General features: G+C 34.9%; 3 protein-coding genes across 6 annotated transcripts; all 3 read right to left on the minus strand.

The window, feature by feature from the left end:
* Nucleotides 1–24,379: 24,379 nt before the first annotated feature.
* Nucleotides 24,380–27,352, minus strand: LOC131154572 (GATA transcription factor 16-like). Of its 2 annotated transcripts, XM_058107416.1 has the most exons (4): nt 25,672–25,954; nt 25,405–25,555; nt 25,202–25,300; nt 24,380–25,073 (listed from the first exon to the last, which is right to left on the minus strand). In XM_058107416.1, the coding sequence occupies exons 2-4, from the start codon at nt 25,456–25,458 to the stop codon at nt 24,756–24,758; spliced, it is 471 nt and encodes a 156-aa protein (XP_057963399.1). In that variant the 5' UTR covers nt 25,459–25,555; nt 25,672–25,954; the 3' UTR covers nt 24,380–24,755. The 2 variants fall into 2 exon arrangements, with proteins under 2 accessions (XP_057963399.1, XP_057963398.1); XM_058107415.1 differs by having other exon boundaries at nt 25,405–27,352.
* A 2,276-nt stretch (nt 27,353–29,628) lies between these two features.
* On the minus strand, nt 29,629–41,443 carry LOC131154574 (importin subunit alpha-1-like). 2 transcript variants are annotated; one of them, XM_058107420.1, is made up of 11 exons: nt 40,916–41,443; nt 36,394–36,490; nt 36,224–36,315; nt 35,998–36,129; nt 35,622–35,807; nt 32,833–32,996; nt 32,664–32,742; nt 32,443–32,571; nt 31,269–31,396; nt 30,804–31,181; nt 29,629–30,674 (listed from the first exon to the last, which is right to left on the minus strand). In XM_058107420.1, the coding sequence occupies exons 1-10, from the start codon at nt 41,123–41,125 to the stop codon at nt 30,809–30,811; spliced, it is 1,590 nt and encodes a 529-aa protein (XP_057963403.1). In that variant the 5' UTR covers nt 41,126–41,443; the 3' UTR covers nt 29,629–30,674; nt 30,804–30,808. The 2 variants fall into 2 exon arrangements, with proteins under 2 accessions (XP_057963403.1, XP_057963404.1); XM_058107421.1 differs by having other exon boundaries at nt 29,629–30,679.
* Nucleotides 41,444–43,157: 1,714 nt separating this feature from the next.
* LOC131154573 (importin subunit alpha-1-like) lies at nt 43,158–50,751 on the minus strand. 2 transcript variants are annotated; one of them, XM_058107419.1, is made up of 11 exons: nt 50,395–50,751; nt 48,450–48,546; nt 48,268–48,359; nt 48,039–48,170; nt 47,697–47,882; nt 45,078–45,241; nt 44,888–44,966; nt 44,667–44,795; nt 44,387–44,514; nt 43,933–44,307; nt 43,158–43,766 (listed from the first exon to the last, which is right to left on the minus strand). In XM_058107419.1, the coding sequence occupies exons 1-10, from the start codon at nt 50,602–50,604 to the stop codon at nt 43,935–43,937; spliced, it is 1,590 nt and encodes a 529-aa protein (XP_057963402.1). In that variant the 5' UTR covers nt 50,605–50,751; the 3' UTR covers nt 43,158–43,766; nt 43,933–43,934. The 2 variants fall into 2 exon arrangements, with proteins under 2 accessions (XP_057963402.1, XP_057963400.1); XM_058107417.1 differs by having other exon boundaries at nt 43,158–43,769.
* Between the last annotated feature and the right edge of the window lie 21,338 nt (nt 50,752–72,089).

Consider the following 72,089-nt stretch of genomic DNA (forward strand, 5'->3'; position numbering starts at 1 on the left):
AGCACGCTATTATGGCTATATGATCACAATTATGTTTATGTTAGTGTTATCGCTTACCGTACGGGGCAGTGGGAGATCGGCAGTCGAAGTGGTTTATTGTAGTGCAGGCGTCCCTCTAGTGTACGGACCAGGAGGGACAGACTCATTGTACTTACAAACTTATGTTGATCTAGCATGGTCGGCCAGCCATTACTAGGTCCCGCCTTCGGGCCGCACAACCCAGTCATGTGAGGATAAGACATGACACCAGCCAGCTATCCACTTAGGATGTTTTCTATGTACAGTTATATGAGATGAATTACATGTATAGAAATTCAGTATGTTATATCATGTTATGATAAAATATATTTTTCCAGATATGATACAGATAGTTTTATCAAGTATGGTTTTTGTACTGTTATATGTATAACACGAAAATACTCATGTTGCCACACATTGATATTAGTTTATTTCCCTTACTGAGAGGTGTCTCACCCCAGATATATAGAAACATTATAGGAGCCCCAGATAGAAGAGCGGATAAAACTCCGCAGCGTTAGGATTCAACTGATCTACCTTATCTAAAAGGTAAGTATTTTGTTAGGGTCAGACGAATTTTGGGTGGTGACCCTAGGACTCTATTGGTTATTTTGGGTTGTGTGTATTCATATGAAGAATGTGGTAAACTATGGTATTGTGTTGATTGGTAATTTGATATGTATATGATTTTACGTTTTCTGCTGCTTAGGTATCCGTGTTGTACTTCAGATATACCCCTGGTACCCATGGTGTAACGCCCCGAACCCTTAAACCCGGGTCCGGTGCGTTATACCTGATCATATCCTCATAAATCATATTCCATAACATACGCAGCGGAAAACATGATCATAATCTCCAGATAACATAATACCAGAGTTTACTAATTCTAACTACCAACCATAATAAATTAATCATCCACCAGTATTCAAATATATACATGTCCAAAACATTATCCACTAATACCAGTATGTTTCACAATCATCCATATCTTATAAAACTTAAAACATAAATTATAAAACATAAAATATACATATCAAAATTAACATAAAGATATACCATTTTTCTTATATCTTCCAAAAATGTTATAAAATCTCGAGTTCTCAAAGCTCGATCCTGAGAAATCCTGAAAAAAATGAATTCATATTCGGGTGAGACACATCTCAGTAAGGGAAGAAACAATATATTAAACTCAGCGTGTGGCCATCATGAGATTATACATATCATTTTATAATATTTGCAAATCATTAACATAATACTGAAAGTCATTTTCTGATCCTAAACAAACACATGCAAATGTTTAACCCACGAGATTACCCGAGGATAGGGGTGATTACCCGCCCATACAAGTAGCACCCCTCTGCTCTGATACCTAGGCAACCCAAAGGGCGCAGCTAAAGCATACCAGGACACTCACCTTACTCAGTAAGCCCTCAAGTGTTAAATTAATCCCGTACTCACGCATTCAACAATAGTTTACCGGCAAAGGCCCCAAGGATAGGGAATTCTATCCACCCATACAAGTAGATTCCCTCTGCCCTAGTGCGTTATGCAGCTACTGCCACATTTGAAGCTACTAGTGCACTCACTTTACTCAGCAAGCCCTCAGGCGAAAGGTATGCCTCGCTCAATCGTAACATGTTCTACGTACATACATACTTCTATTATTATAATACATCATTCTTTCCTATCATTATACATTCATGCACATTCATTCTTATTCATAACTTAACTTTGCATTTCGTTTCACTTTGAGTGGCTCTTTCCCATTTACATCATTTACATTTGTCATCTCATTTCATTGCCATTTCATCGTTATTTCATTGCATAACATTTCATTTCATTACTTCGTATTACAGCTGGTCTTTAGCCATCATCAGTTAGTCTACGTAGAAACGTGTTAAATCTGCTAACACAGCTCCTTTTAACTGTCATCAGTTAGTCTACACAGAAGTGTGCTAGATCTGCTAACATGGCTCTCTTTCACCTGTCTTACATTTACATGGTTGCATTTAACATACACAGGCAACATTGTCCATATCATATTTTATTCTCATTGTTTTACTTACTTAGCCTGCATCTCATACATTTAACATATAATTTGTACAGATTCTCATGCCACACAATTTAGCAATAAAATTCATACACTGCCTGTAAAATAAGCCAACCAACATTTAGTGTTTATATACTAAAAATACCTTTCATTTCTTACTTAATTATCCTAAAAATATTTTTCCACTTTCATCAGTTCATTTTCGCATATACATATCTAATAAATAACCCTAAATTCGAAAGAAATATAATTTAAAAAGTTGGCATTTTACCCATACCGAAACATATACACGTACATATAACACAATTTATTTTTTTCTTTAAATTCATAAAAATTCTGATTTAATATATATTTTTCCTCTTACCTGATTTTTTGAACTACGCCAACAGGGACTCCGAAAAATACCTGCGGCTCTCACCCGGACCCCGAAATTAAATTCCTAGTTCTAATAAATTATTCATGAACAAAATATTAATTTAATACTTCACAGGGCAATAATTCCTAAATAAATAAATATACCCTTAAATTTAGCCAAATTGCCAAATTTCTCAAATCCCACTCTCGCTTTGGAGTAGGGTCTAGAAAACCCCAATTGAAAAATTACCTATGTCAAAATGACGACAACGACGATTAGGACCCCGTGATGGTGCCTGATCGTTGATTCAACAGCAGATTTAACCAAAAATTGAGAAATTAAAAAAAATATACCTTTCCCCAGAAATAGGGCCTAAGTCATTCCCACGACAAATCCGCTCCAGTAGAAATGTCGGTGGCGGAGCTAGGAACCCAACGGCACCTTCCGTTTCTCGATCGGTCGAATATTTATCAAGAAATGAGGGGAGAGAGAGAGGCGAAGACGGCGACGGCGAAGGAATTCCAGAGAGGGGGGGGGGCAGCTCTCTGCAAGTCAAATTTTTCAGATTTTAATTTGAAATCTGAAGCTTCTTTCCCTTTTGTCTTTTCTTTTTTTTTTTCTTTTTTTTTTCTTTTCTTTACTTTAACTTAACATACTAATATTATATCACATATATATATATATATATATATTATACTTTAAGTTTTATATATACATATATTAAGCTTACATATATATATATATATATCTTTATTCTTTTTTTTTCTTTACTATTTTATATATTTACTTATTTAATTTAAAAATATTTAATTAATTCATTAATTAATTAATAATTACTTTTTTATATTATTTATTTTTATTTGTTTATTTAATACATTAATTTAATAGTGTTTAACCACTTAATTAATTAATAATTTTAATTATTATTTTTTTCCGGGTTATTACACATGGGTCCAGGTGGGTTATGATTTATCAGGTTGATTATGATTTGTCAAGATTATTATATCGGATATTATTATGGAAAAGAAGGAAAAAATATATGGTAAATAAGCAGGTCGTTACAACTACTATATTTAATACATTTAGAATTTTGTTACTTTACTTTGTATGCTGTTATCTCTATAAAATCCCAACTCTTCATAATCTCTGTCTTTCATATATTACTCAGCTCTTCATATGCTCTGTTTTCGTATACTCTACTCTGTTCTCTTATCACATACTCTGTTTTCACATTTCACATCCTCTATCTTCATTTATACTGTATTCACATACACTGTTCTGTATATACATGCACTGTTCTATTATACTCGGGGGTTAAATCTACAATTATGAATTTAGAACTCACTGTCGGATGGATAAAAACTGACATGCTTCCCCCCATGACGGGTTGTATGAACCGTAGGCTGGAATTAACCCTAGTCGGCCCACCAGAGTTAAATCAATTCCCAACTCTTCAGTCTTCTAGTCCGATTGGCTTTCCCATATTGCCCTAGACTCCAGGGGGAATACTACCCTTCATAGCTCAATCAACTATTCAATACCAACACTCTCTCTAAGACGTGTGGTTACACTAAGCCCCAAATCTTAAGATATTTTAAATTAGGCTTTCTTTTCTTCCATAACAAATATTGAGAAGTCTTAGTCCTCGTAAAATGAACTCTGTTTAATATATGACAAGTAGTTAGTAAGGCTTCTGTAGAGACCTAAAGAATTATGGTATTTAAATATAAAAGAGGGAGAAAAAGGAAATTGTAAAGGGAGTCACAGCAGGTCCTCGTCGATGAACGTGAAGCGTTCGTCAATGATGTGGCTTATTGGGATCGTCGACGGGGACACGTGTCTCATCGACGAGAAGTTACCGAGAGACTATTTTTCAGCTCTGAATTTTGTCAACGAGGAATAAGCATTCGTCGACGAACTCCCTTCATGTCCTCGTTGACGAGGGCAGGTGTATAAATAGGCCTAAATTCGGATTTCAGCGCAGATTATTCAAGAAAATTAGATTTTCTCTCTCCTCTTCGGTTTTCCTCCCTTCTCTCTAAGATTCTAGGTCTGTTCTTCATCGGATCGACAATACGAAGCCGCCACACTACTTTTGGGGAAGTTCTCTTCAAATATGCTGGAGTAGATCGTTGGTGGGGCTAACTTGGACTCCATCCCAAGTTTAGGGTAAGACTTTATGTTGAGTATTAAGCTTTCCTACAGTTGCAGAAAAGGTAGCATTTGAAAAAATACTGAAGTTTTGTTCAGGGCGATATTGTTTTTGCAGGGTGTTGAACTGGGAACCCTGCGGGTGCAGGACTAATCATTTTAGGGACTTTCCAATAGTTAGGTAAGAGGATAAATTAAGTCAGGATTTCATGAAAATGTATTTATTATTTTACAGCATTTAATTTCAAATAAATATGTATATTGTAGAAATATGTTGGAAATAATGCTATTGATCAGAAATATGGATTTCATGTATAATATCAAAAATAAGATTATTAACTCTTTTGTGTGGCATGAGTAATATTTACCATGAAAATTATGATGATGAAATATTATGTTTACAAAATAAGTACGTTATTACTGCTTTTAGGAAAATGTTAAAATGATATAGGGATTTTTCCAAACTAAGGAATTTATATGATATGTTGGTGTAAGGACTGAGGATTTTATATGATATACCGGCGTAAGGGCCGAGGATTTTATATGATATACCGGCATAAGGGCTAAGGATTTTATATGATATACCGGTGTAAGGGTCGAGGATTTTATATGATATGCCGGTGTAAGGGCCGTGGTTTTATATGATATGTTATGTCAGCGTAAGGGCCGTGAATTTTATATGATATGTTATGCGAGGTTTTGTGAAAATATTAATATGACAGATATTATTATGAAATAGTCATGTATCATTATTTGGAAAAATATTATATGTTATCATAACCTAGTTGGCTTGGTTTAGGCTTTCACGAAGCACGGTACCGTAGTTATATGATCACGATCATATTTATGTTAGTGCTACCACTTGCCGTAAGGGGCAGTGGGAGATCGGCAGTCGATGTGGTTTATTGTAGCGCAGACGTCTCTCTAGTATCTGGACTAGGAGGGGCAGACTCATCGTACTTATAGACTTATGTTGATCTAGCGTGGTCGGCCAACCATTGCTAGGTCCCACCTTTGGGCCGCACAACCCAGTCATATGAGGGTAAGACATGACACCAGCCAACTATCCATCTAGGGTGTTTTTCATGTACAGTTATATGAGATGATTTATATGTATAGAAATCTAGTATGTTATATCATGTTATGATCAATTATGTTTTTTCCATATATGTTACAGATAGTTATATCAAGTATGATTTATGTATTGTTATATGTATAACACGAAAATACTCATGTTGCCACACACTAATATTAGTTTATTTCCCTTACTGAGAGGTGTCTCACCCCAGCTATATAAATATTTCAGGAGCCCCAGATAGAAGAGCAGATAGAGCTCCACAGTGTTTGAGTTCAGTTGTTCTACCCTGTTTGAAGGGTAAGTCATTTTGCTAGGGTCTGACAGATTTTTAGAGGGTGACCCTAGGCCACTTTGGATGTTTTGGGATACGTGTATATATGATAGTAGTAGTAAAACTCTGGTATTGTGTTGGTTGGATAATTTGATATGTATATGATTTTACATTTGCTGCTGCTTAGGTATTTGTGTTGTATTACAGGTATATCCCTGGTACTCATGGGTCCAGGTTGATTATGATTTGTCAGGATTGTTATATTAGTTATTATTATGAAAGAAAAAATTATGGTAAAATAAGCAGGTCGTTACAGCTTCACCCCAATAATCACTTCTTAGTCCTGAATTTGACATCATGACATTGACCATTTCAACCAATGTTCAGTTTTTCCTTTCTACCACTCCATTTTGTTATAGAGTATATGTTGCAAAAGTTTCATGCATCACACCTATAGATTCACAATATGCGGGGAAGTGATATTCACCTCCTCTATTCGATCTAAGACACTTTATCTTAGTGTCACATTAGTTTTCAACTTCTGCCTTATAAACCTTACATTTATCAATTACTTCATCTTTAGTATGCATAAGATAAATATAACAAAATCTAGAAAAATCATCTATAAATGTTACAAAATATTTTTTGCCTCCTATGGTACGTGTAGCATGCAAATTACATACATCACTATGCACTAATTGAAGTAAAGAAGAAATTCTAGTAGTTTTGTTAGGAAATTTTTTTTTTTTGATTATTTTGGTTTTAATACATACACTACACTTATTAAATAGGCTTCTAGAAACTAAATTCTTCGTAATTTCTGGTACATGGTATATATCAGTGAGAATTAAACTTTTTCCATAAGTAAATTCAAAAATGACATCTCCTTTGCCTTTGACTACAATAGTGGACGAATTTCTCTTGTAGAGAACATTGTCATCTTCCACTGGTTCATACTTTGAGAATGAACTCTTGTTTTTGCAAATATGTTGTTGGAAATGGTGTGATCCCAAGAGGGGGGTGAATTGGGTTTTAAAAACTTTTCAGTTAATTAAGCATTTTGCCGATTTACCACAAATCGTATCCCATTCATAATGCAAACGTGTATGTAAAATAATTGAATTATGAGTGCAGGCATACACGTGTGCAACATATCTCATTTAAAATAAAGGTGTGCATGCAAATAATATAACAGTAAATAAATAGGCATACACATACTGAATTTAAAGTGTAGGAATTTAAATGATATAGGGAGAGAGTGACACAAGATATTTGTTATTGAGGTTCGGCCAAACTAGCCTACGTCCCCGCTTTGGGCATACCTCCCAAGGATTACACTAACACCGCTCACTTAAACAAGTGGAGCAGAAGCCGTTTACATCATCTCCTTACGGGGCGAGGAAAACCCCAATTTATTTTTAGGGCTGAACCGAACCAGTCTCACTTACGGGGCTGAGACTCCCCAGTTCAATTCCGGGTTGAACCGAACCGGTCTCACTTATGGGGCTGAGACTCCCCAATTCAATTCCGAGCTGAACCCAACCAATACAATAAAAATATTTTTATATATGAAAATGCTTTTGAAAAATACAAGTAGAAATGTACAACGTTAAAGCTCTAAAACATACACTTTCTTATGATACTAAATGTGTTCAGTAAAGTAAGGGTGTGTTTCTCAAAATATTTTTGCAATCTTTGAACATAATATGTATGATGAAGATTTCAAAGATTTAAACCCTAAACCAAATATTTCTCCAAGAAGTATTTTCAATAAGACGTAGAAGAACCTAGGGTTATAGTTTCAAAAACTTTACACAAAGCAAAATATATGCATTTGAAGATCTATAAGCAAATCAAAGCAAGTAAAAGCTCAAATAAAATACTCTCTTGTAAAAATGATTTACAATAAATGAAAGAGAGTTTTGAAGAGTAAAATATTTGTCTCAAGAAATAGTTTTTGCAATAAAAAATAAGTTGGGGGAACTTTGATTAAGTAAAAAATTAGAGAGAAAATATTTGTTAATCAAAGTTGCTAATCAAAGCAAATGAGGGGGTATTTATAGTTTTTCAACAAAATATGACCGTTGGGGACCTATTGGAAATTTTAGAAAAGTTTAATTAAAATTTAATCTTAATTACCCTTAATTACCCATGGTAAAAATAAGCCAACCCGAGAGTTTCGGTCGACCGAGTCTTAGGTTCGATTGCCCGAATAGACACAAAAGAAAAAGTGTATTTTTTTATGTTTGGGTGCTCAAGGACAGGTTCAGGTGGCTGAACTAGGTGATTTTCAAAATGTCTGAGGTTCGGTTGCCTGAACCTAAGTTTGGTTGCCCGAGGTGAAAATGAACTACAAGTTTGGACACCTGAGGACGTTGGAAAAAGTGAGGGTATGAGTTTAGTCGACCGTGGACGCTCAAGTCGTTTGAGTTCGTTCGCCCGAAGTCAGGTCAACTATTTAACCAATCAACAGTTCGGTCGACCAAGGCAATTTAACTTGCCTGGTTCGGTCGCACGAAATCCTTATGATTTTCAACCTAATTTATATTTTACCCCTGTTATTTTCCTTAAGTGAAGTGTAGGGTCCTAGGGTCTCTTTAAGGTCTAGGCATTTTAATTTATCCTAAAAACTTAGCATTGGTTGACCGAAGTCAACCCTAGGGTCTGTTTATGATTCTATCTGAGCATTCAAAACATATCATTCAGGATACATGCATTTATTACAAACTAAAATATAAAATCCTAAATGCATATACAAATAAAATCAAAATGTCTTCTTCTTGATCTTCTTTACTCTTTGATCTTCATGGAAAACCCCTAATCATATGAGCTTTATGCATATTTGGCTTCCATTCTCACACCCCTTATGTGTGTGTTGAATTATAATCTGTTCAATCACTAGATACACACATAAGTAACTTGCGGTTTGTCATTGCAAAACCAGGATTCGGACTAAAAAAGTCAACAAATGCCTTGTTGCACCTAAGTCAATCCACCATGCACAGTCATCTTCAACAACATTGATTTCAGAAATCATAGCCACAAACTTGTTAGAGTCTGTTCCATCTTACTTTTTGTTGAGAAAACGACATTCATTTTTGTAGTGTCCAGGTTTTCCACAATTGAAGCATGAATCTTTCTTTTTCTGATTTTGATTCTTGACTGAATTGAACTTTCTCTTCAAATTCCCTTTTTTGGGATGTTAGGGTTGTTTAGAATTGCCTCCTTCTCCCATCATATGCACTTTGGAAGTATACTCTTTTGCACCTTTCTGGTTTTGCCTAAACACTTCCCCAACTTAGAAATGTTGGGCCAATTGTTCAAGAGACATATCATTCTTCCTATGCTTCAAAGATTTTCTAATATCTTTCCAAGATGGAGGTAACTAATCACTAATAGACAAAACAGAAATGCATTCATCCGTTTTCATATTATGTTGATTAAATTGGTTAAGGATATGCATAATTTCATGAAACTGCTTTACAACAGGCCTACTATCAAGCATGGTATAATTGAAAATTTTTCCAATCAGAAATTTCTTACTAGTCGCATCATTTGTGAAATACTTAGCCTCAAGTGCATCCCACAACTCTTTTGCAGTAGTCATATTCTGATGCAGATCGAATAGATTGTCTGACATTGAATTGCAAATGTGGCCTTTGCATCTTGTTTCCATTTTAGCCTTGCACATCCTTGAGCTAAAGTCTCATTCTCATTCATAGTAGGTTTGGGGGTGGTCAGATTATACACCACTTTGAGACCCGCAAGAAGAAAGTGTATCTTTTTCTGTCAGTGCATGAAATTGCTTCCATCAAATCGCTCAAGTTTGACAAAATTCGCAGCGAATTCCCTCAAGGTTGAAAAACCAGCCATATTGTAAATAGCGTTTTAAGAATGTAAAAATTAAATAGAGAAAATGCTGTAGAACAGAAAACGCATCAAGACACGTTACAATGTCATTTTCCTTAAAACGTTATTTGCCCCCACCAGAATGGTGTGTATTGAGTCAGTAAATACGTTTTTAGGATACAATGAAGTATAAAATATAATCTGATATTAATTTGTGTTATACACAAATACAAAACTGATCACAAACACCCTTAGTAGAATCTGAACTGAAAAGTAAGGTCTATTCCCAAGAGGGGGGGTGAATTGGGTTTTAAAAATTTCTTTGCAAACTCTAAGTTCTTTTAGTTAAGTATTACCCCTTGTTAAGATTAACTTGATTACAATCACACTCTCAACACAATTCTTTTTAACCACCTTATTTAAAGTAACCAACAAAAGATGATATTGCTAATCTCAACTTTCAAAACTCCAATGGATGAATATTCAAATCAGATATTCTTTTCAGTATACTTCAAAGACAATATTGATATCTGAAAGTTATCTTGAGTATCTTGTAATTTTGTTTCAATAGAATAATTTATTTCAGCTGCGCATTCAATAATTTCAGTTTTCAAGGCTTTATCTGAAAATTCAATCCAATCAATCTTTTATGATAAAGACCAGCTTGAGCAACAACTCAGATTTTCTTTAATTAATGAATGAAGATGATGTCAAACTAAGTTTCAAAATATCAAATAAATAACTCTCAGTTTTAAACATTCAGCACTTTAATATATCAATTTCAAGTTCAAACCTTGATGTGAATACACAACCAATATCAGATTTTAGGTTTGCTTTTGAATATGTCAATCCAACAAACAATATAGTATACTGATAAAGAATCAAACTTAAAAATTCAGCAGCCTTTCAAATTTAATCTTTGATATCAGTATACTGATAAAGAATCAAATTTAAAAATTCAGCAGCCTTTCAAATTTAATCTTTAATATCTATCAATCAGCACACTTCATTTAATCAAGGTATCCGCAAACAATTAATCTACGTACTCCCTTTAAGGTTTCCACAAAAGATCAATCAACGTACTCCCTTTAATTAAAAGTTTTCCTCAATCTCAATATCAATTTAATTTCCAGCACTTAAATGAACATCCACGTAATTTATATATGCAGAAAATTAAAGAGTAAGGGAAGAGAGTGAGACCGAGTTTTTTACGAGGTTTGGCTATACCCGCCTACATCCTCGCCTTAGGAAACACACCTAAGGATTCCACCATACCACTCCTTTACAGGTAGGAACAACCTTACACACTTCTTTGCAGGTAGGAGCAACCTTTTACAATCTCTCCTTCAACTAGGGTGGAGCCCCCTCTCCAAGCGATACCCCACGTTCGGTACAACAATTCAATAATCCTGAACCGTCAAGAAAATAAAAAACAAATTTGGTGTACAAAGACACTCTCAACAAGAGTTGATTAGTACAATTGAAAACAATATACTTCAATCAAATAACAATATAGAAAGATGAAGCTCAAGTGTGTATCACCGAGTTCTTTCTTAGATTGAAAGAATTAGAATTTGTGTGCAAAGATTGGTGAGAGATTCTCAGCAAGACTCAGTAGAAACATTAGCAAGTATGTGAGCAAGAGAGCTTTTTGAAGATTGTAAGGAACGAGAGCTTGATTGTTGATTTTAATTCTTGATATATGTTCACCTTATAGGTCACGCCCGGTTTTGATAATGACAAATACTGATATTTGATGTTTGACAAGTGCTTGTGCAGGTTCAAATTAATATCCCAAAGAAGGAATAATTGTGGAAACAAGAAGACCGCGAAGATTTGTAATTTACAATTGCAATTGTAATTCATATCGGTCTATAATAATTCAGATGGGTCTGTAATAGTAACTTAGGCTGTAGATGTATGCTCATCACCTGCACATCATGCATATAGAATATAGTATATGCTCAACTAGACCATAGCAAGACCCTAGGCTCCAACACTCACGCACACATAGCATAAAATATTTGAGTGTGAAATAATTGAGCTAAAAACTGAACATATCTAGGCAAGATAAGAGGGGTCGGGGGACCGAACTCTTGAAATACAAATCTCCTCGGGCGCCTAAACCGTGAAGGTCAAAAAGTTGACCAGACCTTGGGTGACCAAACCATAAAAATGCTTATCTCTCTCAAGCGCCCGAACACCTTGAAAGGGACTGCTCACCACCTCGGGCGGCCGAGAATTTCAGTTCAAATCAGCCCCGGGTGACCAAACACATGTGCTTGGGCACCCGAACCAAGGACCGGGCACCTGAAGTCACGTAGATTTGCTATTGACTTTGATTCGGGCTACCGAACCTTTATATGGGTGACCGAATATCATTTGAAATCTTTTATGACTGTGTCTATTCGGGCGACCGAACCAAGGTTCAGTCACCCGAACCTCGGATGGTTAAAATTAATTTAACCGCAGTAAAACCGGGTTAATACAGGCTAAGTGAATTTTAATCATTTGGGACTTTCTTAATTATTCCCATTGTCTCCCGAACGGTTATAATTTTCTATCCGCCTATAGATAGGCCTTCATTTGCATGATTACATGATGATTAGAAAAGTGATTAGCAAAAAATTCTCTCTCTCCTTAAAATCCATTTTTTGCCCTAATACTCTCAAACTTGCATCCTCTTGAAAAAATCCTAGATTGTGAGAGTTCAATTTGTGCTTATGTGATTGTTGCTTCGTGCTAACACTCCCATTGTTGTGTGTGATTGAAATTTATTTTATTGGAAGCATAGCTTAGGTTTGTCTCACAGATTTTCTTATTATAAATCTTGTGTGGGATTAAACCAAGAAAGCTAAGGATATTTGCATTCCTTTGCAAGTGTCCAAAAGGTTTGTTTTTGGGTGTACAAAGAATTTTTCAAACAAGCAAGCAATCTTTTCAAGCTAGCTTTGTGCTTATTCCATTGAAGAAAACCATTTTGAAACTAGTTTGACTATCTATCTAGTATACTTGGAATATTGATGTGTTATTGAAATATTCTGTTTAGATTCCAAGTCATTGCTTGTGCTGATTATTCTTGAGCATCATACTGATTGTATTGCGTTAGATAACCTTGAGTTTCATATTGACTATACTGTGTTGAGTATTGGTAGAACAAATCTTGCATCACTGAGCTTACATTATATCCATGCTATTGATGCGTATTTGATTGAGCTTATTATTTGGGTACAAATCTGCTTTACGTGAAAGTACTATTTCATTGTACCATTTGATTATAAAATCTGAGTGTTTCCAGGCGTGGCCTGAGGGGGCAGTAATCCAGTCCGGTAAGGATTGGTGTATAGGTTGAGGTCAACCCTGTGCTAATTGACCTTATTTGTATAGGTGCCGCTCCACCCGTTTAAGTGAGCATTATAGTGGTAATCCTTGTGCTTGTTAGCCAAGGCGGGGACGTGGGTAAATTGGTCGAACCTCAATAACATATCTGCGTGTCACCCACTTTTACTGCTTTCTGGTGCTTGTGTGATTGATTGAATTGCTTTATTTACTTTCTTGTATACATTTATTTTAATTGCACTAAATTGACCATAGGGTTGTGAATATACTGGTGTTAGGAGATTGACCTAGGGATTAAATTTTAAAAATATAAATTCACCTCCCCCCTCTCTTGGGATCACGGTAAAGCTAACAATTGGTATCAGAGCTAAGTTGCATAGACTAGTTGTTATTTTGCAAAAAGATCACATATGGCTCATAGCTCCGTGACCCCTTTCTCTAAGGGACCATCTTCCACACGACCTCCTGTTTTTAGTGGAGTTAATTACACCTTCTGGAAACAGAGGATGCACATCTACCTTTAGAATACTGATTGGAAGGTGTGGAGGATTGTCTCTAAGGGAAACTATATCCCTATGAAAACTGAGGGTCCAGGTAGAGTTCCTAAGACTGAGGATGAGTATGATGATGACGATATGAAAGTTGTTAGTCTTAATGCCACTGCCACGAAAATTTTATACTGTAGTCTTGATGTAAATGAATTTAACAGGATTATGGCATATTCTACTACAAAAGAAATATGGGATAAGTTAGAGGTCACATATGAGGGTACTAGAGATGTGAAAGACAGTAGGATAAACATGTTGACTAGTGAATATGAGGCCTTTAGGATGAATGTAGGTGAGTCCATTTAGAGTATGTACACTAGATTCACACACATCATAAACTCACTACATGCATTAGGAAAAACTTATCCCACATATGAGATGATTAGGAAGATCCTTAGAGGCTTACCTTTTGTTTGGAAAGCCAAGGTTACGGCTATTGCTAAGGGTAGAGACCTTAAGGTCATGACCTTAGATGAATTGATAGGTTCCTTGATTACTTATGAATTGTCCATAAATGAAAGACTTAATAAGCATAATAAGGCTAAGAAAGTGACTGCACTGAAAGCATCTAATAACACATCTAGTAAGTGCAGTGAGTTTGACACTGATGATGAAATGACTATGCTAACCAGAAAGTTTAGCAGATTTTTCAGGAAGAACAGGATGCCATTTAAAAAATATAGAGACTCTACTAATAAGAAGGGAGAGTCCAGCAAAAGAAAAGAAAAATCAAATGCTCCTACGTGCTACAACTGCAACAAGGTGGGGCACATCAAACCCGAATGCCCACTGTTGAAAAAGGAGGCTAAGAAAAAGAAGAAAGCCATGAAGGCTGAGACTTCATGGGAAAATTTCAGCAATAGCGACTCAGATTCAGATCATAGTGACACGGAGGTCACTAATCTGTGCTTGATGGCACACAAGGATAAGGTATTGTCTTCTAATTTGTTATCTTCTTATTATTCATCTGATGATTGTGATTCTGACTTCATGCCTACATTTAGAGAATTACAGTTTGAATATATTCGTGTTTCAAAATTGTTAGGCAAAATGACCAAAGAAAATAATGATTTGAAAAAGAAATATGAAATTGGTCAAAATTATTTAATATGGCAAAAACCTCTCATGCCTATATTTTATAAGAAAAAATGCTATTATTGTTGAGTTTGAGAGGAAATTGGAGGATAGCTCCAAAATCATTTTTAAATTCACTAAGGGCAAAGAAAATTTTGAAAAATTACTTTGTGCCCAAAGAAACTCCTCAAGTAAAGAGGGTCATGGTTTTAATGATATTAAGAATGTTAAACGACCTAATCTTTACTTATGACACTTTGCATGTGAGTCAAAATCTCATATTCCTCCTAAAGAACCGAAGTGTAGATTAAGGTGTTTTAAATGTAAACAAATTGGTCACATTCAATTTGATTGTCCTCTTAGGAATAAGCATGCTAGAATCAGGAAGGTATGGGTAGTTCAGGGAGATCTTGCTACTAACTCCCGTAGACCCAACAAAATTTGGGGACCAGCATCAATCACTTAGCTTATTTTACAAGTATGCCTAAGATCGTCCTCCTCCAAGAACAGATGGTACTTGGATGGTGGGTGCTCATGGCACATGACCGGCGACAAGGGCAAATTCACATCAATTGTTCCCAAAGATGGGGGCTATGTAACATTTGGGGACAATGCCAAAGGACGTATCATCGGGGTAGGTAAGGTTGGTAAGGATTCCTCTCTTACTATTGATAATGTTTTGTTGGTTGATGGACTAAAACATAATCTACTTAGCATAAGTCAGTTGTGTGACATAGGATATAAAATATTTTTTGAAAACGACAAATGCATAGTAGAAAATAAAACAGATCACAAAGTGCTTTTTTACTGCTGATAGACATGAAAATGTTTATACTACCTTTTCTTGATAATCTAGCTTCACAACAAGTAACATGTTTCTCTGCTATAAATGAAGCTGGTTGGTTATGGCATAGACATTTGGGACATGCTAGCATGGATTTATTGTCTAAACTTGTTAGAAAAGAATTAGTTAAAGACTTGCCTAAAATGTCTTTTGCAAAGGATAAAATTAGTGATGCATGTCAAATGGGTAAGCAAACAAAATCTAGTTTTAAGAAAAAAAAATTCATATCTACTACTAGACCTTTAAAGATGCTTCACCTAAATTTGTTTGGACCTAATTCTATGCAAAGTCTCGATGGTAAATCTTATGCATTTGTAATTGTGGATGACTTTTCTAGGTTCACATGGGTGTTGTTTCTTGCACATAAAAATGAATCATGTGAACAGTTCACCAAACTTTGTAGAAGAATCCAGAATAAAAAGGGATATAAAATAACTCACATAAGAAGTGATAGAGGTACGGAATTCAAAAATGAAAGCATAGAAAAATATTGTGACTTAGAGGGCATATCACATAACTTCTCTGCACCTAGGACACCTCAACAAAATGGTGTAGTAGAAAGAAAGAATAGGTCACTGCAAGAATGGGTAAAACTATGTTGAATGAGTATAACTTACCTAAATATTTTTCGGCCGAGGCCATTAATACTGCATGCTATGTTATGAATAGGGTGTTGATTAGACTTTCGATTAATAAAACCCCTTATGAATTGTGAAACAACCATAAACCTAATATTTCCTATTTTCATGTGTTTGGTTATAAATGCTTTGTGCTTAGAGATAATGAACATCTACGAAAATTTGATTCCAAATTTGATGAAGGCATTTTCCTAGGCTATGCACTTAATAGTAAAGGATATAGGGTTTTCAATAAAAGAACTTTGACTGTCATTGAATCTATTCATGTTGTGTTTGATGAAGCTAATCCATTTTCTAAGAAAGATGATGAAGATGATATTGATATTAGAAAATGCTTAGGCAAACTATCTATTGAAAATAATGAAGGTGAAAACCCAAAAGAAAATGAAAAATCATTTGAACATAATGAACATCCGGAGTTGCCTAGAGATTGGAAATTCATTAGAAGTCATCCTATTGATCAAATCATAGGCGAACCATCCCGTGGAGTAGCCACAAGATCCTCCTTGAGAAATATAGTGAATCATTCCGCTTTCTAATTATCCCAAGAAGAACCCAAAAATATTAAAGAGACCATAGAAAATGAGTCTTGGGTGATGTCCATGTAAGAAGAACTTAATCAATTTGAAAGAAGCAAAGTATGAACCTTAGTTCCTAGGCCTAATGAGCACACCATCATTGAAACTAAATGAGTATATAGAAATAAGAAAGATGAGAATGGGGTAGTAATTAGAAATAAAGCTGGACTAGTTGCCCAAGGGTATTACCAATAGGAAGGGATTGACTTTGATGAAACATATGCTTCTATTGCTAGGCTAGAAGCCATTCGCATGCTACTTGCCTTTGCCGCTTTTAAAAATTTTAAATTGTTTCAAATGGATGTTAAAAGCGCTTTTCTAAATGGTTACATCAGTGAAGAGGTATACGTAGAACAACCACCCAGTTTTGAAAATCATAAATATCCCGATCATATTTACCGGTTGTCTAAAACCTTGTATGGATTGAAACAAGCTCCTAAAGCTTTGTATGAGAGACTTAGTGGTTTTCTACTAGAAAATGGGTTTACCCGTGGCAAGATTGACACTACACTTTTCATCAAGTCCAAAAATGATGATATTATTCAAATTTATGTGGACGATATCATTTTTGAAGCAACTAATGATGAGTTGTGTAATGAGTTTACCAAATGCATGCAAAGTGAATTTGAAATAAGCATGATGGGTGAGCTTAGTTTCTTCTTAAGGATGCAAATCAAACAAGCTAATCATGGAACTTTCATATGCCAATCTAAATATATCAAGGACTTGCTAAGAAAATTTCATATGGAAGATTGCAAAATTCTTGGTACACGTATGAACTCTTCCATTAATCTTGATAAAGATGAGCAAGGAATCCCTGTTGACGTAAAATTGTATCGTGGCATGATTGGGAGTCTCCTATATCTCACTGCTAGTAGGCATGATATTATGTTTAGTGTGTGTATGTGTGCCAGGTTTCAGGCTGCCCCTAAGGAATCTCACTTAAAAGCTATCAAACGAATCCTTAGGTATCTAGTTGAGACTATAGAGTTAGGCTTGTGGTATCCTAAGCATACTACCTTTGAGATTGTTAGTTACACTGATGCTGACTTTGTCGATAGTAAGGTTGATAGAAAAAGCACTAGCGGCACTTGTCATTACATAGGACAATCTCTTGTTTCTTGGTTCTCCAAGAAACAAAACTCAGTTGCCTTCTCCACAGCCGAAGCAGAATATATTGCGGCTAAAAGTTGTTGTGCCCAAACTTTCTATATAAAACAACAACTTATGGATTATGGATTGTACTATGATATGATACCGATTAAATGTGACAATACTAGTGCAATCAACATTTCTAAAAATCCTATCTCACATTCATGAACTAAACACATTGAGATTAGACATCATTTTCTTTGTGATCATGTGCAAAAAGGAGATGTTGTACTTGAGTTTGTATGCACCAATGAATAATGGGCCGACATATTCACTAAACCAATACCCGAGGATAGGTTTATACAAATTAGACGTGAGTTAGACTTGATGCATAGTAGAGAAGCTTCATAAACTTAAATGTTTCATAACTTGCATAAATTTAAGGGGAGCTCTCTCATGGGAACTTTCCAAATCTTAGCAACTAATACTACTGTTGACTTATCTTCTTGCATTAGACTTTGTGAAAGTTGATTATTGACAGTGTGCACATGCATTGTTTCTATAGCATGATAATATTGATGTAATGTATAATAATTATCATTTGCCATGTACAACTTTCTTGTCTATTTCATGATGATATTAAAATTTACACTTGATTGTTGGACCATACTGAATTGTTTGAGTAGTTGTAGATAAATTGTTAGGATATATAAAACTCAAACAGGTTACACTTATACAGGATTTTTTTTTTTGGAAAGTCCGATTTACAAATGGCATTCTACTGAAATTTTTCTAAAATCTTTCCAAAATCTCTCATATATAAATGTAAACTCTACCCATTGCCTGAAATTTTTACTCTTATAGCCCTTTTTGCTGTTGCCAAAAGGGGGAGATGGAGAGGCAAAAATAATTGGGTAAGGTTTAACACATGATACATACTGTTAAGGGGGGGGGGGGAGCTTATTTAAGCTATACCCAATTTTTGCAAAATGTATTTGTCATCATCAAAAAGGGAGAGAATGTTGACCTTATAGGTCGCGCCCTGTTTTGATAATGACAAATACTGATATTTGATGTTTGACAAGTGCTTGTGCAGGTTCAAATTAATATCCCAAAGAAGGACACTTGTGGAAACAAGAAGACCGCGAAGATATGTAATTTGCAATTGTAATTGTAATTCATATCGATCTGTAATAATTCAAATGGGTCTGTAATAGTAACTTAGGCTGTAGATGTATGTTCATCACCCGCACATCATGCATACAGAATATAGTGTAAGTTCAACTAGACCATAGCAAAACCCTAGGCTCTAACACTCACGCACACATAGCATAAAATATTTGAGTGTGAAATAATTGCGCTGAAAACTGAACATATCTAAGCAAGCAAAGAGGGTTCGGGTGACCGAATCGTGAAGGTCAAAAAGTTGACTAGACCTTGGGTGACCGAACCATAAACATGCTTATCTCCCTCAAGCGCCTAAAAGCCTCGAAAGGGACTGCTCACCAACTCGAGCAACCGAGAATTGCAGCTCAAATCAACCCCGAGCAATCGAACACATGTGTTCGGGCACCCGAACCAAGGACCGGGCACCCGAAGTCACGTAGATTTGCTACTGACTTTGATTCGGGCTGCGGAACCTTTATACAAGCGACCGAATCTCATTTGAAATCTTTTATGACTGTGTTTATTCGGGCGACCGAACCAAGGTTCAACCACCTAAACCTCGGACAATTAAAATTAATTTAACCGCGGTAAAACTGGGTTAATACGGGCTATGTGAATTTAATCATTTGGGACTTTCTTAATTATTCCCATTGTGTCCCAAACGGTTATAATTTTCTACCTGCCTATAAATAGGCCTTCATTTGCATGATCACATGATTATTAGAAAAGTGATTAGCAAAAAATTCTCTCTCTTCTGAAAATCCATTTTTTGCCCTAATACTCTCAAACTTGCATCCTCTTGACAAAATCCTAGATTGTGAGAGTTCAATTTATGCTTATGTGATTGTTGCTTCGTGCTAATACTCCCATTGTTGTGTGTGATTGAGATTTATTTTATTGGGAGCATAACTTAGGTTTGTCTCACAGATTTGCTTATTATAAATCTTGTGTGGGATTAAACCAAGAAATATGGGGATATTTACATTCCTTTGCAAGTGTCCAAAAGGTTTGTTTTTGGGTGTACAAAGAATTTTTCAAACAAGCAAGCAATCTTTTCAAACTAGCTTTGTGCTTATTCCATTGAAGAAAAACATTTTGAAACTAGTTTGATTATCTATCTAGTATACTTAGAATATTGATGTGTTATTGAAATATTCTATTTAGATTCCAAGTCATTACTTGTGCTGATTATTCTTGAGCATCATACTGATTGTATTGTGTTAGATACCCTTGAGCTTCATATTGACTATACTGTGTTGAGTATTGGTAGAACAAATCTTGCATCACTGAGCTTACACTATATCCATGCTATTGATGTGCATTTGATTGAGGTTATTATTTGGGTACAAATCTGCTTTACGTGAAAGTACTATTTCATTGTATCATTTGATTGTAAAATCTGAGTGTTTCCAGACATGGCCTGAGGGGGCGGTAATCCAGCCTAGTAAGTATTAGTGTATAGGTTGAGGTTAGTCCTGTGCTAATTGACCTGATTTGTATAGGTGCCGCTCCACCCGTTTAAGTAAGCATTATAGTGGTAATCCTTATGCTTGTTAGCCAAGGCGGGGACATAGGCAAATTGGCTAAACCTCGATAACATATTTGCGTGTCACCCTCTCTTACTGCTTTTTGGTGCTTGTATGATTGATTAAATTGCTTTATTTACTTTCTAGTATACATTTATTTTACTTGCACTAGATTGACCATAGGGTTGTGAATATACTATTGTTAGGAGATTGACCTAGGGATTAAATTTTAAAAATACCAATTCACCCCCCTTCTTGGGATCACGGTAAAGCTAACAATATCTAAAATCCTTTGTTTTGGGGGGTATTTATAGAGTTTAGAAGGTGTATTTCATGTTCCTCAAGTAACTTGGAGTGTTTCCCAAGTTTTCACAAAGTTTGGTGGCCAAGAAATCACTTTTGGAAAGTTTTAAACGCTGTTTTAAAATAGTTGTTATGAGATTCAGTTGCCTGAACTCATCGGATTAGTTACCTAAACTTGAAATTCAGCTTATTTTTGAAGTTAGTATAGGTTCAGTCGCCTGACCAAACAAGGGTCAGTCGCCTAACACAAGTTTTGTCTGTTGTTCAGTCACCTGAACAGATATGATAAGCTGCTTGACAACTTTGACCATATTTTAGTATTTTAGTCATAACTTTTTTTATAAAACTCCAAATTAGACTTTCTTGGTATCAACAGAAAGTTAAGAGAAAATATCACAACTTTCATGTTGAATACTTTTTAAGATAAGGAGTGTTTAATAGAGAAAAATGCACATCAATGTGGATATAAAAAAAATAATAGAATTTGAAAATCATGTTTTGGTGCTTTTCATTCCAAAAATATTTTTAACCTTTTTGAAATAACTTTTGACCTAATAAAATTATTTTTCGAGTATTTTAAAAGTTATTTAGGTCCAAGAAATTAACCTAAGAGTTTCATGCATTCATATTGAAATCACTTGAAGTACTTGCATAAAGACTTCTTAAGATTTTGACATTCTAAGCGTCTTCATGCTTTTCCATCTCTTGAGTCTATCTTGACTTCCAACTTCAATTCACTTTAAATTTCATCAAATCATCTTTGAATCCATACTTTAATAGTATAAGTTTTATGAGATCTTCTTTCTTTGGAGTATAAGTTTTTAATAATCTTTGTGTGCACTTGACCTTATATTCACATACTTGAGTCCTGAAATATCATTACTTAACCAAATATGTTAAGTTCTTCTAATTTGTTATAATCAAAACAAGATTTTAAACCTTCTAAAGCCAATATGAACAAATTTCTGGAATTTTATTTTTGCAGAAAAAAGAACTTAGAATTGAAAAAGATATAATTTGTGAAAGCCTTATGAGAGAAAGAGAAGGAGAGAGTGATTGAATATTTTTGTAGGATTCTTGGAGTTAAATCTATCTTTAAATAGACATAATTATGCCTATTCCCAATAGTTACATATGTTCAAATTTAAAATCTAACCGTTAGATTATTTATACGGTTTAGATCGCACCACTTGATTTTATAAAAAATATAAGATTAATCTTAAGTCATCCGATTATGATCAACAATCACAATCTCGCAATGATGCAAGCGTGCAAAGTGCTTGTGCGCTATCTAAATGTGCCACTAGCGCCCTACAGCCCACGCCACGCGTGCGTGCGTGCATGTGTGTGTGCGGACGATGCGAAACACTATCTTAGGGTGTACTAGAGTACACACCAGTGCTATCTCTTAACCAACTTTAAGAAAATATTCTACCTTATCATTTATTAATGACTTTTCCTTTTCACTCTTTCTAATGTGGGACAAACTTACATAACATTAAATGCTCCTCATAAATGCTTTAGAAAATACATAAACGAAGACTTTGAAAACGCATAAAATTGATTATTTTAGAAAATATTTCAACACATATTTAATATGATATATTAAATTGATGCATTAATTAAGTTTAAACTATAAAAATTACAACTTAATATCTAGTTAGTAGATAATAAATTAATAAATGACAAATAAATTTTCCTTTGATTAACTATTGAATATATACTATTGTGTAATTCTTTCACTGGATAATAGTTATTATATATATAAACTTCAAGCAATGGTTGATACCTTATTCCCCGTTAGGAAGATTAAGGTTCAAATTCTTGCGAGAGGGTGAAATTTCCTAAAATTTTAAAAGGCGGTTTCGTGTTGGAGGCGCTATAGGTAGGGGCGGGGGTAGGGTGGGTTAGAGTAATTATAGTTGATTATTTAAGAACTTTAATGTTTCTCGTATAGTCCTAAAATTACTAGGTGTTTGATTTAAAGAACTCCAATTCTACAAATAACAAGTGAGGCTTTTAGCCAGACTTGGTTGGACCTCCAAATTAATTAGGTTTCATTCATTAGATTCAAAGTCAAACCAATCTTGAGATTTTACAGTTCCCTACTCAAATTTATATAAATTCTAATTGATCTTTTCTGAACCAATCAACTTAGTATGTTAATCAAGTATGCTGAAGCCAAATGGATTATATCCAAATTCAACCTTAATACGAACATCTTAACCATGCTCAAGTTTGGGAACAAAGTTTTGTCCGAACTCATAATTTTTCGAACCGAACAAAATACTTCTCTAATAACTTAAACCAATGAACGTCACTAAAGTCCGAGTTTGGTTAAACCCAACTTGTCTTTCTCACATAGCAACAAACCAATAACCTCACAGCCACTTAGTCTCAGTTTGGGCCTGCATGGCAAAGTTAGGGCTTTATGGTTGTGAGTAAGTTAAAGTAGGAAGATCAACCCAAAACCCAAATTTTGTAACCCAGCCCAACTCAACTTTGTGCCCACCCAACTTCAGGATTTTTCTTGCAAAACACAAAAGCAAAACAAAAGGCAGCACTAAATTTCAATATAGGACTGTTTGGGTATAGAACTTTTTTCATCAATACAACTCCCAAACCAATTGTGTGCATACAAACATGACCTTTTGCTGACAGAGCACCAGAACTAAAATAAAAACAAAGTTTTAACATGCTTGGTTAATAGTTTTTTTTTTTTTTTCGGGCAAGGATGATTTGAAGGGCGTCCCTATCTATAACATTTCAATCATGCTACCCAAAATGGAATAGGCATCCTAAAAAGTAAAAAGGCCAAAAAACACAATGTTCTTTTTCCACACCCACAATATCTTTAAGAGTATATTTTAAAAACATAGCAAGGACAAGAAGGCCCGCCTTCCTTGAAATTTACTAAGATAATAGGGATCTCTTTTAACTTTTAAAAATTTTAAAACTATTACAGATCTTTTTTTTTTATAAAAAAAAATAGACCTCTTAAAATATTTATCTTTTTATAGAATATGAGAAAATATTTGTGTTTTTTCGATAAATTTCTTTAAAATTTTTAAAACCTTAAGTATCTGTTTGGAGTTTAAAAAATTTTTAGAAAAGAAAAGAAAAATATAAAGGAATCTATTTTTTTATATTTGATTATTAAAAAATAAAAAAATATATACCAAATTAATCTATAATAAAATAATTGTACACAACATTTATATTTGATTTTTCATAACTTTAGTAATGTTAAGATAAATTTTTATTTTTAGTAGTATTTAGTATTAAAGAAAAATATAGTAGAAAATAAATTTCTTCCTTATTTTCTTGATCCAAACATGTCCTAAAGAAAGATCCTAGAATTTCTTAAACCTAGAGAAAAATTAAAAGTTTTAGAATTATTTTCCAATAATGATGACAACCAATTGAAAACATAATAATAAAAAAAAATCTAAATTTCAAGGGAGAAGAGAGAAGGAATTCAAAAAATGGGCACATACAAAATGGAAAGATGATCTAATTCTTGATTAGGGCATGACATCATTAGTAATGAAAGTATGTACATCATGATTTAGAACTTTCACCTTGCGATACCAAAACTTATAGGCAAAAAGCAAGGAACCCTTTCTCACCCCATTCCTTCTAAGCTCTTCCCATTACCATTTCTCCTCGCCCAAAAAACAAAATCCCAAACCCAAAATACCAAAACAAAAAAATTCGCATCATGAGTGTCCAATTTGGGAAAAAAGGGGTTTCTAAGAACTACGCTGGCCAGGGTTTAGCTGCTAAAAGCCATGCTCTGATCAAGGTTTCACTGGTGAAAAACCCAAAAGTGGAAAACCCTTAAACCCCTCCTAGACCATATTTCTATTTCCATTTAGGCAAAAACAGAGCCGCAGGAGAGAGCCATCAACACAACAGCAGCTCGTTCTTCCTCCCTCAGCTTTCTCCTACTCCTCTGCCTCTTCACCGGCGATGAAAATGACGATCTCTGCATCAACATCTCGTTGCCCAAAGCCATCAATCTCATCTTCAGAGACTCGCTGAGACCATTTTCTTCACCGGAAACAGCGGCGGCGGCAGAAGCAGTAGTGTTAGCTGGCGATCTCTCTTTCTTCTTCTCTGTTCCCTTGTTCAACCCCACCATAGAACTCCTCCTCTTCCTGTACCTGATCCCGCAAGCGTTACATAGAGACTGCAAAACATAGAGAGACCCAAAAATCAAAATCGGATACCCAGATCATGAAATCATGAACAGATAACCGGAATCGATCCAATAGACAAAATGATATGATGATGATGATGATGATGATGATGGCTCACCTTGGGTCCAGCTGGGCCGCCCCTCCACAGGGGAGTCTTCGTGGTCTTGCAATCGGCACAGCATTTCTCTCTCTCTTTCCCGTCTACGGACAATGATTCCTGCAGCATAAAAAAACAAAAAAAATCGACCGGGTGCTCATTATTACCAGATTCGAAGAAAAGGAAAAAGATCTAAACCCCATGATTGCCACTAGACCCCTCACCTTCTGGCTCACACCCATTGCTCTTCCAAAATTATTACAAGATAGATCACACATAGAGGGATCGGATACGGGTATTCGGTAAGATAGAACAGATGATCTGCGATCGTGACTCTGAAGTCCTCCTAATCGGGGACTTCGGACAAAAGTGGGACTGAAACAGAGCAATAGAGCAACTGATCAAAACCGCCTTGATACCCGAAACCCGGGAAACGGAGAGAGAGAGAGAGAGAGAGAGATCTAGCAGAATTCAGGGGAAAGAGAAGGTACCATTCAAGGAAAGAGAGCAGATATTCAAAACCCAGAAGCGCTACTGGTTCAGTATACCAGAGGCAGAGCGGAAACACTAATCAAATTGCGAGGAAGGAAGAATGCAAAGAAAAAAAAATGTTGAGAAAGAAAGCTACTGAACAGAGAGAGAGACAGAGATAGACAGTGGCAAGGTGGCTAAAGCTAAATAAAGAAAAGACGCGAACAGTAGAGAGAGAGAGAGAGAGAGAGAGAGAGAGAGAGCAGTCGAGGCGGAAGGATCGGTGGTGGACCGGAGCAAATTGAGAAGGCAAAAACCCTAACCCTAGGGTTTACAATGACCAAAATGCCATCCCTGCCGAAAATTTTCTTGACGGCCCAACGCACGCACCCGCCAAAATTCCAACGGGCACGTGAAAAGTGACTGTCCACGTGCCGTCTTGCATGAAGGTTTATATTTCCATACGCGCGTCGGTAGAGGCGGCGACCGTACTCGCTCCGTCAGCCCTTGGAAGGAGGAAGGATCATATAACATTTGCCTTGGTGCTCACGCAAGGCCTTTTTAGTAGTAATAAAAAGTTGTAAAAACACTTATTAAGAAATCATTTTGAGGAACACATGCAATATATTTATTTTGAATTTTTATAAAATTAATTCTTTATTTTTATTATTTAAATGAAATATAAATATATTATTCATGGGCAAAAGTTTGTTCTTTAAATTATTTTAAGTTAATAGATTATTGATACCCAACTAATATTTTAAATTGAAACTTAAAATTTGTGTTACTATGTAAAAAATGGATGAAAAATAATAAAAATAAAAATATTTATAATTTTATTATTTATCATAAATCGTAATAGTTGTAATATGACACAATAAACAGGCAAAGATGTAAGATTTTGAGTTGTATGTACTAATTATTCAGGAACTCGTAAAAGTGGAAATTTCTGGTATTGTAAGATAGGTTTTTTTTTAGTATTTTTTGTTGTATGATTTTTTAGAATGTTTTTTTTTTTTTTTCATTCTCAATTAACACTCGATAAAGAAAGAAATAATTAATATTAGAACAACATTTTTCTTTATGCATATTTTGTTCTTTCAAAGCATTTGAAGAAAATAAAATCTAATAAAATATTTAATGAAAATGAGAAAATTAAAATACTTAATGATGTCCATATAAAATTTTTCTTTAAGAAATACTTATGAGTAGCAGTTTAATGAGCGGAATTTGAATCCACTTATCACAGGATATTTTGTTAATATTTAGACTCATAAGAAATATTGTGAGACTCAATATTTAGAATCTACAATCTACCATGCATCTTATCAAAATAAAAATTAAGGACGTAAGAAGGAGCATCGGGGTTCAATTTCAGGTAAATACACTCACGGAGCCAACAGTACCTATGGAAGGTGAAAATTTACTCTGTGAATCAACGAAAACCGTGGATGGTGAGAGTTCACTCTAAGAACCAGCGGGGACCGTGGATGGTGAGAGTTTTTCGTGAGCTAGCGGGGACCGTAAATGGTAATGGAAATGTGTCCCAGGAGTCGGGTTGGCCGAACATCCAACTGATGCACGGAAGTCGTGTTCGCATTCCAGATTTTACCTGATCAGCCAGACCTAAGGAAAGAACGTAGATCCGTAGATTTGGTGCCGCACCAGGAGGTCCGAAAGGCTTGTTCGTGGTTGGAGTTCCTATGTAATCAAAAAAATAAAAATAAAAATAAATAAAAATTAAGGACAAAAGATACTAGCATTATCTAAAGTTTGACAAAAAGATAAAGATCTTCTTGAGATTTCAAAATTTTCATTAACATTTTTAAAATTTTTAAAAATACTACAAATTCCCCTTAAGATTTGTCAAAAAGATACAAACCTACTCTCAACAGACTTGTTTTTTCTTTTTAAATACAAGAAAAAATCTATGTCTTTTTCATAGATTTTAGGAAAGGTTTCTAAAATTTTTAAAATTTGAAAAGAAATTTTTGAAACTTTTTTAAATTACTAACCTAGAAGATTAATATCTTTTATCCTAATCATAATTATAATGACAAAAAGTTACAGGTATTTATTACTAAGTTATCTTTTACCCTAATGAGAAAAATGTAAAAACTTTCAGTTGACCATCCAAACTTATAAGAGTGAGGTGAAGCTTTCTCGAGGCACTACAAAAGAAAAAAATAAAAAAAGTAAAAACTTTCAAGCCTTCCATAAAACAAAGAATTGCATTTTCAATGTGACAAAAAGACAATCCTTTTGTCCATACCAAATAAGGTCAAAGGAAGAATGATGGAATTTTCAAAAAGTCAGAAAAAAAAAGGAAAACACTTTTAAAATTATTTTGAAGTTTATTTATTAAAAATAATATATATATATATATATATATTTTATACACATACAACAAATTAATGAATAAAAAATAATTTTATTGCTCCCACGGCATGACGCGGTGGAAATGTATTAGCAAGTAAAAATGAGCATTGGAGGTTCAATTTTAGGTAGATACACTCACAAAACTAATGCTACCTATGGATGGTAAGAGTTTACTCTGTGAGTCAGCAGGAACTGTGGATGGTGAGAGTTCACTTTATGAGCTAGTGGGGACCGTGAATGGTGAGAGTTTTCTGTGAACCAGCGAGAATCGTGGATGGTAATAGATATGTGTCTCGGGGGTTGGGTTAGTCGAACGTCCAATTAATGTATAGAAGCCACGTCCACATCCAGACTTTACCCTGATCAGCAAGACCTGGGGGCAGAGGACGCTGATCCGTAGGTTTAGTACCGTACCAGGGGATCCAAAGGGCTCGTTGGTGGCTGGAGTTTCTTTGTAATAAAAAAAATAATTTTATTCATATTGATTGAAATTAGAATAAATTTAATTTCTAGTAGTCTTTGATAGAGAGAGATTTTTATTTTATTTTATTCTTGATCCAAATATAATTACAATGCTAAAACAAAATTATGATAAATAGAAAAAGGAGAATTGTCTAAAAAAATATATGATTCTATTTCTAAAAAGAATTATATACACATCCTCGCCATTCTTTGTTTCAAAACATGAATTGTTTGGGTCTCCAATTTGAACTTATATGAATTTAGATGAAATTATAAATAATATCTTTAGTAAAATTCAAAACCTAAAATTCAATATATATAAACAACAGTCAATATAAAAAAAAATGGAATTGAGTATGAGAACAAGTAGGTAATTATGATAATAGGTAATGTTATTACTTAACTATAAAACATATAGTTATCATTTTCACTGAGATTCCGAGATCATTTTTTACGTTTTTTCATTTGCTATGTGAGAAAAAACATAAAACCCATCATTATAATTTTAAATATTTACTATATAATTTTCAATTCTATTCAACTATCATTTTGTTCCATTTTAACATGCAACTTTGCAAGACAGCGGTTAGGTTTTGAATATTAAGAATAACAATCCATAAAGTTAAATGACAATACCTACTTTTGGAATGGTTAATTGATTCTCATTTTAATAAAAAAACATTTTCTGGTAATTTACTAGTTTATTTATGACCGGAAAAGGAACAAAAAATAGAAAAATTTCACTTTTTCATTTTTGATTATAGGAAAAGTGAGAAGTAAAATAAAAGATATACTTACTCAATGAATAAAATTTTAATTTTATACATCCTTAATGATTGATTTTTCTTCATTTTTAATCATGTTAGAATAATTTTTTATTTTAAATAGTATTTGATATAGAGAGAAAATATATAGAAAATTTACTTTCCTTTCTTATTTTGCTTTAGTTTTCTTTTCCCAAACAAAACCTTGATCCAAACTTACCATTAGTGAAACTCGCAAGAAGAGATTAGCCAAAAATATTAAATAAATGGTGGTAATTTATCTATACTAAAATTTTGATCAACAAAATGTTTTTATTTAGGTCTCAAAAAATGCATTTTCAAGACACAAGATTAGATCTTATACCCACATGATCAGAAGAAAGTTTCGAGCCATTAAATATATATATGTCTTAATAATAATAATAATAAAGAAGGGAAGGTGTAAATGAAGATTGGGCGGGGAAGGAGAGGCACAAGGGACAATGAAAAAAGAAAGCAGGGGACAGACAGAATGCCTTCCCCACCCCTATTCTCTTTTTCAGCAAGCGCAGACGAAAAAACAGAGCAGCAGCAGAGGAGGAACAGAGCAGGGGCTGTCTCACCAAAAACCCATCACGCCCCAAACTTCTCCTATTTTATTTAACCAAGAAAAATCCAAAATGGAGTGGTCAAAACGAGACACGAATGGCAGAAGCCACCCTCCTGCAACAGAGACCAAATCCTTCTCTCTCTCTCTCTCTCTCTCTCTCTCTCTCTGGCTTTTCCACTACCCACCATGCTTTTTGCCATCTACATGCATGTCCATGGAAAGCTGAGCCACCTGTGTCTCCCCGTTTCTCTCAATTTTTTGAAAATTTTTAAATAATAATATTATAATTCTCAGTCATATTTAAGGCGGGTCGTGTCCGACACAAACAACTCTTACAGGGGAAAAAAAATTCCCATATTCCTCTTAGCTACGAGCTAACCAGATAAGTGTTCAAGGACCGCACCAAAATCACCCATAGACAAGCAGGGACAAAAATACTCCGGGAAAAATTCAGCAACCACGACGACTACAAGGACGATATACTGAAACAAAATGAAGACCATACTTATGTATAGTAGAATCCTGTTGCGAGGAAAATCACTTTCAGAAAAGAAAGAGAACTTTGCTTCCATCATATTTTCTTCGCATAATGGGAATTAATCACATCGACACATCCATCCTGCAGGTAGTCCGCACATCGCTCTTCAACCTTCCATTCCAACCATAACGATAACGGGACCATTGGAGTCACTCTAGCTTCCATTTTGACCACAATAGACCAGACCAAGCAGAGGACTCAAACTTGATGACGAGACACCTGAAACAAACCCAACTATAATCCTGCCATAGATGATGATCTGAATAACCACCTCCAAAGAATCTTTTAGTTCTGCACTTCACAGAAATTAAACGCAGTAGGCAAACATTAAAAAGAGACATTCAGAAATGAACCCATAGAAGTATGGGATTGTTTATTTGTAGAAAAACAAAAATTATGAGACAGAAAAAGCACGCATACCTTCTTCAGCTGAAGTTGAATCCACCTGATGGAACAGAAACCTCATTCCCTCCAAACTGGAATGCAGGTTGGGAACTATCACCTGGAGGCATCGACTCATCATCGTCTTCCAACCAATATGTCTCAAGAAGCTTCACTGCCTTCTCGTAGATTTCATTGTTGTCATGGCTCTGTAGGTTCTCAATTTTCTCCAGACCCTCAGCATCATCAATCATTTGCGCATATAGGTTCACCCCCCCTGTATTCCCCAAGTTCTTCTCAGCTTCCCCAACTTTCAAGATGTTTTCAAGCCCTTCTAAACAAACAGTGACAATCCTAGGATCGGGACAGACAAGGAGATCACACAATGGCTTGATACATGCTTGGCTCACAAGGTACCTATCACCAATGAACACAATTAAAGCATTTAGATTTAAATATAGCACATGAAAAAGACCCAAAAACAATAATAATAAAAAATCATACTTGATTTGCTCAGGAGCACCACCAGATGTAGCATTTGAAATTGCCCATGCAGCCTCCTTTTTGATATCAAACTCAGCATTTTGAAGAAGATGAACAAGAGGCCCTATTATATTAGCCTCGACAACAGCCTGTAGAATTCAACTTTTAAACTTGAAATCAACTAAACATTATTCCATAGCTTAAACAAAGCATAGGATAAACAATGTATCAGGGAAAATTTTCACCAAATTTTCTAGTTAAAAGTTGTAAGTGGTTCATTTTAGGCCAAAGCCCAACACCAAACTGAATTGATCGGTTTTTAAAATTCAAAACCCAATCCCAAAAAGCAGGAAATTTTGAAAAAAGCTGACAATTGGTTCACAGCCTGGTTCAGTTTTCAGTCATTTTTTTATCTTTAGAACCAAACTTCAAAAGCCCAAGTGGAGCTCAAGGAATGGGACAAGCCCAAATTATATTGAAAATTTTTCAACTTATTTGTTTAAAAAGGCAGAAGAAGTTGAAAGGAAAGGAAATGGTCTAACTAAAATTTTGATTAATTAAAGCTTAAAATTTTTGAAGTCAAGATGCCAAACACTAATTAATCAGAAAGATTATAGGCCACATTTAAATAGCCCAAATTTTTGGTGTTAGAATCAATGCAAAATAAGGGGTCTGGTGTTTAACAGGAGATGGAGAGGTCACTCCTTGGCTGCTCAGGATGGGAGAATACATCCCCTCCACCACAACCCCCCCCCCCCCAACTCTTTCAAAAAGAAAAAAAAAAGTAAAAAAGGTAGGAATGCTTTCCCTACTTCCCAGTTACGCAGTCTACTTTCTCATCCAATTGTTATTCTATCCAAAAAGTAACAGATAATTAAGATGAATAAAATATGAAATCTGCAACCTATTAAAAATAAATGTAATATTTTTAAATTTAAATATATAAGATAAAATCCTAATTCATTTTCTTATTTTCTTCACTGATAAAACCAGAACCGCACACCAATTTTTTCTAAAATTGAAAACTTGAAACCAAAAACAAGAACTAAAATGTAAAAAGATATGGCTTCGGCTCAGTTTTCAGTTTGCACACCCTATTTCCAATTCTATATATACAGCAAAGATTACAAAAAATAGACCTTTACGACCACCATAAAATATACTTTAAAAACTATAAAATAAACTGCATGCTTACTTGAATCTGCTCCTTGTTCCCAGCAGTTATATTTGAGATAGTCCAGCATGCTTCCTTCTTGATGCTTTTCTTATAGTTATTGGTCAACAAATTGAGAAGGCAGGGAAGTGCTTGATGATTGATAATACACTGAGTTAAGTAGCATTAAAATCTCATTAATCTAACGAGAGGCAAATAATATTTAACCCATCTATGTACATAACGAGTAAAAGGTCAGATACCTGAGTCTGCATATCATCTCCAGTGACGATATTGCCAACTGTGCGGAGGGCAGGAATGAGAACTGAAGGAGATGGATGACTGCCAAATACAGAAGATTTTCAGATAACAGATGCGTATTGCGTAACCATTTAATATTTAAAAATAAAAATGAAAAGAAGGAACACTCACAGTAAGAGCTCAACCAGGCGTGCACAGACACCGGCTTCAATAACAGCTTGAATTTTATCATTTGTACCATCTGAAAGATAAGACAGTGCCCAACATGCATCTGTCAACACTTCCTCATCGTTTGAATGTATTAGACGCTCAAGTGCTGGAAGTGCAGGTTTAACCTGTAGAAAATATTAACAATGAAAATGCGAACGACATTTTTATTTTTTGCCGAAAGATGAACATCCTTCCCACAATCGCCTTTGCAGTAGTAGCGATATATAGGCTAAGGGATCATTTGGAATCACTTATGCAAAAGTATTTTTCATAAAAAAATACAAAATTTACTTGGGAGGAGATAGTGAGTAATGATTTAACATCCTTGAATCTATCAAAAAAAATGGTCCATGATCGCGGAAAATGATTCATATAGACGACCTCACCTAGTGGGACTAAGTCTTGATTTTGTTGTAGTTGTATAAAAAAGTACAGAATTTAATAAGTGCTAATAATAAGTGCTGAGCTTGAAAAGTGTTGAAAGTTATAAATGGTGTTTAGTTGTATTTAAAAAAGTGGTGTTTGGATACTTTTATCATATGATACTATATGATTATTTTAAAACATTTTTCAAATCACAAATATTAATATTTTTTAATTAATAATTCATTAATAATTATTTTTAAAACGCAGGCCTAATAAAGCACCTGTTAAGAGGAGTGAATTATTTATTATTTTTAGCATGAAAAGGGGTAGGCGTAGGCTTAAAATAACTTGAAATGAGGTAGTGAGAAAGGATTTAATAGAGGAAAACACTCTTGATCGGGAGAATCGGCAGAAAAATATTCATATAGCCAACCTCACACTGTGGGACAAGTTTTGTTTGTTGTTGTTATATTAATAATTATTTAAATTATTTCTAATTATATTTTAAACATTTTCAATTAAATAAATAATATCAGAATATTATTTTTAATTAACAATAATCTTGTTATTAATGTATATTTATCACACATTACAATCATATTAAATTATGATAAAAGTAATATTACTAATTAAGTTTAAAATTTTAATTTATTTAAGCTTAATTTAAATTAATAAATAGTTCTTGTTCAATCTAAAATTGTATTATAATAATTAATATGTCATAATACATAGTAAAATAATATATAGCAATTTTTAAATATATTAAAATAAAAATAATAATATTTTTATAATTAAAAATTTAAATGACAATTATATTAATTTTCTGCATAAATAATTTAAATATTTTTATTAACTAAAATAATGTAATATTATCATTTATTAATTAATAATAATCTTGTTATTAATGTACATTTATAACATATAATTATTATATTAATTTATGTTAAAAAAAGTATTAATAACTAAATTAATTTTTTTTGTTTATTTCTGTTAATTTAAATTTATAAACAGTTCTTGTTACTCATTCCAGAATTTAATTGTATTCCATTAATAATTAATAGGTTATAATGCATAATAGAATAAAATATGGTTGATTTTAATTAACAATTTAATCAATAATCATGTTAACCGTTATTTTTAATTAATATTTAAATATTTTTATTAATTATAAATAATATAATATATTTTTGTATTAACAATAATCTTGTTCTTAATTTATATTTATTGTTAAAATAATATTATTAATTAAATTAATTATTTTAATTTTGAATATTAATTTAAATTAATAGATGTTTCTTGTTCTTCATTCCAAAATTGAATTATGTATCATTAATAATTAATATAATATAATACACAATCAAATAGTAAATGATTATCTTCTAATGTATTTTACAAAATTGATCCTGCCTATAAACAGTGTCACTTATAAGTGGCCTAAAAGCTATTTTAGTTACTTTTCAAATTTCACTTAAATAGTTTTCAAAAAAGTTGTTCCGAAAAAACACTTTTTGCAAAAAATGTTCGTTGTAGTACAAGCCAAATGCCACCCTTTTTTTTTTTTTTTGCAAAAATGCTTATTTTAAGTAAGTGCTATAAGCACTTTTTTTTAAGTGCTTCCAAACAGGGGCTAAAAGAGGATAGAGCTTAGTACCATTACATTATGCACAGTGGCATGTAGTCATGTAGAGAAAATAATTTTCACATAATTCAGGAGCCATCACTTTTCTTAACATTCCTGCACAATTTAACACTAATATTTACACTAGTATTAAATATAAAATATGGAAACGCAAAAACTAATGATTTAAAACCCAGCCTGGACATCAACACAGCAAAGCTACCAGGTTGGGTCGATCCAGTCAGAGCAGGGGGTCAACTCAGATAAGTTCTCATTGGGAGATGCCTGTGTATGTGTCTGTGTAGCATTCCACTTATTTGCATCAACACTAAATTATAAGCATAAATAAGAAATTAGAAAGAGAGATAGAGAGAGAGCAAGGAAAATGGGCTTTCATGGAGAAGAATGCTGTTTAATATGGTTAATTCAGTCACAAGGCACATCGTTACATAAAGCCTCTTGGTATGACACCTCCCATCAGTGTGGGTTTGACAAGGTTTGAAGTTAGAACCTAGCTGGCTTCTCTCCCCCCCGCCCCCATTTTAACAATTTTTCTAGCAAGCAATCAGATTCCCCTCACCACTGTACTGTATCAGCAGAGACTAAGCTGAGTTGTCACAGGTTGGAAAGGCAAAACCCAGTTTTGTAAAAATATGGGTCCCTAGGATGACCTGGACACGCAAAGTGTCCAGGTCATCCTAGGTCACGCTGATCAAGGTTGGAAAAGAATTACATGCACAGAAGAAAACACATTCAAAGATTTAACCTGATCAAAAGAAGGTTGCGGTTTGCCCCTACAGAAGTTTGAAAGAGTCCATGTAGCATTTCTGAGCATAGAAAGCTTCGCATGCTCATTCAATTGTGCTAGCAAAGGATGCAAAGCCCCATGGCTAAGGACAAGATCACGGCACCTGGGAGAATCACCAGCAACATTTCCCAAAGCCCACACAGCCTATATATCCAAAACAGGAAAGGGAACAAGTGGATGAGCATTAAACCTAAAGCCAAATATTCTTTTGCAATATGCTATATAACCAATTGTCCAAGGCATCCAAAATATGTTATATTATCTTGCCCAAAGAAAGATGGAGAAAAAAGTAAAAACAGGAACAATTTTAATTTTCTTCCACGCATATATATACCTGCTCTCGAACATCATCACTTGGAGACCCAAGAAGTTTCACAAAGATTGGGACAGCTCCATGATCAATTACCACCTTTGTGTTATCAGATGTCCCGGAAGCAATGTTGGTTAGAGCCCAAGCTGCCTCAAACTGTAGGAATTTTCAAACAATGAAAATGCAAATACAGCACCAGTATGAGAATAATACAAAAGAAGATTGGAAAACAAAATATATCATGTCAAACCTGAAGCTGCGGGAAGTCCTCTCTAACAAGAAACTCAACAAAACGAGGAACAACCCCTGCTTGGATAACTTCCTCAATTGGAGGACTACGTTCTGGCAAAAATTTACAGCATAAGTAAATAATTAATAAAATATTAGTAAATCAATGGCTTAGGAAAACCAAATGTTCACCTATTGAAAGCAATTTCCGGAACTGCGTAGTTGCCTCAAGCTGCAGATTGCCTTCATCACTCCAAACACCTGCAACCATGCTGGGCAGATACTCTAACTGCAATAAAAAGGAAGATTTTAAGTTTACTGCAATAAGAACTAACCTGCAAAGCTCAACAAGAAGTACCAAGACAATTTACGATAGCACAACAATAAAAAGTAAAAACACATTACAAATCACCTTAAAATGCTGTTTGTTCACTTAAGAAAACAAATATCGATTTGGCTACTAATATAATAATACCTATCAATTATAATAAAAATAATAATTATATAATAATTTATACTTTTCACACATAATTGATATAAAAATTATGAGAGGATATATAGAGGATATGGATATGTAGACAAAAATGAATCTGGGGAATGATTTTAGACTTCACTATGTCATATGATTTTAGTACAATGAATACTTACTTTAAGAAGAGAAAAGAACACTTAAAAACCTTTAAAAGTAGACAAAATAGAAGTCAAATAGATTTTTTTTTTAACTAGGAGGGTATATCGTTTATCATGCAAGGATTGTAAAGCTATTCCAGGTGAAAGCCTAACCACACAACATAGAGTCTTTGTGTTAGATTTATGTATTAAAAAATGGAAGAAAAATGATAAAATAAGCCAGTGTAAGAGAATTAGATGGTGGAACCTAAAAGGAGAAAATATAATAAAATTTAAAGATAAAATTATCAAAGATGGGGATTGGACCATAGAGGATGGGATAAATAGAAATACTCTTTGGAATAGATTAACTAGCTCTAAGAAAAAAATTGCAAAAGAGGTTTTAGGTGAATCAAGGGGAAGATTCTCGAATAGCAAATAGAGTTGGTGGTGGGATAAAGATGTACAAAAAAGATATATGTATTAAAAAATGGAAAAAAAATGATAAAATAAGTCAGTGTAAGAGAACTAGATGGTGGAACCTAAAAAGAGAAAATATAATAAAATTTAAAGATAAAATGATCAAAGATGGGGATTGGACCATAGAGGATGAGATAGATAGAAATACTCTTTGGAATAGATTAGCTAGCTCTATGAAAAAAATTGCAAAAGAGGTTTTAGGTGAATCAATGGTAAGATTTTCGAATAGCAAAGAGAGTTGGTGATGGGATAAAGATGCACAAAAAATAATAAAGACAAAAAGAATTTGGTATAAAATGTGGCAAAAATGTAAAAACAGAGATAACTTTGGAAAAATATAAGGAAACGAGAACAGATGCAAAAAAGACCGTTAGTGAAGCTAAATATAGATCATTTAATAATTTGTATGAAAGATTAGGTACAAAAGAAGAGGAAAGAAATATATTTAAACTTGCTAAAACTAGAGAAAGGAAGAGTAAGGACTTAGGAAATATAAAATGTATAAAAAGTGAGGACGTTATTGTCTTGGTTAAGGACGAAGACATTAAAGAAAGATGGCAAAGTTACTTTAGTAAGTTGTTTAATGAAAATCAAATAGAAGGCTTAAACTTAGAATTGTCAAATGAGGAAAAGACTAAAAATATTAGATTTATTCGCAAAATTAGAGTTAACGAAGTTAAGTTTGCACTGAAAAAGATGAAAAATGAGAAAGCTAGGGGACTAGATAACATCCCAATTGAAGTTTGGAAATGCTTAGATGATAATGGAATTATATGATTAACTAATTTATTTAATACAATTGTAATTTATGAGTCATAGGATGAAACTATGAGAAAGGGTAGTTGAACAAAGATTTAAGGTTAGAAACGAAGGTCTCAGAAAATCAATTTGGTTTTATGCCTGGGAGATCTACCACAGAAGCTATTTATTTTTTAAGAAGATTAATGGAAAAGTTTAGGGAAAAGAAGAGTGACTTGCATATGATATTTATTGACCTTGAGAAAACATATGATAAGATACCTAGGGAAGTCCTATGGTGGGTTTTAGAAAAAAAAGAATGTATGTAATAGGTATACCGATGTCATTAAGGATATGTACGATGGAGTTATAACTAGTGTAAGGACTACAGATAAAGAAACTAGAGAATTTCCAATCACCATAGGTGTACATCAAGGATATGCTTTGAGTCCTTATCTTTTTACTTTAGTGATGGACCAATTGACTAAAAGTACTCAAATGGAGTTTCCATGGTGTATGTTGTTTGCAGATGATATTATATTAATTAACGAAACTAGAGACGGAATAGAGGCTGAGTTAGAATTATTAAGAGAAGCATTGGAATCAAGAGGCTTTAGGATAAGTAGAAATACGACAGAATATATGAAATGTAATTTTAGTAATGATATGAGGAATATTGAAGACAAAGTTAAACTTGATGATGAAGAAATAAATAACACTTGTAGATTTCGATGTCTTGGATCTATTATGCAAGCTGAAGGAGAAATTGAAGATGATGTAATGCATAGAGTTAAAACAGGTTAGGTAAAATGAAGAAATGCTTCAAGTGTGCTATATGAAAGGGAAGTTTTATAGGACAGCTATAAGACCAGCTATGCTATGTAGATCGGAATGTTGGGCGACGAAAAAACATAATATCCAAAAAATAAAAGTTGTCGAGATGAGAATGCTTAGATGGATGAGTGGTACAACATTGAAAGATAAATTAAGAAATGAACATATTCGTGGTAAGTTAGGTGTAGCTCTTATAAAATATAAGATAAGGGAGGGACGACTTAAATGGTATGGACACTTGCAACATAGGTCACATAGTGCACCCATGAGGAAGAGTGACTTAGTTACTATGGGGGGCAGTAAAATGGGTAGGGATAGACCTAAAATAACTTGGGAGGAGATAGTAAGTAAGGATTTAATATCCTTGAATCTATCAAAAGAAATGGTCCTAATCGTATAAATTGACGGAAAATAATTTATATAGCCGATCCCACCTAGTAGAGCTAAGGCTTGGTTTTGTTGTATACATAATTGATATGGAAATAAAAATACATACTATTATATTATTCTAATAATGGATATAATAAGTTAATAACACATATGAAGATAATTATTTTAATATTACGCTATTATGTTATTGGGTTATATAGTTATAATATTATATACCACATCATTATGATTGCAACCTATAATAATCTTATACTTATTATTACATATTTTAGTATCACAGTATTAAATTGTTATGACAATAATATTTCTCAGCACTCTCAATATTTTTATATTTTATTATTACAAATATTATAATGCATGTGTTAATATTATATGATAAAATACATTATCATATTATTCGACAAAAACCTGATAATCTCAACAACTGTTACAAAACAATTTAAAATTACCCTAACAACAGTAACAATTTATAGTTTTGCACAATCCTTCAAGCAACAATTTCAATCAGAGCAACACAAAAGTCATTTGGTATTTATGAATACAAAACCAAAAACTTGAAACTAAAATCTGGCAACCCATTTGGTTATATTCCCAGAACTAAAACAAACCAAAACTTCGACAGAACAGATTAGATCAAATAATAATTAACTATAAAACACCACCCTTCAAATCATCATAAATTTTTTCATTATCAAATGCTAGACAATTAACAGTACCGCAATTGTACTTGAATAAACCAAAAGTTAGGAATAAATTGAACACCGGAGTCGATCAAAACATGATTAGAACAACAAAAATGCAAAATAACACAAAATAAAATATATTACAAAAAAAAATAGGAATTAGTTAATAAATATTTTTCTTGATAATTATATTATTGAGCTTTGAAACCAAGAAAAATTCAATTATATACGAAGGTAGGAAAATGGTGAAATTTTTTTTAATGACTTTTCTTAATTTTCAAATTTTAAAAAATTTTGGGGATATTTCTATTATAATTTTTCTTCAGTAAAAAATTGTGAACACAATGATTTAATCCACAAAGTGAATTTCGTACATTAAAATATTGCTACAAGAAGCTGCCAAAATAAGTGGTAACTGATAACCAACACAAAAACTAAAACTAGTAACACAGACAAAAGTGTTGCCACCACCATCAGTTTTGTTTCTTCTTTGTAAAACAAGAAACAAAAATGATACTAAACATCCCCTCACCTCCTCACATGTCCAATACAAGACAAAAGGGATTTGTAATAGGTTAAGAAGAAACAAAAAATTTTGCAGCAAACACTGAAATGAAAATTAAAAATAAAAAAAATGAAAAAATAAAAAAATCTCAGTCCACCAAAAATAGCCCTAAAATTAATATATATATATATATACCTACCCGCAAAAAATGCACAGAGCACACATACACAGACACAAAACTAAACATCCATTTCCAGTCTAATCAAACACCAATTGCATAAAATCCAACGACATGCATATACAGTTACACATATATGAAACATAGAATAGAAATTTATATATAACAAATTAAAACCCTAGCGCTCAACCAAAGGATCAGCTAACCAAGAAATATTCCGATCAAAGCCCAATTTCAACCAAATGAGCTGAAACAACCCACAGGCACACCCACGCGTAAACGAACACATAAAGTCACCTTTTTCTCAAGAGAGGAAGGCTGGGTAGAAGCAGGGAACTGCTGAGCTAGCATTCCTTCCCTTCTCTTCTTCTGCAAACTCTCTTCCCGGCGATTCTTCCGGATCTCAACCATGTTATCTTCTCTCCTTCTCCGACCCTCCTCGGCATCGACAGCTACCTTGTACCGGATCCGGCGAACCTCAGCCCTCGCGCTCGGCCTCAGAGACATGGTCGCTCGGCCGCTCGATGAGAGAATTGCAGATAAAGCAAATTTAAAAACCCTAGAGCGCGAGCGGAAGAGGGAAATCGGGGATGAAAGGAAATGAGGGTTCGGGTTTTGGGTTTAGTGTGGGAGGTCTTCACACCGGAATGCCTAAACCTACAGGCTTGGTTTTATATATATCTATACATATATAGGCACAAATCAGGGTTTATTTACTTAAATGCCACTAATTATTTGAATTTGAACTTTTGTCACTACTTAGCGGAGAGTTCATTTGCTTAATTTGATTCAATTCCATTTTACTGAATTCTGAATTAAATTTGAACAATTGGAGCAGTTGATAGTTTTGATTTTGTCATACCATGTGTCTGATTAAATTTTTTGTAATGTATTTAATATTATATATTATTGTGATGTTTTATAACTACTTGAATTTTAAGAATTGATTACCAAATCGAGTTTGAGTTCTATAGCTTTGAGATCAGAGTCTTCTTTCCCTGCTGATTCTGTTAAACTCGTTCCCTTGGTTGTTGTTTTCCTGAATAGTAGACAGGGACAGTGAAAATCTCGTTAATCCATTCATGCGCGTCACTAATTAGATGACGAGGTATTTGACTACCTTAAGAGAGTCATAGTTACTCCCATCGTTTACCCGATTGAGTTGAACTTAAAATTTTTGAATCGAGTCAAGCTCAAATGTCCCGTTATGTTGGCTCAACTTTACTCGAGCATACTCATACTTCTTATTGTTATTGTAAGATATTAACGTTAATTGGTCAATAATTCACGATGACAATCTTCGAGCAAAAATAAGAAAAAAGAAAGATATTTTATAATAACAACTAGAGAGTTTATCAAATTTGAGACATTTAATTATTATTTCAACAATTTAATGAGTCAATAAGATCAACTTGAATTTTGCAAGAGGAAAAGATTTTTATGTGAAATACAATGGTCATTTTTTCAACTTGAAACTTTCTCTAGGCCCGACAATGGATTGGGAGCGTGTTCTTTATAAAGCAATATAATTTGTTAGCTCACAACGGTCCTCCCATATCATAAGACATTCTAAAATTTTCTATAAGAACAATCTTTACTTGTAGATAGTTCAAACCTTAAACATATACACTACTTAACAAAACAAATTACGATGCTCTCTCTCTCTCTCTCTCCATATATATCAGAGATATATATATATATATATATATAGCTTTATTTTAAAATATTCATGATTTATATACAACTCTATACAATTTTATATTATATTTTTTTAAAATTTAATTTTTTTTGAATATCAAGCTCCTAACATATGATAAGATTGGCTTTGTCCTAACGTTCCAAAATGGTTTAGTTAGATGCTTTTTGAGTAAATTCTGGGTCTTAAAAAATTTACAAACCTTACAATTCCGTTTGGTTCTTGGTTTTGGCAAATTGAATAAATCAAACTGAACTATGAATTAGAATGAATCCAATTGTGCAAATAAAAAAAGATTAACCCAAATCATACTTGAACTTGAATCGAACTGAATTAAAGTTTTCCAGCTCAATTCAAATTTGTTTTCGTACTGCAAAGAATCATAGTCCCAACAAGTAAAAGGATAACAAAGTGCCGATAAAAATGCACATGTAAAAACATCTAGACTAATCTGACTACATAATTTGACAAGAAAACTGACCAATCTGGCAGTATAGCTAATACTCAAATGCTAAACACAAACAACTTATCCAATTGAACGATGGTTCGACATTTTCTACACAACGGTATTGAAGATGAAAGTAAAATATCAATACCAACTTCAAACAATTACGATATCACTAACTGCACATTTGGTACTGAAATCGCAAGAACAAACCCAAATTTATGACTCGACTTCGCCACACTACTCAACTTTTCATTCTATTCTATTCCCATCTCATTCAATTCCACAAACCAAACAAGTGAACTGGGTTAATCTCTGAGGAACAGCAGCAGCAGCAATGAGCAAGGTATAACTTCTCTCTAGAATAAAAAAGGAGCAGGATAAGCACAAGAAGGCAGTAAAGCAGTAACACTTGTAACTTCCATTTTGCCTCTTAATATCATAAGATTTTGACAGTTCCCCTCGATAAGAATAGCAAAATAACTTGTATAAAAAACCAGCCGAGGGGAAACTTCTACACAACGCTTACAAGGACGAAGAAATTTTCATATTTCTCATAACTACAAGGCTAGCAAGATACATGTTTTGGGAGCACCAAGTCACCCCATCAAACAGGCGAAAAAAGAAGGAAAAAGCAACGGGTGATAATGATGACTACAAAGACTGACCAAGACAATAAGAACAAGGACGACCTGACATCTGTATTATCAAAACCAGCTGCAAGGTATACCTCTCCCAGAAAACGTCGGACCCTGGTTTCTTATAGCATTTCTTGGTATAATAGGAATGAATCACATCCATCAAGCAGCCAATCCATGCATCATTCTCCATTCTATTCGACCACCACGCATCATCCGAGCTAATCAAGCACCCATTTTGACCACAACAGAGACTGGACCAAACAGGACCCCAAACATGACCACACGACGCTGGAACCAGACCCAACCATTACACCCTGCCATACTGATGGTGTTTTCGATGAACCACCGAAGCATCCTGGAGCCCATCTTCTACAAACAAATTATGTGTCAAAGAATCAGATTGCAAACATTCAGAAAATGATCCTGGATAAATATGGGGCACTAATAGTCTGAAAGACCAAATGGAAGTCATCCAAACAAAGAAAATAATTCCTAAAGATACAGAAACCTGAGATAGGAAAAGAAAACATACCTTCAGCTGAAACTGAATCCACCGGATGGAACAGGAACATCATTCCCTCCAAATCGGAAAGCTGGTTGGGAACCATCACCTGGCGGCATTGACTCATCATCCTCCTCCAACCAGTATGTCTCAAGAATTTTCACTGCCTTCTCATAGATTTCATTGTTGTCATGGCTCTGTAGGTTCTCAATTTTCTCCAGACCCTCTGCATCATCAATCATTTGTGCATACAGATTCACACCACCAGTATTACCCAGATTCTTTTCAGCTTCCCCAACTTTTAAGATATTTTCAAGCCCTTCTAAACAAACAGTAACGATCCTAGGATCAGGACAGACCAGAAGATCACACAATGGCTTAATACACGCTTGGCTCACAAGGTACCTATCATCAACAATCATAATTAAACCCTCATTTAAATATAGCAGAATAAAGAGAGACAAAATTCTTATTAAAATCATACTTGATTTGCTCATGAGTACCACCAGACGTAGCATTTGAAATTGCCCATGCAGCTTCCTTTTTTATATCAAACTCAGCATTTTGCAGAAGATGGACAAGAGGCCCTATTATATTAGCCTCGATAACAGCCTGTGGAGTTCAATGCTTACACTTGATATTAACCATTCAATACCTCCAAAAACACAAAAGATAAATAATGGAAGTTTTACACCAAGTGCTTTTCTCATAGAATCGGATTTTCAATACAAGAAAAAACTCAAAACTCCAAAACTGCTACTTACTTGGATCTGTTCCTTGTTCCCAGCAGTTATATTTGAGATAGTCCAGCACGCTTCCTTCTTAATGCTCTTCTTATAGTTATTGGTCAACAAATTCAGTAGGCAGGGAAGTGCCCGATGGTTGATGATACACTGAGGAAATGGGCATTATAAACTCATTAACCAAGAGACGAAATTTGAATATAGATCCATGTAAGCCATATAACCAGAAGATGGTCTCATACCTGAGTTTGCATGTCATCTCCAGTAACAATATTGCCAACTGTGCGGAGAGCAGGAATGAGAACAGAAGGAGACGGGTGACTGCCAAATACTGAAGAATTTCAGAACTTCGATGCATATCCATTTAATATAAAAAAAATAAAATTGGCTACCAAAACAAAAGATCTTTCAAAAAAAAAATTGAAAACTCACAGTAAGAGCTCAACAAGTCGTGCACACACCCCTGCTTCAATAACAGCTTGGATTTTATCATTTGTACCATCTGAAAGATAAGATAGTGCCCAACACGCATCCGTCAATACTTCCTCGTCATTTGAATGTATTAGACGCTCTAGCGCAGGAAGTGCAGGCTTAACCTGCAAAAAACATATTAACAATGACAAATATCAACCTCCATGTTTTCCACTATAGAAATACGACAGTAGACAGACTAAAAATGAGTAAGTTAGCATCATGCTGCCACTTGGCCAAGGCTGGTTGCCCAAACTGAATCCCGTCACTTGACTGGGCCAAGCCCCTTATGAAACCTGGAATTTGGTTGAATCAGGTTTGCCCCAGCCAACAGGGGTTACTCACTTGCTCAGCCTTACCTAACAGGTTGCCAATTTCGATGAACAGCTGAATCTTGCCACAAGAAATACCAAATTGGCAGCTTTGCCATTTGGCAACACTTTAACTTTCTACAACTAGAAATTTTCATATATCTAAAATCAACTTCTTCCAACTAATAGGAAACAAACATTTGAAAAAAAAAAATGCCTGGTACACATGATATTCTCTCTAGAAATAAAATGTCACTCATCACATTTGTTAGTTGTCACACTTCTACTTCATATAGAAAAAAAATAACACTTTTTTCTTATAAAATCTATAGCAATGCCTTAGATACACTAAATACAGGACCTAACCCTCACTCAATACAATTTCTAGCATCAACAGAAACACCCTCTCTGGAGTATTATTCACCTCAAGATGAAAGTGTCAAAATCATTTGAACCACGTTGTATCTTTTAGATGTGCCACCTTTATCTTTTAGATGTGCTCCTAGTAGCTTACCATTGATGCATTCATTTCTCACATTTAACTTTTAGAGTTGCAACATTCATCCATCTCAACATTCCTATTTCAGCCAAATTTACTTGTCAAATAGGTTTTTTATTAGTTAACCAACACTCTGGTCCATATTTTAGTTGGGCTTATAGTTGCCTTATAAAACTCATTTTCTAATTTTAGGTATATTCTAGTAACACTAAGACACCAAATGTACTATTACATTTTACACAACCTACTTTAATTATGTATTACATAATCGTCATTTTATCCTTGTTCTTGCATAATAGGTCCACAATAACAGAATCTACTCATAGGGACCATTAGGTTCTAACAATGTCTTCATCATTTCTCCCAGGAACAGAATCATATTTCAAGCATGGTCTTGAAACCTCTAGATTCAAAACCATTTTCTCTACAATTCTAGTTTAAAATCTACTTCGCTCTTAGTTTTATATATTAAGATAACATTCATCGTGAAACAGTGCACATGATAGAACCTTACTGGACATGTCCAGTAAGATCATCCATAAGCAAAAACTTAAGGACTCAAAGCTAAAGCCAAGCCATGACATAAATTTGATGTAATTCTAAACCTCCTAGATTCTAACCCTATAGTCCTTGGTAGTTCTTACTTCTTACCCCATTATACAAAATCTTTCCTGACCTCAAGACACTATTTTTACCTACTCCCTTTTTACAAGTTTCCATTGATCTTGACAAATATATAGCCTCTATCGCAGATTTCAGAAGTATAAAACCAAACTAATTCTTGTAACCCTTGTTCTTAAGCATGGTCTTTGTACAATTACTCCTTCCCAAAGTCCATTGTATAGCTCATAATTTCATTTTCACAATAATTATCACGTTATGAACATATTTACTTTTACATTTAGGTATCCTTCTACTAGGTTTTGATTAAATTACTTCTATTAAAAAAAATAATATTGCCATCTTTTTCTTTATCTTGTTCTTTAACATTATGTCTTTAAATTTAATACATTTAAGATTACGTGGATCTCCACTTTTTATTTTCTAGCCCAAGCAAGCCTAGACTAGTACACAATTTACCATATGCTCCAAGTTTAGCTTGATTAAAAATCCCTTTTATGTCCTTTTTTTTTTTTTCCTTTTTTTTTTTGCCTCCATATAAATTCAAAATTTCCCCTATTTCTACAATGCTGCCATCACTTAACTCTAGCTAAATTCTTTTCGTTTTAGCTCTGCTGTTTGAATGTCCTTATCCCACCAACTCCTCTCTCCTAGCTACCTCTTCCTTTAAAATTACATTGAGCCTATTTTCATATATTTCTAATAAAATTAAACATATTATCGCATACAGTTTTTGTGTCCATGTTAATTGCGTTCTCTTACCGTTTTATATCATCAAATTTCATTACATGAAGCATGCAAAACACAGAGAAACAAATTATTTAACAACCATATCATAATTTCTAATGTCATCAGTCCAGCTATGCTGACCCACTAGTCCAGTAGAATTGACCGACCCCAGTAGCTTTACCAGCAGTCCACACTGATTTCCTATCTACATTTTAAAACATTGTTAAGCACTACTGCATTATGTGCACAAAAAAATAAAAGCAACATAAATAAGGGTGAAAAACAGTTAGCAAGATTCAGCAACAACTACTGCTTTACTGACATTCTTGTACAATTTAAAACTACTACTTATAACATTATATTTAAATTATAAGGTGGACATATAAACAAACACAAAAAAGACATCGTCAAAGACTTAACCAGATCAAAAGGAGGTTGCGGCTTGCCCCTACAGAAGTTTGAAAGAGTCCATGTAGCATTTCTCAGCATAGAAAGCTTTGCATGCTCATTCAGTTGTGCCAGTAAAGGAAGCAAAGCACCATGGCTAAGGACAAGATCACGGCATCTAGGAGAATCACCAGCAACATTTCCTAAAGCCCACACAGCCTACATGTCCAAAACGAACAAATGAGCATTACACCTAAAACCAAATATTCATTCCCAATATGCTACACAACCAACTGCAATGCATCCAGTGTTTTGTCCAAATCTAAATGGAAGGAAAATGGAAAAAGTAATAATGTCTGATTTTATTCCACATACCTGCTCGCGAACATCATCACTTGGTGATCCAAGAAGTTTCACAAAGACAGGGACAGCTCCATGATCAATAACCACTTTCGTGTTATCTGATGTGCCCGAAGCAATGTTGGTTAGAGCCCAAGCAGCCTCAAACTGTAGAGATTTTAAGACAATGATAATGTGATTATGTGAGAATACGTACAAGTATTATAATAATACATGGAAGAGAACAAATCATAACATGTCAAACCTGAAGCTGTGGGAAGTCCTCTCTAACAAGAAACTCAACAAAACGTGGAACCACCCCTGCTTGTATAACTTCCTCAATTGGAGGACTGCGCTCTGACCAAATTTAATAGCACACGTAAATAATTAATTAATATTAGTATATCAATGACTTTAAAAATAAAAAATAAAAAAACAAATATCCACCTATTGAAAGTAATTTTCGGAACTGCGTAGTTGCTTCAAGTTGTGAATTGCCATCATCACTCCAAACACCTGCAATCATGGCTGGTAGATGTTCTAGCTGCAATATAAAGGAAATTTTAAGTTCAGAATGAAAAGAACCAACCTGCAACTCCAAAATCAATAACTAAAATAATTCAAGATAGCACAATAATAGCAAGAGTGACACAAGATACCCTTGAAAGGATAAATCTAAGCCCAAACAATTATGAAGTTCAAACCCCTAGTACATGTGTGGTTAACAATAAATAACACACCCACAAGTTTTAAATTAACTATTAATAAACAACAAACCTCAGAATTTCAAAACTTTAATCAAATAATAACTTTGCTAACAAATCCAACGACACAGCACCAACATGAGTACAAGCAACACATTTAACTAACCTCAAACTGAACCCCTCTGCCTGCTCCCTTAAAAGAGAAACGAGATCAGAATCAACTACTGAAACACCTGAAGCCATATCCCCTATTCCCCATTTAAAAGTGGTTTAATTTTGGAATGAAATTTTAGAAATATTTAATAATTGGTCAGTTGTGGTAGGGATGGAACCATTGAAGAACCAAAATCAGGATCGTTTTTTAGCTTGAGCAGGTAACCAAGTGAATGTGTGGAGGCTAGAGATATTCAGGATCACTTTAAATTAGAAAATAAAAATAGCAAAGAACTGCATTAAATTCAACAAACAAATAAGAGATGTTCTGTTTCTCCCCTCATTACTTTTTCTTCTACAATTCATTATGCTTGTTCACTCTACATATATCTATATTATTCACATTCTTAGTTTGAACATAAACATCCTCAAAGCCCATATGGTATTGGACTACTATATTAGACGAAATGCTTTAATTTGAAATTGAAGAAAAAGTCACATGTGGAACCATCAAGGAACCAAAAAACAGTATGATATGATTCTGGTTCTAAGGTTTGGAACCTTTTAAATAAGAGCAAAAGACACCAACCTCCCCTAAGGTTTAGCAAAAAGATATGGAGCTCCCGTTAGGTTTCAAAAATCTCATGGACCTCTTTTGAGATTCAATAAAGAACGCAAGCTTGAGTTTAAAAAAATATCATAGACCTCCCCAAGGACCCCAATATTTGATTTTTGGCAAATATCAAAGGGATCCTGCATCTGTTTATCAAACATCTAGGAAGGTCTTTGAATTTTTGAAAGCTCAGAAGAAGTTTGAGTCTCTGGCTTTTCACTGAACCTCAGGGGAGGTTTCTGAAAATTTTGAAACCTCGGAGTAAATCCACCTCTTTTTATCAAATTTTAGGGAAGGTTGGAATTTCTTGCCCTTGAAAAAATGGTTCAGTTCAACTTCTGTCTTTTACAGTTCTATTTATGTATTATATAGGGATGTAACCATTAAGAAAGCTCAAATGAGACTAATCAAAACCGTATGAAGCTTACTAACAGCAATATTACAAATTCAACTGTTGTAAAAATTTACACGGCATCGTCTAATTGGAACAAAATTTTAATCCAGCAACTCATTCTGTCAAACTCCTAATACGCCCAAACAGAATTTTAAATGAGTTCTACTTCGTTCAAAAACAGTAAAAAATACGCAACGAGTGAACAGATGCTACTTACTAGTCAACAATACGTAACCCCACTGCAAAATCCTAATTGACAAAAACACACAAACCCACAAAACACGCATACATACACACTCTAATTAAGCATCAAATTTCAATTTAATCAAACCCTAGGGTACAGAAACTAACGAAACATGATCACAGTAGTGTCTACATATATATAGACACACGCACGCACGCAAAAACGTATGCCCCAGCGCTTAATCAAAGGATCAAATCAACCATGTTGTGCCCGATCAGAGCATAATTTCAACAAAATGAACTGAAACAATACACACACTCCTATATACGTGCGCATAAGGATACCTTTTTCTCAACAGAGGAAGGCGGAACTGAGGCGGGAAACTGCTGGGCTTGCATCCCTTCCCTTCTCTTCTTCTGCAAGCTCTCTTCCCTGCGATTCTTCCGGATCTCAACCATGTTATCTTCTCTCCTTCTCCGACCTTCCTCGGCATCGACTGCCACCTTGTACCGGTTCCGGCGAACCTCGGCCCTCGCGTTCGGCCTCAGAGACATGATCACTCGCTCGATCGAAGAGCTCCCGATGAAGTAAATTCAAAAACCCTAGAGAGCAGGGAAGACGAGTGATGGGAGAAATGAGGGCTTCAATATGGACTTCAAGAGACTGGGGTTTTGAATACTGAAACATGGAGCATCTATATAGTGGTATAAACTACTAGGTCGGCTATATATGGACACAGATCAGAAGTTATTTACCAAAATGCCATTAGGTAATTTGAATTTGAATTTTTTGAAGTAATGAAAGGCTGTGTTTGCCACAATTAAGTTGATTTTCCTTTTGGCATGTGGTATTCTTATTTTGACCTAGTTCAAGCAAATTTCGATGGAAATCCTTATTTTCTCAAGCTGTACTTATTTCTTAGTCAAATTTATAGCAAGTTTAAATTAGTGATTTAACTTTTTTTCAATTGATGAAAATTGGCATTCTTGAGGCGTTGACATGTGGCACTATTATTTCTACTCGATTCAAGTGAATTTAGATAGATAAAAATATTTATTTCCTTATTTGCTCAAATTTCATTTATTTTTTTACGATAAATTTGGTATGATCTTGAGTTGGCAGACAAGTTTGAACAGGTGAAAATTATTTCTTACAAAAAATTACATCATTTTTTTATACTTGAATCGATTACGATACTTTTCTTATCATTACAACTACTCACAAATATTGAATAGTATGTGCAATACATGTACCAAAATGATTATTTGTAATTATAGATAATTATTACAATGTTGAATATGTTTCATAGTCATTGAATTACCTATTGAGTTAAATTTTAATGTTAAATAAAAAAATTGTATATAGAGGGTGTTGAAATTGATAAAATTTTATTAATCTATTTTTGTACACATAAAACTGTACAATGCCATCCTTTTATAGGGAGATATACAAGGGTATTTTGGGAAGATATATGAAAGAGATATGCTAACATCCCCCCTCAAACTCAAGGTAGTATCGAAGATGTCATCTAGAGTTTGCAGACTAAAACACAATGACGACCAGATAGATGAGCTTTCGTGAAGATATCAGCCAACTGATCAGCCGAAGGAACTGACAAGCGGCGAAGTGTCCCGTCCTGAAGATGATGACGCACAAAATGACAGTCAATATCGATATGTTTGGTGCGTTCATGAAAGACATTGTTGTGAGCGATCTGGACAGCACTATGATTGTCATAATAAAGCGGAGTGCTCGAAGGTTGAGGAACTCCCATATCTTGGAGAAGCCAAAGAAGCTCAAAAGTAGTATCAGTGAGGGCCCGATACTCAGTCTCAATGCTAGAGCGAGCAACGGTAGTCTACTTTTTGCTCCGCCAAGAGATAAGAGAGTCACCAAGTAAAAAAAGAAAATCAGTGGTAGACCGATGATCAGTAGGGTCCACTACCCAATCAGCATCTGAATAAACTTGTAATGTCAAAGATGAGTGAGAAGAAAAAAAAAAGGCCATGAAATAAGGTGCCCTTCACATATCGTAAGATGCGAAGAACAGCTGCATAGTGAACGGAACGAGAAACCGACATAAACTAACTAACAAGGTGCACCGCATAGGCAATGTCCGATCTAGTGACAGTGAGATAAATCAAGCTCCCAACAAGTTGTCGGTAACGAGTGGTATCGGGAAGGAGCTCCCCATCAGTAGGACGAAGTTTGATGTTGGGCTCCAGCGGACTATCAGTTATCTTACAATCGGTAAGACCAGCACGTGTAAGAAGATCAAAGGCATATTTGGCTTGGGTCAAGGAGTAGCCATCAAAGGTAGGGGACACTTCTAAGCCAAAGAACTAGCGAAGAGAACCGAGATCTTTCATCTCAAACTGCTGACACAAAAAGTGCTTAAGCTCATGAATACCAGAAGTATCATCACTAGTAATGATCATATCGTCAACATAAAGTAATAGAAGAGTGATGCCAGTAGCAGTGTGACGGGTTAAAAGGGCTGAGTCATAGGGGTTAGAAGCAAACCCAAGTTGGGCAACAGTGGAGATGAACTTGGCAAACTAAGCATGAGGAGCTTGCTTAAGCCCATAAAAGGCACGGCGGAGACGACAGACCTGACCAGGAGAATGAGGATACCCAGGAGGGGCTGCATATATACCTCCTCAGCCAAATCACCATGTAAGAAGACATTCTTAACATCCATTTGAAATAAAGGCCATCGTCGAGTAGAAGCAATAGCCAAAAGGAAGCGAACGAAGGTAATACGAGCAACGGGGGCAAATGTCTCCTCATAATCAATGTCATATTCCTGAGTAAAGCTCTTTGCCACTAAACGAGCTTTATGTCGTACTTCAGAACCATCGGAGTTTGTTTTTTGTTTATACACCCATTTGTTCCCTACTATAGTCTTATCAGGAGGCAGGTCAACCAGGTCCCAAGTATGAGTTTTGTGAAGTGCGTCAAGTTCTTCAGACCTAGCTTGCTGCCAAACAAGAACAGAACAAGCTTCGCGATAATTTTGAGGCTTGTGAAGGGAGTCAAAAGTAGAAAAACAGTGATAGTCTGTAACGACCTGCTTATCAAATTGATTTTTTTTTTCATAATAGAAAATAACATACTCTGATACCATAGTATTAACCTAAGCAGCAGGAAGTAGAAATCATACAAATACAACCATAAACCATTATATACAATACCACATAATACCAGAGTACTACATGTTTCCAAAATATGTACATGTATTTGTTTCCCAAAAATACCCTCAGCTAGCTAGGGTTTACAAAAACGTTCACAAAATGATACTCACTCTCTAACAAGGCACTACAGACGCCCTTCTATTTGCGAGTCTGGTCTACTCGCCTACCTGGATCACCTGAAAAATATTTCAACACTGGGATGAGCCAACGCTCAGTAAGAAGAAATATGCTATTACTAGTGTGTGGCAAATGAGCTACTATTTATATATATCATGAAATTTGTTTCATATAAACATGAATAACTGAGTACAAAAGTACAACACAAATAATAAAGTGCACCGCCCCTTTTCCCTATTGCTTGACATATCAGTATTATGGTTATAATTCAAAATACTTCTAACGTATATAAGTAGGAACCCCGTTTCTGTAAATCAATACGTAAGTAATAGTAACTGAAACTGTTCCCTGTGGCTATCTGTGTCATGACATGCCCCTCATGACGAGATTGTGCAGCCCATAGGCTGGATTTACCCTAACTAGCCAACTAGGAATAAATCACTGAACTCCGTCAGTCGACCTGCCCACCTCAACCCATATCTGGATGGGGAGCCTAACCTCTTCTAGGGCCTAGGTGGTCGACCGTACCACATATTATCTGAATAGGTGGTTGCACTCATAAAGTAACATAGTATCTATAGCAACGGTACCGTACTCTGTAGCTGCAAGTCCAATAGGGTCTGATATCATATAATACTTTTCTATACATATCTATCTGATTTACCATAATTATGAAGTAATCATACTAACCATGATGCTGCATAACGTACTGAAATCTGAATAATCATAACATGGAACTGCATATTCGTAATACTGGAATTCATATAATCATGGTACTGAAATCCGTAAAATCATGGTACTAAAGTTCACATAATCATAGTACTTAAATCCGTAAAATCATGGTACTGAAATTTATAAAAATCATGAAACTACAATTCGTAAAACATATCCCCGTACTACATACATATTCACAAGCCACACTATACTTTAATACATAATTTTCGTAAATAAATACATTGTATAATATTTAGAAACTTCCTAGCATAACATATTTCCTTTACCTTAACTTTGAAAAGCCCCTACTATACTCTAGCCCGATACCCGCAGGGCCTCCTTTACAACACCCTGAAAATAATATTTGTCATAACTAAATATCAATATTTTTCTGCCTACATCATTTCCTATAACTACCAGGAAGTCAAAAACTGGATAAAAGTCCTTACCCTGAATTTGGGATGAAATCCAACTTCGCTTTCCTGACGATCCGCTCCGGCAGATTCGCAGAGAACTCCGCTGGGAGTGTCGTGGTAGTTTCGGATCGTAGATCCGACGACTGGTGGGGCCGGAATCGAAGAGATAAAGGAGAGGGAGACGTAGAGAGAGAGAGAGAGAGAGAGAGAGAGGAGAGAGAGAGCTCGGTGAAAATGGTAAAAAATCCCGAATTTTCACTATTTATAGGGCTAGGTTCGTCGACGAGACACGTCACCTCGTCGACGAGCCCTTCACAAAATTCATCGACGAGACCCTATGTTCATCGATGAAGTTGGGCAATTTCCTGAATTTATAATTATTTAATATTATCTCCAAAATGCAATGTCATCGATGAAGTCTACGGCCTCCTTCTGTTTCTGTATCTATTTTCTCTGCCTCTTATTATTAAAATGCTATTATTCTTCAGGTCACTACATAGTCACTAAGATAGGGAGGAGGTGCCCTTACTCGACTAGAACGACGGACATCCAAATCAGTGGACTCAGGCGGAATGGAAGCGACGGCAGGATCATCAAACGGTCCAGGTGCGGGAGCGGCAGACGCGGAGGGATCACCTAATGAGCTAGCATGACCTGCATTAGTAGAGAAAGTAGGAGAGGGATTGATGCCAGGATCAGTGAAAATGGAAGAGTATGAGGGACAATCGGAAGAAACTGGAGAGATACTAGCGAATATTTTGTGTTCCCAAAACTGAACATGCTGAGAGGCGCGAAGACGCTTAGCTATGGGGTCATAACACCGATAACCCTTGTGTTCAATGCCATAACCAAGAAAGCAACAGAGATGAGAGCGAGGTTTAAGTTTTGTATGTTCATGAGGTGGAAGCAAAACAAAGCAAGCACAACCAAAAACTTTGAGAAGAGAATAATCAGGTACCTTTCCATAAAGAGCCTCATATGGAGATTTATTGGAAAGGGTAGGGGTTGGAACACGAATAACAGTGTGAACAGTGGTAAGAGCAGCTTCACCCCAAAAGGATTCGGGAAGGGATGCAGAGAAGAGTTGAGAGCGAACAGTGTCAAGAATGTGACGATGCTTATGTTTGGCACGACCATTCTGTTGGGAGGTGGATGGACAGGATCAATGGGATAAGGTGCTAGCCTCTCGAAGTTATTCAATGAAAGGGGTAGAAGTATATTTCAGGGCATTATCGGACCGAAAAACTTTAATGGTGCGAGCAAACTGAGTTTTAATCATCTGCTTAATGGCATGAAAAGCATTAAGTAACCTAGTGCGATAATGCAAAAGATAAATCCATGTATACCAAGAGTAATCATCGATAAAAATGACAAAGTAACGAGACCCGCCCTTAGTAAGGACAGAATCAGGTTCCCAAATATCAGAATGAACCAAATCAAATGGTGTAGAAGACAAAGAAGTACTTTCATTAAAAGGTAAAGCTTTCTGTTTCCCAAGTTGACAAGGCATACAATCAAAATGTTCAAATTTAGCATTGCCTAAGCAACCACTAGAAGCTAAAGATTGAACACAAGACAACGAGGCATGACCGATACAAGAATGCCAAACACTGGAAGACACTGCAGCAGAGAGAGACGGAGGAGAACACGAACGAGGCAAATGCAGGGATGTAAGCTCGAAAAGGCGACCAACTTTACGCCTGGGTAGATGAGCTAGACGAAGAAGTAGCCAAGACCATATCGGTAGAATGAATCCGACGAGTCTGTTGTCGTGTCTCTTCAGAAAAGAGTTCCGTAAGAGCAACCTCAAGTGTAGGAAGAGGAGATCGATGTAACAAAGAAGCTCAAGTATTCTCAAATTCATCTCAGATATGCATCATAAAATACATGAACTGACGACGATCTTGATATGCAACAAAAAGCTTAATCGACTGCTCAGCAGAAAAAGTAGGGTCAACTTGAGAAAGCTGATCCCAAATGCGACTAACCTGAGCATGAAACTCGGAAATAGACTCTCCAGGTTCCTGATGCATCTAGGAAAGCCGAGTTTCCAACTAAAACTTGAGATTAGCATCACCACCACAGTTGTATCATTTTGCCAAAAAAATCCCAAGCAAGCTTGGAATTACGAAACTTAGGAAGTAAACTCTGAATAGTAGGAATTGATGTATCAATAAACTAGGAAAGGATCTTACAATGAGTACTTTCCTATTCATGAAGGGCCTCATCAAACTCCTCCATGGTTTGCTTGTCAGTTTTTGTGGATTTTTATTTTGTTCCAGTGACAAAATGTCATAATCTCCAACCAATCAAAAAAACCGACATTTGTTGGGCTTAAGCATTGTAGTTTGAGTCATTCAAAACAATCTTTATAGGGCGAGCAACTTCATGTAAAGACACCATAAAAGAAAAAAAAATTGATAACACTAAGCGATAGTATAAGTGCCTCAGTTCCTCAGAATCTGATCAGGTTCAATCAGACTCAAAAAAAAAAAAAAAAACAGCACCCATCCCTGTACAAGTACGTAAGAAGACTTTGTTCATCTCATGAAAATCATTATGGAAAAAGAGCAGCCGAAGAAAAACTAGAACTCTGAAAAGAAACAATTTTTTTTTGTTTTTTTATTAAAAAAAATCACAACTTGAGAGTCAAGGCAATTTCTTGCACATCTTCTTCATAAAAAATTTGAATGTCTTGCGCTTTAGAAAGGGCAGGAGCATGGACAACCTCCCCCACCGTAGAACCCACACTGCAATTCCAATTTTGCTCCTCAGCTACACAGCAAGGAATGGACAGCAGGAGCACGAGGGCGTACGGGCACTGAGATCAGGGAGCAGATTGAGTGTGTTGGTTGGAGGTGGTGGTGGACAGATCTGTGGCGGCGGGGCAGTTGGTGCAACAGCGACTGAGCATGAAACTCGGAGAGTCGTGGGTGAGCCGTGGTCGTCGCCGGAGATCCTAGATGCTGGCTGGAGATTTTGGAGGCTGTGGAGCAGGGTCGTGCCGGTGATTATGGAGCAGGGAGCGGCGGCGGCAACTGAGAGACTCGAGACGAGTGAAGACTCGAGAGACTCAAAAAGATGAGATACTGAGAGACCAAAGACGAGATCACGAGAGAGACTGTGAGACGAGAGTGGGACTGAGGGATTAGAGACGAGAGTCTCGCTGGAGACGATGATGACGACGTTGTCATAAACAGTGGGTGGCAGCGAGGAGTTTTAAGGAAAAGAAATTAGGCCGTGTTGAAATTGATAAAACTTTATTAATCTCTCTTCGTACACATAAAACTATAAAAGGCCATCCTTTTATAAGAAGATACACAAAGGTATTTTGAGGAGATATATGAGAGAGATATGCTAACAGAGGGTATTTTTTATTAATAATATAAATAATAAATAATAATAGTTTTTTTATCGTGATGTATAAAATATTGATAATGCTTATTTTATAATTTTAAATCAAAATTTTAATATTTGATAACCATACGTTTTTAGTGTTAGATGCCATTAAGTGGACGAATAATCATATTAAGGCGTTTGCTTGAAAGAGTATTTCCTTATTTAATATTTTATGAACTCTCAATAATAAATGATAACCCATAATTAAACATTACATAATTGCAAACGCAACTTATAAATGTGTTGGGGAAGGAGCATGCATTCTATTTCCTTTAAAAATGTGCTTCATCTTTGGAAATATGGGACTAATAAATTTCATTAAATAAGCAAAGTTGCTTCCTTGCAAGTTATTTACATTCGTGGGTTTTGTCAAAATTAGCAAATGATCTCAATTTGGATGAATCATTCAAGTCGATATTGTGCTTAGTACAACCCTGCGGTGGATCACAGAATAGAGAATTGAGAGAATATTTATGGAATTGTATTATGAGAGGATCCAATAAAGAAATTAATCCAAGAAGCTAAAACATTATGAGAAGATAGACCATGGTTGGGCCTATATGCCCTGCTTGCCCTTCTCTAATTTGAGGGATCTCTCATATTGAGGATTCCAAGCTTTTCGAACTCATAACAAATGGCAAGGAACACGAAGAGGGTTAGTAGTCTCTGCTGTTGCAAGTCCTTTTACTAAGACGACCCTCATGTTGGTTGAGTGAAATGAGGCATTAAGGCAATCTATGTAACGCCCCGAACCCTTAAACTCGGTCCGGTAGATTATTCCTAAAAATCATAATATTTCATAAATAGATAAATACATTCACAGCGGAAAACATAACTATTATCCTCAATTATAATAATAAATACTAGAGTTTACTAATTCTATTTGTAATCCACAATAGCCATTCATCACCTCTATTCCCATATATATATATATATATATATATATATATATATATATATATATATACATATCTCCAAAATAATCAATATTCACAAACATCAGTATGTTTCACAACCATTCATACCTCAGAAAAACTTTAAAACATAAAACATAACTTATTTACAACCCAAAATATCATCAAAATGTTTATACCCTTTTCTCTATCTAGAACCCCAAAAATGCTATCAACTTCGAGCTTTTTTAAGCTCGTTTACGTGGTGGTCCTGAAAAGAATAAACTCATAATCGGGTGAGACACATCTCAATAAGGGAAAGAAACAATATATTAAAACAGCTTGTGATCAACATGAGATTATAATCAATATTTTAATATCATTTGCAAATCATTAACATAGCTTCTGAAAAACATTTCCTGATCCTATTCATACACATGCAGAATATTTACCCACGAGACTACCCAAAGATAAGGGTGATTACCCACTCATACAAGTAGCACCTCTCTGCCCTGACACATTAGGCAACCCAAAGGTCACAACAGAAGCATACTATGACACTCACCTTACTCAATAAGCCTTCAAGTAATAGATTAATCTCGTACTCACACAATTCATACAAAATTTACCAGCGAAAGTCCCCAAGAATAAGGAAATCTACCCGCCCATACAAGTAGTTTCCCTCTGCCCTAGTGCGTTATGCAGCCTACTGCTACATCTGATACCATTAGTGCACTCGTCTTTCTCAGTAAGCTCTCAGGCAAAGAGTTTGCCCTAACCTAGCATAACATGTTCTACTAGCATAAATATCTGATAATATCATAATACATTATGCTGTTTGTCGTTATTCAAACATCCATAACTATTCATGTTCATAACTTTAGCATTTCATAGCATTTCACTTTACGTAACCTTTCACCTTTTATATCGTTCACATTTCATATTTCACTTCCATTTCATTCATTTTCATTTCATTCATTCGTACTACAGCTCCTTTTAGTTGTACATCAGTTAGTCCACATAAATATGCGCTAGAATCTGCTAACATAGCTCCTTTTAACTGTCATCAATTAAACTAGAACTCCTTTTAGTTGTCATTGCATACATGGTTGCATTATCAAACATAAGAACCAGGGTCCTTATAACATTTCATTAATAGTGCCTTTGTTACATAGTCTGCATCTCATACAAATAACATATGTTCACTTTACGTAACCTTTCACCTTTTATATCGTTCACATTTCATATTTCACATCTATTTCATTCACATTTCCATTTCATTCATTTTCATTTCATTCATTCGTACTACAACTCCTTTTAGCTATACATCAGTTAATCCACATAGATATACGCTAGAATCTACTAACACAACTCCTTTTAATTGCCATCAATTAGTCTACAGCTTCTTTTAACTGTCATTGCATACATGGTTGCATTATCAAATACAAATAACATGGTCCTTATAACATTTCATTAACAGTGCATTTCTTACATAGTCTGCATTTCATACAAATAACATATGTTCAAACACCACTACTATCCACTCATGCTACACATTTTAGTAGAAAAGTTCATACATTGCTTGTAAAATAAGCCAACCAATATTTAACGTTTATTTACTGAAAATATACCTTCATTTCTTACATAATTATCCTGAAATACTTTCCACTTTGATCAGTTTATTTTCACATATACATAGTTAAATAAGCAGTCCTAAGTTCAGAAAACATAATTTACATGGTTGGCATTTTATACCCACATGAAAACATATATACATATATAACATAGTTCATTTGTATTTAATTCATAAAAACTTGATTTAATATATATAATTTCCCCCTTACCTGAATCCTTGAACTACACCGGCAAGAATCCCATATAGATGCCCGCGGCGTTCACTCGGACCTTGGTTCAAAAACCCTAATTCAATTAAATCAACCCTAAATAAAATACTATTTTAATATTTTCTAGGCCCTTAAATTCCAAATAAATAATTACACCCTCAAATATAACCAATTTACTTAATTCCTCAAATTTCACTCTCGCTTTGGAGTGGTGCCTAGGAAACCTAAATTAAAAATTTACTCCAACCAAAATGACAACGATCGTGACTAGGACCCTATGGTGGTGCCCAATCGTCGATTTGACCGAAGATCTAAGGAGAAATTGAATAAATTGGGAAAAGTTACCTTATCCTAGGAATGGTACCTATGCCGCTCCCACGACAAATTCGCTCCAGCAGAAATGTCGGTGGCAGAGTTAGGAATCCAATGGTACCTTTCGTTTTTCGATCGGCCCTCGTTAGGCCAACGAAATCGAGGAGAAATAGGAGGACAAAGGAGAAAAACGGAGGCGTGAGAGAAGCTTCTGCCAACGGAAATCTCAATTGAAGATTTCAATTGGAAATATTCACAAATTGCTTTATGCAATCCCATCTATATGTATTATTATAATAACATTATAATCATATAAAACTTTACATCATCTATTACTAAATAAAATTATATAATCTCATACCTGCTTCTCTAATGGCATCCTCCTTAGCCTGAAGTGTATACAGTCAGGCTGGAGCACCTCTCCCAAGTGGTACATGTCGTTTCCCCCGATTATGGTTCTAAATAGATACCATAGGCAATGGTTCCCGATAATTTTTCTTGATATGCCCTAGTTTACCGCACCTGAAACAATTCGGAGTGTCAAACTAACATTCGCCCTTATGGCTTTTATTACATTTCTAGCATATGGAGTCCACTACCTCTTTTCCTTTCTTCCCTAATCCCTGATTAACCTCGGCCTGAAAACTAGATGGTGCAGGCCTCTTCTTATGCTCTAAATACTCTTTTCTAGCACCGAAACCTTATCAACTAATTCAGAGAAAGTATGAACTTGAAACCCCACTACCAGCTCGTATATTTTGCGTCTCAGACCCTTTTCAAATTTCTTGGCCTTCCTTGCCTCGTTAGGAATCAGAAATGGTGCGAAGCAAGAAAGCTCCACAAATTTTGCTGCATATTCTGCAATGGTCATATCCCTCTGGGTCAGATTAGTGAACTTCTCAATCTTTTCCTCTCTAACAGATGAAGGAAAATACTTGTTAAAGAATAACTCTTTGAATCTCTCCCAGGTAAGAGCTATCTTTTCCATCCTCTAGTCCTCTAGCAGCTTTGCGGAAAGCCACCAGCGTTCGCCTCTCCAGTCATCTTGAAAGCGGCGTAACGGACCTTCCGCTCGTCTGTGCAGTCGAGTACAACCATGATCTCCTCTATTTCCTATACCCAATTCTCTGCAGCCACTGGATTAGGTCCTCTTACAAAGGCTAGAGGGTTCATCCTCATAAACTCCTTAATGCTGCAGCCCTGACCTGCAGGTGGATAGTTCTATTCTTTAGGATCCTTCTTTATCTCTGCCCTAACCTAGCGGACTATACCCCACAGCACCTTGGAGGTATCAATGTCCTCTTCACTGGAAGTATCTGAATATTCTCTTCCTTCAACCTCTACATCCTCATCTCTAGGATCCATCTTGAAAAATATGATAGAAAAGAGATAAGAATTCCATATCATAAACCCCAAACAACATAATCATTAAATTAAATCCAATAAAAATCCAAATCTCCATATAAGGACCAATCTCACAGTTAAGAAACATCACCATCGATGGATTTATCGTGGTTTTCTGAAACCATCTACTGAATCAGAAAATCACAAAAGGCCGCCAAGGGATTTCTGCCTCCAGGCTATAAGACAAAATCCTATACTTATCAACACCTAACCAACCCATCTCCTATTTTTCATCCTAACTCATTCCTATACTCAGATATAAATCATTTCCTAAGTTCTCAAAATCCCAAAATCATTGCTTTGATATCAAAATGTAACGCCCCGAACCCTTAAACCCGGTCTGGTGCACTATTCCTGAAAATCTTGATATTCCATAAACAGATAAATACATTTGCAGCGGAAAACATAACTATTATCCTCAATTATAATAATAAATACCAGAGTTTACTAATTCTATTTGTAATCCACAATAGTCATTCATCACCTGTATTCCCATATATATATATATATACATATCTCCAAAATAATCAATATTCACAAATACCAGTATGTTTCACACCAGTTATTATTATATAAAGGCATTAATTATTAGAGGTTGGTCGACGTCAAGAAATAATTTCGGTCTTTTTTTTTTGTTTCTTTTTGACTATGCTAGAATAGCAATATATGTTTAAAAAATAAAAAAAAATTATAATATAAAATTATATATATATATATATATTCTATTTTTATGTATCAATAAATCATCAAGATAAAAATCTCACTTTCTAAATTATCAAGATAATTGTTGTGTAGGCATTCAAAAAGGTCTTGGGATACTAAAGGACTTGTAGGACAGATGTATGGACACCCTATATCTGCACAAGGTGTTTCTTGCCAGAACGCACATACACTTGTATCCATGGCACCTCTCCAAGTCATACGTGAATAGTTAGACAAACATTACTTAGGAGAATTCCTTATGCCTTGCTGAGAAGGTCACTAGATCCTCCACATAGCTGAAAAGAGAGTTTAGACTTTTTAGATATCTAAACAAGAGACCTCAGTAAATAAGCATAGTGATGATTAGTTTCTTACAAGCATCGAAGCTATCAAAAAGCATACAAAGTTAAACAAGGTTAGCTACACTAAGCAGAAAGCTTACTAAAAAGAGAGTTTAAGTTCTCCAAATATCTGAACAAGAGATCTCAGTAAATAAATATAGTGATGATTAGTTTCTTACAAGCATTGAAGCCATCAAGAAGCACACAAAGTTAAACAAGGTTAGCTACACTAAGCAGGAAGCTCACTAAAAAGAGAGTTTAGGCTCTCCGGGTATCTAAACAAGAGACCTCAATAAATAAACATTGTGATGACTAGTTTTTTACAAACTTCTAACCTAGTCATTGTGTTGAATAATCTATGTTTGGTAAGCCTAAGCAATCTCAAAACACTATAACACCTCTTTCTCACACTCCTTCCGAGCTCTCTACGCCACTACCAATGCAAGGTCGTCTAAGCCTAATCGAGCTCCACCTTCAAAGCAATAAAAATAGCCTCCTCATCAAAAAGCCTTTGAATCAGCCCTAATTTAAAGGACATAGACTAGTCATAATGATCATGAACATCACAATTCTCATTACATTAGATGCAAGTCATCATCTGCCAATCTAAGGCCTTCTAACTAGTGGCCACCATTCAGTTCAACACAACCATAAAGGCCTCACCATCTCAAAATGGCCAACAAACTTTAACAGTTTATAATCATAGCATAGGAGAACTTCAAGAAAAAAGCTACAAAACTCTAGGGAAATGGAATTATATGTCATAAGTCAACTTCAAAGTGTGTTGTGCTAGTTATATATATATTGTTGCAAAACTGACTTGGAGTGGTTATGTCATAAGGAATTTTTCTAAGTAATGTTTGTCTAACTATTCATGTATGACTTGGAGAGGTGCCATGGATACAAGAGAATGTGCGTTCTAGCAAGAAACACCTTGTGCAGATATAGGGTGTCCATACATGTGTCCTACAAGTCCTTTAGTATCCCAAGACCTTTTTGAATGCCTACACAACAATTATCTTGATAATTTAGAAAGTGAGATTTTTATCTTGATGATTTATTGATACATAAAAATATAATATATATATATATATATATATATATATATATATATAATTTTATATTATAATTTTTTTTTATTTTTTAAACATATATTGCTATTCTAGCATAGTCAAAAAGAAACAAAAAAAAGACCGAAATTATTTCTTGACGTCGACCAACCTCTAATAATTAATGCCTTTATATAATAATAATTGGTGTGAATATATATCATCAAAATATCATACCTTAGAAAAATTTTAAAACATAAAACATAACTTATTTACATCCCAAAATATCATCAAAATGTTTATACCATTTTCTCTATCTAGAACCCCAAAAATGCTATCAACTTCGTGCTTCTCTAAGCTCATTTACATGGTGGTCCTAAAAAAAATAAATTCATACCTCAGAAAAATTTAAAACATAAAACATAAAACATAACTTATTTACATCCCAAAATATCATCAAAATGTTTATACCATTTTCTCTATCTAGAACCCCAAAAATGCTATCAACTTCGTGCTTCTCTAAGCTCATTTACATGGTGGTCCTAAAAAAAATAAATTCGTAATCAGGTGAGACACATCTCAATAAGGGAAAGAAATAATATATATTAAAACAACGTGTAGTCAACATGAGATTATAATCAACATTTTAATATCATTTGCAAATCATTAACATAACTTCTGAAAAACATTTCTTGATCCTATTCATACACATGCAGAATATTTACCCACGATACTATCCAAAGATAAGGGTGATTACCCGCCCATACAAGTAGCACCCCTCTACCCTGATACATTAGGCAACCCAAAGGTCACAATTAAAGCATAATAGGGCACTCACCTTATTCAGTAAGCCTTCAAGTAATAGATTAATCTCGTACTCACACAATTCATACAAAGTTTACCAGCGAAAGCCCCCAAGAATAAGGAAATATACCCGCCCATGCAAGTAGTTTCCCTCTGCCTTAGTGCGTTATATAGTCTACTGCTACATTTGATACTACTAGTGCACTCACCTTTCTCAGCAAGCCCTCGGGCGAAGAGTTTGCCCCGCCCTAGCATAACATGTTCTACTAGCATAAATACCTAATAATACCATAATACATTATTCTGCTTGCCGTTATTCAAACATCCATAACTGTTCATGTTAATAACTTTAGCATTTCATAGCATTTCACTTTACGTAATCTTTCACCTTTTATATCGTTCACATTTCATATTTCACATCTATTTCATTCACATTTCCATTTCATTCATTTTCATTTCATTCATTCGTACTACAACTCCTTTTAGCTGTACATCAGTTAATCTACATAGATATGCGCTAGAATCTGCTAACACAGCTCCTTTTAATTGCCATCAATTAGTCTACAGCTCCTTTTAGCTGTCATTGCATACATGGTTGTATTATCAAATACAAGCAACATGGTCCTTATAACATTTCATTAACAGTGCATTTCTTACATAGTCTGCATCTCATACAAATAACATATGTTCAAACAACACTACTATCCACTCATGCCACACATTTTAGCAGAAAAGTTCATACATTGTTTGTAAAATAAGCCAACCAATATTTAACGTTTATTTACTGAAAATATACCTTCATTTCTTACATAATTATCTTGAAATACTTTCTACTTTCATCAGTTTATTTTCACATATACATAGTTAAATAAGCAGTCCTAAGTTCAGAAAACATAATTTACATGGTTGGCATTTTATACCCATATGAAAACATATATACATATATAACATAGTCCATTTTTATTTAATTCATAAAAACTTGATTTAATATATATAATTTCCCCTTTACCTGAATCCTTGAACTACACCGGCAGGAATCCCACACAGATGTCCGCGGTGCTCACCCAGACACTAGTTCAAAAACCCTAGTTCAATTAAATTAACCCTAAATAAAATACTATTTTAATATTTCCTAGACCCTTAAATTTTAAATAAATAATTATACCCTCAAATATAACCAATTTACTTAATTCCCCAAATCTCACTCTTGCTTTGGAGTGGTGCTTAGGAAACCCAAATTAAAAATTTACTCCAGCCAAAATGATGACGATTGCGACTAGGACCCCATGGTGGTGCCCGATCATTGATTTGACTGAAGATCCAAGAAGAAATTGAGTAAATTGGAAAAAGTTACTGTTGACCTTATAGGTTACACCCGGTTTTGATAATGACAAATACTCAGGTATTTGATGACTTTCAAGTGTATGTGCAGGTTCATTTTAGCAGATCAAGTAATGACACATGAAAGCAAAGCATGAAGACCCTGAAGATTTGTTTCATGTTGTAATTCATTTTATGTAATATGAGTCTGTAATAATAATTATGATATATAGGTCTGTAATAATCTCTACATGTCATGCATGTAAGTTTTGTAAACTCAAAATGACCGTAGATTGACTAAAGGGACCGAATGACCTTAGAGCACCCTTTGGTCGACTGACGCTGTTTTTGGGCGTACTTGAAAAGACCCTAGGTTCCTACACATTGTGCACATAGTCCCCATATCACATATATTATTAAGGAAAATAATTGAATTAAAAATTGGACTTAATAGGCAAATATGTGAGAGGTCGGGCGACCGAACCCTAGAAGTTCAAAACTTCTCGGGTGCCCGAACTGCTAGAAAGTCAGCAATTTGACCAAACTTTGGGCGACCGAACCTAAAATGACCATATCACCCTCAGGCGACCGAACCCTTAGAAGGTTACTTTTCACCAACTCGGGCTGCCGAACCTTTATGTTCAAAAAGGTCTCGAGCGACCGAACTTAGTTTCAAACACCCAAACTGTACAACAAATGTTCTGACTTTTGTTCAAGCAATCGAACTTAGACTCGGGCGACCGAACTCTTTAAAAATACTTTTTTGACTGAGTTTATTCAAGCACCCGAATCTCAGGCCAAGCACCCGAACCTTCTCAAGTTAATTAAATTTTTACCGAGGTTAAATTAATTAAATAGGGTTAATTTTGAAAAAAAAAATAACAAATTTAAGAAAGCCCTATGTGTCCCCCAACGGTTATAATTTTGCCATTCTCTATATATAGGGATTCATTTGCAAAATTAAGTAAAGATTAGCCAATATAATTAGTAAAAATACTCTCTATCTCAAAATCTCATTTTGCTCAAAACACTCTCAAATATTTATTCCCTTGATACATTTGGAGATTCTGAGAGCATATTTTGTGTGATTGTGATTGCTAGTTCTTGCTAAAATCTCCCAATTGTGTGTTTGATTGTGATATTATTTTTGGGGAGTTTGGCTTAGGTTTATCCCACAGATTTCAATATTATAAATCTTATGTTGGGATAAACTAATAAGCGTAGGATATTTGCATTGTTATTGCAAGCATCTCATAGCTTTGATTTTGGTGTGCAAAATATTTTTCTACAAGCTAAAATATTTTCAAACTACTCTTGTACTCATTACACTGAAGGAAAATCTTTTGAGTTAAGTTTGAATATTTGATTAACATCTTTGAAACCCTGATCTGCTATTGAGATTTCATTTAACTTGTTTCAAAGATATAGCTTGTTTTGAACATTCTTGAGCATATTAGTGATAATACCTTATTGAGTGTTGCTTGCACAAAATCACATCACTGAGCTTACATTTCCTATGTTATTGATGTGTGATTGATTGAGTATACTGTGTGTATTGGGGTACATATTTGCTTTACTTTAGAAGCATAATCACTGTACCAATCTTATTGAGAAAAATACTATTGTATTCTAGGCATGGCCTGAGAAGGTGGTAATCCAGCCCGTAAGGATTGTTAGGGCCTTCTCCGCCCCGCAAGGAGAATTTGTAAAGGTTGAGATCAGCCCTGTGCAAATTGACCTAGTTGTATTAGGTGCCGCTCCACCCGTTAAGTGAGCATTAGTGGAATCCTCGGGCTTGCGAGCTAGAAGCAGGGACATAGGCACAGTTGGCTGAACCCCGATAACATTTCTTGTGCGTGCTTTTAATTTCTGCATTTTAAATTCCAGCACATGAATGTTTTTATTTTACTATTATGAATGATTGAGTTTATTTTTGCATAAACAGACCCTAGGTTAAGTAATATTGTTGATCTAGTTTAGCCTAAGCGATAATTTTTAAATACCCAATTCACCCCCTTTTGGGAATACACCAAAGCTAACAATTACCTTACCCCAAGAATGGTACCTACGCCTCTCCAACGACAAATCTGCTCCAGTAGAAATATCGGTGGTGGAGTTAGGAATCCAATGGTACCTTCCGTTTTTCGATCAGCGCTTATTAGGTCGACGAAATCGAGGAGAGAGAAAAGGAGGACGAAGGAGAAAAATAGAGAGTGGCGTGAGAGAAGCTTCTGCCAGTGGAATTCTCAATTGAAGATTTCAATTGGAAATCTTCACAGATTGCTTTAAGCAATCCTATATATATATATATATATATATATATATATATATATATCTTTATGTATATATTTATTCCAATTAGTTTTTTTTTCTTTCATACTATTCTTTTTTATTTGTTTATTTAATACATTAATTTATTAATGTTTAACTAATTAATTGATTAATAATTTTAATTAGTAATATTATTTATTTATTATTTTTCGGGTTACTACAATCTAGGTGTTATAAGGGTGGAGTCGTTCGTTGAGACTCCAAAGGACAATGGTTGAAGGGATTTGCGAATTGTTATTCTTTGTTAGCAAAGATGCGAGCTGTGATCAATGGTATAGAAATGGTATTAGATATCAGGCAACGAAAGTTTTTGTTAAGACAAATTTGAGTATGGCAATTTGAAGCATTCACAATAATTCGAAAGGGAAAATTTTGGATGAAAGAATAGCAGACCTCATCGACGAATCTCTTGTCTTTGTTGATGAGTGTTCTTCTAGGGATCGCCGACAAAGTTCAATTCCTTGTCAGAGATACGCCAGAAGTACCCTCAATTATTTAGAGATAGTTAGAGTTAGACAGGTAAGTAGAATAGGTGGTTCATGTTATTTTATATAGGGTTTTCAGGAGAGTTTTGTATGTGTATTGTAATCTCCCGAAGCATCACATTGTAACCACGGTATTCCTCCGCCATATGTGAGGGTATGTAATAAACTTGGGTCAGAGCCGCTATGTGGGTAGCTACCGACTCTTCTGTACAACTAAGCGATAAGGTGAAGTTATGCTTAGAAACGGTTAACAAATTTCAAGGACGAAATTTTATAAGGAGGGGAGAATGTAGAAACTCGAACCCATAAAATAAGGAAATAAATAGGAAAAGGGTAAAAGGGTAAATTTAGCAGGCTTTGTCGGCAAAGCCAAGGTTCTCGTCGACGAATACCCTATAAGGTTCGTCGCCGAAATTCAGAACCTCGGCGATGAAGAAATCTCGACCGATGGGAAAAAAATATCAGACTAGGGTTTGTCGACAAAGGAAGAGGCTCGTCGACGAAGAGCAGCCTTCTATGGCTCATCAACGAAGGCACCATTCGTCAATGAATTTAACTAAGTCAAGGGGTCTATAAATATCATTTTTCATTGCTTAGGGGTTAAGAAACCAAAAACACACACACACACACACACACACACACACTCTCTCTCTCTCTCTCTCTCTCTTCGATCCTTCACTGTTTGTCACCTGTTTCGATGATCGTAGTTTACCACGTGGATCAGGGGGAAAACCTCTACAATTGTAGTGGATCGGATCTTCATTTTGAAGATTTCTGGGTTTTATCCCGAAATCGAGGTAAGGGTCTAAGTTCGTTTTTGATTTAGTAGAACTGTAGTAAATAGGATTGTGTTGAAGTATTGTTCTTTGGTTTTTGGGTTTTGGGAACTCGGTTCATTGTTTTGAAATCGTATAGTTCGTGTTTCAGTGTTCGAGAAAAAGGTAAGAGGATTTGTTTACGTCAGTATTTTTCAGAAAATTAAACCGCTAGAAAGTTAGCTTATGTTTATATGTATGTTATGATTGTTCATTTGCAAAATTTTATCGGGTAAAAGTGTTAGTTTTTCAGTTTTACGATTTTGGTAAAAAGTCGGGTATATGATCTCCAAACTTTCCAAAACTTCTTTATTTGCATTAAACTTAGCGAAGGCGATGCTTGGAACCCTTATTTTCTGTTTAAATGATGTTTTTCAAATTATATACTATGTATGGTCTGTTTTTACCCACACGAGTGTGACATGTGTTATGGAATGGAATATGTGGAACTAATTAATATGTATATGAACTATGGGAACTGAAGTTCCAAATTGTTATAAAAAAATGTGGAAAACAGGTGTTAGTTAGACACCGAGCTCTATATGTGAAAGGGTTAAACCGAGAGTGTGTGTGCTGGTTTATAGCACAGTTTGAATGAAAGAAAGAATGCATGAATGAGATTGTGAAAATACTAGAACTATGCGGGTGATTTATGAATTGGAAATAAGTTATTATGTTTTACTATAAATTGTATATATGATATTGGGACCGCAGTTTGTTACTATGAGATCCTTAAAAAGCTCAACATTATAATGAAAGCCTTAAAAGCTTAATGTTATTATGTAAGCATGGTACCGTTGCTAGAATATGAGATACAGTGTAACCACACCTATGTTCTCAGTGTGGGTATCTATGCAGACGTCTTGGTACGAAGGGCCACTGGTTGATCACGGACCAGGGTGGTGATGTCCAAGACGGACTAGAGTAAATTATGATGCCTGACAATGCCTGCACGAACAATGCTCAATTAGTGCTTTATTATCGCACAACCTGCGCCACGGGGTAGTGTTGGCATAGTTATTATTGTTTCAAAGCTGGACGGTGTTCTAAATATACATATGCATGATTTAAAAACAAAAATGGGCAAAGTCACAGGTTTGAGTACTGGGTGGAGTGAGTGTACAGTGTATGGGCCTGTATCCTACCCTAACCTCAAGAACTCTCGCTTGTTATGATGCTGAATTAGCTATTGCAGGATTTATATCTATATATCTCCTATATTACAATATTGAGAACATGCTATATACGTAATTGCTTGTGTAACAACCTGCTAAATTCTATAAATATTTTATATTTTTCCAATAATAAATAATATGAAATTCCACCACTCCGATACCATATACTATAAATAACCATCAACCTATGCAACAAGAAGCTTAATTTATATAACCATAAACATAAATATACAAAACCGGAGTGCTAAAATGCTCCCAAAATATACATATGCTACTGTTCCCAAAATACCCTTAACAGAACTAGGTTATACAGAGATAATCTCCCAAAAATACTCACTCCACTGACAGGGCAGCGCTGTAGCCCCTCTACCTATGAGCCTGATCTGCTCGCCTAACTGGATCACCTGAAAAATGTCAATTTAATGGAATGAGACAATGCTCAGTAAGATGAAATATGCTATTACTAGTGTGTGGCAAGTGAATTACATTTCTATAAAAATCTGATTCTATAAAATCATGAATAACTGAATCTAGGAATACAGGTACAAATAATATATAATACCACCTTGTTCACATTGCTTAACATAACTATTTTTATAAGTTTTCTATTCATAGTACTTCTAATATACATAAGTACATCCTCTGTTCATGTAAATTGTATACACATATAAATACTGAAAAACTTCCCTGTGGATAACTGTATATCATGATTTAACCCCTCATG

The sequence above is a fragment of the Malania oleifera genome, chromosome 4 (assembly GCF_029873635.1).
Source record: "Malania oleifera isolate guangnan ecotype guangnan chromosome 4, ASM2987363v1, whole genome shotgun sequence".
Taxonomy (NCBI): Eukaryota; Viridiplantae; Streptophyta; class Magnoliopsida; order Santalales; family Ximeniaceae; genus Malania; species Malania oleifera.

Coding starts and splice junctions, on each gene's coding strand:
- LOC131154573 (XM_058107419.1), bottom strand. CDS start 50,604: ATGTCTCTGAGGCCGAACGCGAGGGCCGAGGTTCGCCGGAACCGGTAC. Junction 48,171..48,267: donor AGGACTTCCCACAGCTTCAG/GTTTGACATGTT, acceptor AAATCTCTACAG/TTTGAGGCTGCTTGGGCTCT. Junction 44,308..44,386: donor GGTACTCATGAGCAAATCAA/GTATGATTTTAA, acceptor TGTTGATGATAG/GTACCTTGTGAGCCAAGCGT.
- LOC131154572 (XM_058107415.1), bottom strand. CDS start 25,458: ATGTGTGATCTATCTTGTAATAATTTTGGAAGAGCAATGGGTGTGAGC. Junction 25,301..25,404: donor CAATGGGTGTGAGCCAGAAG/GTGAGGGGTCTA, acceptor TTTATGCTGCAG/GAATCATTGTCCGTAGACGG. Junction 25,074..25,201: donor GCGGCCCAGCTGGACCCAAG/GTGAGCCATCAT, acceptor TATGTTTTGCAG/TCTCTATGTAACGCTTGCGG.
- LOC131154574 (XM_058107420.1), bottom strand. CDS start 41,125: ATGTCTCTGAGGCCGAGCGCGAGGGCTGAGGTTCGCCGGATCCGGTAC. Junction 32,997..35,621: donor CGCAACCTTCTTTTGATCAG/GTTAAATCTTTG, acceptor TATTTTCTACAG/GTTAAACCTGCACTTCCAGC. Junction 31,397..32,442: donor GGAACAAGGAGCAGATTCAA/GTAAGCATGCAG, acceptor TGAATTCTACAG/GCTGTTGTCGAGGCTAATAT.